At 43.4% G+C, this 72,089-nt stretch overlaps 1 protein-coding gene across 1 annotated transcript; it reads left to right on the top strand.

Annotated features, from left to right (window-relative positions):
- The first annotated feature begins 29,116 nt into the window (after window positions 1-29,116).
- LOC142460958 (interleukin-36 gamma-like) lies at window positions 29,117-67,279 on the top strand. Its single transcript, XM_075562663.1, has 6 exons — window positions 29,117-29,163; window positions 49,577-49,722; window positions 50,246-50,386; window positions 52,750-52,857; window positions 54,287-54,426; window positions 66,959-67,279. The coding sequence occupies exons 1-6, from the start codon at window positions 29,117-29,119 to the stop codon at window positions 67,166-67,168; spliced, it is 792 nt and encodes a 263-aa protein (XP_075418778.1). The 3' UTR covers window positions 67,169-67,279.
- Window positions 67,280-72,089: the final 4,810 nt, after the last annotated feature.

Here is a 72,089-nt window from a genome sequence, read left to right as displayed (position 1 = left end):
CTGTGGAGACACTAACATGCAGGAAAACAAGATAGAGGAAAACAAAGCAACAGTATACAATCAGACAACAAAACAACAAAAACAAACCACTGACAAAGAACAAAACAGTTCACAAGAGAAAAGCTTGTAGTTAGTTCAGGGATCGTTTGCTGGCCCTTAGGAGCGTTTTCCAGTCCAGTCTGTTGGGGCACCACGCCCTGGCCCCAAAGTCCACTTTCAGCATTCCCTGGGGACCTTGCTGATCCATTCCCTTGCTGTTCCGCTGCACTCCCCCAGTGCTTTGCCTCGGTGTGGTGGGATCAGGTCAGGTGCAATTCCCACACTGTGTCTCTGGTGCTGTCCCCTGTATCGCCCTTAGTCACTGAGGGGCATCATTTCTCATAGTGGGACCAGTAGTGTTACAATATTTACTCCAAATGCCACGCCCCTCAGGGGATGGTCAACCCCATCGCCATCTTGTTTTTGCCTACCTGCTCTTTTGTCTTGGGGCTGACAACTTTGTTCCAGTGCAGGTGTAATGAGACACCTGTACCAACTGCTGCCAGTCTGTCTCCTTAAAGCCTAGAGAGGGTGCCTGCTTCTCCCCAGGCCCTGAGCTCCCCACTGCCTCAGCCCAGTGCCCCCTTCCCTCCCCAGCACTTTTCTGCCCGGATCACACCTCTATGAAAGATATTTTTATAAAATGAAAATCTTGAGACATAGCTCCCTGCCTGAATGGCCCGTGACCGTGTGTGTGGCCCACCTTGCTAGGCCTGTCCCTTGCTCCTGGGCCTCTCCCTTCACCACTCTCTTTGCCTAACATGACCTCTCAGACTTCTCCTCTTGGCTCGCTCTGGACTGAGAGGGCCGTGTGAGCAGGGGTCACGGCTGACTTGGTTACTCTTTTCTCCCTAACATGCAGCCTGGCACTGAACCCCAACGAGTCCGTGTGGAGGTGATTCTGACTCACGGTGCGCCCACGCGTGCCCAGTGGAACTGCTTTCTCACCTTTCCCATGGCTGTGATCGGTTACAAGTCGCGGGCAGGCCCTTCTTCTGAGATGTGGGTTTGAACTTCTCGTCGTTTGATTAGGGGTAGCGTGCTTACTCAGGTGCTCTGCTTTGAGTGAATGAACTCTAAGCTGCCCACTTGAGCCCCACGTGGCCAAACATTGAGAGCGACCATCAGCACCCTCTCCTCTAGGAGGTGGGGCTTAGAAAGCTCCTGGACTTCCTTAGAAGGTCTTTCCCAGCTGTCAAAAGACCCAGAGGGCCCAGAACCTCAGAGTGGTCCTTCTATGTTCTGGGACCTCAGACTCAAGCCCCCTTGCTGCATCTCTGGGGTCCTGGAGTTAATTAGTCTCTTTCTCCCACACCTAGGGAAGCTACTTGGACCCCGCACAGGTGGCAGGAACCCGTGTCTTGCCTGATTGCTGCCAGCTAACGCCCCATTTCCCAGTCCTAATTCCTTCACCTCCTTTTTTGCTGACTTCCCTAGTGAATGGCCAGTGAACTTACTCTATTTGACCCCCACCTCGGATGACACCAACCACAGAACGAGTTCCGCTCAGGCACTTCTGACTCATGGTGATCTCGGGGCGCAGACTAAAACTGCTCTTCAAGGTGTTCAGGGCTGGGGACCTGTAGGAAGCAGATTACCCACGCTTTCTTCCTGGAGAGTGTGTGTTGGACCGGCCAGGTGTTTGGCCACTCGTTGAATGTTTAAGCAGTTGAGCCCCACCTGGGTCCCAGTTGTCAGAGAAAGAGAGAGACATGGAAAGGGGAAGGCAATCAGTGCAGTCCATCCTTTAAGGGGATCTCTTAACTTGTGTTCTTCGTTTTGATAACTTGCTGTATGAATTTTGCTATAGTTTATTGTGCCAGCTGTTTTTTTTTTTTAAATAGGAATCCCAGACCCCGGTGCCCTCTTTGAGGTTCGATAATTCCTGTATGGAAAGAGTCTTCATTGAGCTGCTCTGCCTTGACTGGAACTGCAAAACAATCCTTTGAAAATAAGATTGAACAATTACCCAGCAGTCATTTTTATTTACTCTGGATGTGGGCCTTGCGGTGGGCTGCCGACGAGGGCTGGGAAATGGTATAAGGGCTTAGGAAAATGTGGCGGCTGATGCCAGGAAAAGGGCCACATGGAGCTTGGTTTCCCCAGTGAAGCCCAGGGGTGAGCCTGTGGATTGTGGTTACAACCAGTAAAGTAACAACAGGCAACTTTAAGGTGCTCTCAAACCAGGGGCACTCCTGGACAGAGGATGGAGGTTAGGGAGCAAAATACGGTAGTTCACCTGCTGATGGTAGCAGGTGGTTCCCACCCAACTCACCCAGAGAGGAAGCTTCATGATTACAAGGGGAGGAAGAGGGGCTGGCCTACGGAGCTCTCTAAATCACTCTCTGGAGGCAGAGGAGCTCCATGGGTGGCTCACATAGCTAAGCACTTGGTTAGTCACCAAGGTTGTAACGGAAGGATTGTTGGTTTGAATCTACCCAGAAGCAACTTGGAATAAAGACCTGGTGATGTGCCTGTGAAAGACCCCAGCCTTGAAAATCCTCTCAAATACAGTTCTCCTCTGATTCACGTGGGATCCCTAGGAGTTTGAACCAAGGCTGTGGAAACTGGTTTTGGTGGAGGCAGAAGCCTCTAGATTTTACTTTCTGCTGCTGCTACTAGGATGCCAGGGAGGGGCTCTCCCCGCCATACAGCCCACTCTGGTTTCTTTACACGCTGTCACCAAGCCTTCTAGGCTCTTGGATCTTAGGTTACGGTCTTCCTCATTTGAACTCCATGACTGCACGGTAACTCATGGAGTAGCTACCATGTGCTAATTGAATATGAGGTATTCAGAGTAGGATTGGGTCACTACATCCTACTTATATAGGGCTTCTGTCTGGGTGGGGCTGTCCTTCTGCTTCAGGCTGGGAAAGAGCCCCACTGCACTGCGTCTTCTCAGGAATTTAAATAGCTTCGTGTGCAAACTAGAGTCTGAGTTTACCTTCGCCGCGAGAACGGTGGGTTCGGGCTGGCACGGAGAAAGGGTGGTGGCTCACTGGGTCCACTTCCAAAAGGCAGACTCCGGGCTCGGAGCTCACCACCTGGCACCAGGAAGCGCAAAGAGGAAAGTAGGAGGGTTGGACGTGCTCGCCTGAGACACGGCCAGAGTCTTTCTACATTAGTTTTCTATGACTGGGGCAACAGTGTACAAACAGGGTCACCATGAGTCAGACTAGGTGGGTCGAAACGACAGAAATAGATTCTTTCACAATTCTGGGGGCTCAGAGTCTGAAATAAACTTGTCAGCAGGGTCATGCTCTTTCTCAAGGCTCTGGGGGAGGAGCCCCCCCTTTTTGTTCCCAGGGTCTGGTGGTTCCTGGAAATCAGCATTCCTTGGCTGGTAGATACATCCTTCCAATCTCTGCCTCCATCTTCTCATGCCATCTTCCCTCTATGTACCTGTGTCTCTTCTCCTGTTTCTATGAAGACACCACTCCTATTGGATTAGGAACCACCCAACTAACTACCTTATGACCTTGTGCTGACTGATGACGTCTTCAGAGACCCTGTTTCCGTAGAAAGTCATGTTGAAAGGTTCTGAGGGTTAGGATTTGAACTTATTATTATTATTATTGTTTTTGGACACAAGTAAATCCAAAATGCTATCCTCAGGATGACATCCTTTCTAAGTGTGCTAACACAAAGGCAAGGGAGGCTGGGTGGGGGAAGAGAGGGGAAGTGGGCCATGGATCTTCAGCGTAAAGCCACCCTTTCTGCCCCAGCAGTGGTACAATTTTCTGCAGTGCAGGGCGAGCAGGGATGGAGGAACAAGGAAGATGCGTTGAGTACCGAGATACACATCTAAGGACTCTCTTAAGAGAGAGGAGCTGCCACGGCAGAATGAGGTCACCTGCGAGCTTGAAGGCCAAGTTAAGGATGAGTAGAAGCTCCTCAGCAGGACTCTTCAGGCCTTGGCAAGTGGTGCTGGCTCTCACGAGGCGGCCATGTGATTAGAAGTGGGGTCATAGTTACTTGCTGAAGATTGGGGGACTCGGATTCAGATTCCAAGAGGAGGAGCCTGAAGGACTGAGTTTGTGCACTAAGGTTTCAGTCAAATTTATCAAGGGGGAAGGTGGTGGTCACACTGCAGAAAGGGTAGCTCCACAGGAAGCCAAGACAAACACACCTGCACAGCTGGAGAATCACCGTGGGCACTGCGGTGCAGCCACTCAGTTATCCAACACGATGAAGCGCTCAGGTGCGCCAGCTTCTGTTACAGCCACCAGAATGACAAAGCGGACAAGAAACCACACCTGTTCAGCGTATGCGCTAGAGGCAGAGACATGGGAGAGGTGAGGTTAGAGAAGTAAATATGGAAGTCATTGATGAATAGGTGGTGCTGAAAGTCATGGGATAAGATAGGATGCTCGAAGTATGACAATACCTGGGCAATGGCTTCAGGGCATTGAGATCATACCAAATTTGATCAGTTGGTAAGATTGGAGAGGGGCAGGGTTGGGTCTAATTTGCAGTTGACAGGGTTGGGAAGCCAGCTCATGGGTTTTGGGGTGAGGAATTTAGGTCAGGCTCACCTGGAACATTCTTCTGCTGTCTGTCGATCTGTCTGTGCTGCTCACCTGGAAGGCAGCAGAGTTGGACATCTTTCATATCTACGTCTAAGGATGGCTGGGATGGGCACTGCCTTATGCCTTCCTCGCTCTCCTTCTCTCCCCACACAGCTCTTCTAGCAGCCCCCATTTTCTCCGGACTCCCCACGTGGCTCGCACCAGTTGGCCGGTGTGGTCCTGAGCTTATGTCTGAAGCATTTACTGGTCTAGTGCCTCCTTGATCATCACGTCAGTTGGCTCCCTGGCTGGTGTGGTTGACGGAGGAAAACATTGCACACACCCTCTCCAGTCCATTGTGACCCTTTACCTTAGCAATTACAAGGGACTTTACAAGGCATTACATCTCACTTTTGAAGATGGGGAACTTGAGGCCAGAGGAGATAATGACTTGACCAGGGATACAAAAGAAAACAACAGAAATTGAGAGTTCCTGGAGGGGGACACCATTAGTACTGTTTCTTGATTGTTATAGAGAGATATTAGTTCCGACAGTAAGCGGGCCTTTAACAATTAATAGTGAAGGGGAAATACACATGGCTTAAGTCTCTGGTGAATGCCCTCTGACCATGGACCAAGGATGCGAATTGTCTTGGTAGGTATCATGTAGAGTATTTGGAGAACAGATCATTGCAGATGCAGTTAGGTTAAAATTTAACACCATATAATCTGATTTCCTTTTGGAGTTATTTTAAATTTGTTCTAGATTTTATTATTTTCTGCTTTCTTTTTGATTAAGGTTTCCTGTCTTTTATTTTGTTTTGTGTGCACATATTTTGCTGTTTACGAAATCCAGGATAAATAAATCTAAAACACGGGATTAATAGTTGCTTAGGGGTGTGGCAGGGAGGTTGAGGGAAATGGGGGAGCTAATAACAATAACTACAAGAAAGAAGAAAATGTTCTAAAACTGTGGAACTGATTGTATTACTCTTTAATGTGATTGAACTATTGAATTAGATTATATGCCAATCAAATTGTTAAAAATAACTAAAATTAATGTGATGCAATATTACATTTTTCCAAATTTTATTTATTTTGATATATTCTCCCTACACCCACCCTCTCCCAGAGTTAACATCTTGGATAACCGCAGGACAGTATCAAAATCAGGAAACGGACATTGGTAGAATCTATAGTGTTTATCCATGTTTTACCAGTTATACAGACAATCATTGGTGTGTATAATTCTATGCAATTTCATCACATCAAGTTCATGTAACTGCCACCACAATCAAGGTACTTAACTGTACTATTACTCCAAGACCTCTCATGCAATCCTTTCATAGCAGTACCTATCCCCTCGCCCACCACTCTCCAGTCCCTACTCACTGTCGAGTCTGTTTTCCACTTCTCTAATGATGTAATTTTTTAAATGTTCATTTAATAGAACATGCACCATGGACCCTTTAGAGACTGACTTTTTTTTTTAACCAGCATCATTTCTTTGAGGTTCTTTCAGGTTGTTGTATGAAGTTGTTTCTTTTTCAGTGCTCAGTAGTATTCCACAGCAAACACGTACCACCAATTCACCCACTGAAGGGCATTCCAATTGTTTCCAGTTTGGGGATATTATGCATAACACAATTACAGAAACCTTTATGCACAGGATTTTGTGTGAACATATCTTTATTTCTTTGGGATATGTGTCCCTCGCCACTGTCTGTCCCCAAACCAAACCTACTGCCACTGAGCCCTATAGGATGGCGTAGAACTGCCTATTGGACTTCTAAAGTATTGTGGGAGCTGCTGTGGCTGGTGGGCTTGAACTACTGGACTTGGGTTTAGCAGCTCAGTGCACATAGGTCATATGATAAGTCCTTTTTTGTTTTTACAAAAGAGTTGTTAAACCATTTTTCCAGGGTGGCTATCCTCTAAGAAATGTAGAGGTAATCCAATTTCCCCATACCCTCACTAGCATTTACTGTTATTTATTTTTCCTTTTAGCCATTCTGATAGGCATGTGGTAGTATCTCACTGTGGTTTTTATTTACATTTCTCTAATGGCCACTAATAGTGAATACATGTTCATTAGTTTATTTGCCACCTATTTTTGCTTCATAGTGCTACTGTAACAAACATATGTGGTGCTGCTGTAACAAACAGAACTGCAAGTAGGTGGCTTTCAAGAATAGAATTTTATTCATGAGGGTGGGAGGGTTGGGGAGGGAGGGGTAAAAAGAGGAACTTATACCAAGGCTCAAGTAGAAAATGTTTTGGAAATGATGATCAAAATATTTCTACAAATATGCTTGATACAATTGATGTGTAGAATGTTATAAGCTCCTGCCCCTCCCCCGAAAATAATTTGTTTCAAAGGACGACATAGATTCTGCAGCTCCGGGAGATGAACATATCTGATCAGAGCACACAGGAGCAGATGAAGGGGCAGGAGGAGAGAGTGGAACACAGCCTGGCCCACCAGGCCATGAGGATGACATTCCTGAGTAGAGCAGCCAGTCCACAGAGAGAACGACATGGCTGGCCCCACTATGAGAAATGATGCCAATCAGTGACTAAGGGCGATACAGGGGACAGCACCAGAGACACAGTGTGGGAATTGCACCTGACCTGATCCCACCACACCGAGGCAAAGCACTGGGGGAGTGCAGCGGAACAGCAAGGGAATGGAGTGGCAAGGTCCCCAGGGAATGCTGAAAGTGGACTTTGGAGCCAGGGCGTGGTGCCCCAACAGACTGGACTGGAAAACGCTCCTAAGGGCCAGCAAACGATCCTTGAACGAACTACAAGCTTTTCTTTTGTGAACTGTTTTATTCTGTTCTTTGTCAGTGGTTTGTTTTTGTTGTTTTGTTGTCTGGTTGTATACTGTTGCTTTGTTTTCCTCTGTCCTGTTTTCGTGCATATTAGTGTCTCCACAGGTCTGTCTGAATAGGACAGGCTGGATGAACTATCTGGAAGAAAAACAATGGGACAGACAGTTCCGGGGGGACTTGGGGTGGGGGAGGGGGAGGGGGGGTAAGGAAGTGGTGTTAACAAACACAGGGACAAGGGAACAACATGGGATCCAAAATGGTAGTGAGTGGGGAGTGGCAGGCCTGGTGGGGAATGATCAAGGGTAAGGTTGCGTAGAGAAGAGGTATAGCTGTAGCCCAGGTGGGGACGGAGCATGGTAGTGGGGCAGGAGGAAAGTCAAGGGAGATGGAGGAAGGAGCTGGGAGCCAAGGGACATTTATGGAGGTCTAGACAAAGACATGTACATGCTAATATATATAGGAGGATGGGGAAATAGATCTATGTGTGTATATTTATAGGTTCAGTATTAAGGTGGTGGAAGGAGCTTGGGCCTCTACTCAAACACTCCCTCAATGCATGAATACTTTCTTTTATTAAATTGGAACTCTATGATGCTCACTCTCCTGACACCACTGCTGAAGCCAAAGTGGGTGAACAAGTAAATGTGGTGAAGAAAGCTGATGGTGCCCGGCTATCAAAAGAGATAGTGTCTGGGGTCTTAAAGGCTTGAAGATAAACAAGCGGCGATCTAGCTCAGAAGCAAAAAGCCCACATGGAAGAAGCACACCAGCCAGTGCGATCACGAGGTGCCAAAGGAACCAGGTATAAGGCATCATGCAAAAAAAAAGATATATATATATATGTATATGTATATATATGTGTGTGTGTGTGTATATATGTATACCATATTGAATGAAGGGGGATGAGCAGAGTGGAGACCCAAGGCTCAAGTGTCGGTCACTGGAGATCCCCTCATAGATGGGTTTAGGAGAGGAGATGGGTCAGTCAGGGTGCGAGGTAGTACCGATGAAGAACACAGCTTTCCCCCAGATTCTGGATGCTTCCTCCCCCCAACTACCGTGATCCGAATTCTACCTTGCAGGGCTGGATAGGGCAGAGGTTGTACAGGGGTGTATATGGGAGCTGGAGGCACAGGGAATCCAGGGTGGATGATACCTTCAGGACCAAGGGTGTGAGGGGCGATGCTGGGAGAGTGGAGGGTGAGTGGGTTGGAGATGGGGAACTGATTACAAGGATCCACAAATGACCTCCTCCCTGGGAGATGGATGGCAGGGAAGGGGGGGAAGGGAGACTCCGGATAGGGCAAGATATGACAAAATAACAATGTATAAATTACCAGGGGCACATGAGAGAGGGGGGAGTGGGGAGGGAGGGGAAAAAAAAGAGGACCTGACGCAGGGGGCTTGGGTGGAGAGCAAATGCTTTGAGAATGATTCGGGCGGGGAATGTGCGGATGTGCTTTATACCATTGATGTATGTATATGTATGGATTGTGATAAGAGTTGTATGAGCCCCCAATAAAATGTTTAAAAAAAAAGAATGTTATAAGAGCTGTAAGAGCCCCCCCAAAATGATTTATATATATAAATAATTTATATCTATATCTGTCTATGTATCTATGTATGTATGTATGTATGTATGTATCTATCTATTTAAGATACATGGAGCTGTGCTGATGGAACCAGAGCCCTGGAGCTGGAGGAGCCAAGTGGAAATCCATGCCTGTGCTGAGATGCTTCCACCACCCTGGATCCACAAGACTTTTCACCCACTGACCTGTCATCTTTCTGCATTCGGCATCATTGCATGTGTTGCATGAGTCTGAAGAGGAATTTATAGACTGGTATCGAACATATGGGCTAATATTGGATGTATAGACTTGATCTGGACTGGGCTGGGATGTTTTCTCAATGTTCAATTACTTTTTATATAAAGCTTTTTCTTACACACACACAGAATAGAATTTGATTGTCTCACACTTGTGCAGAACAGATGTCCATCTCGGGGTGTCTTCTCTAGGGGAAGGTCCATCCTTGTGGAGGTCTCAGGCTTCTGTGGCTTCCAGCTGGATCCTCATGTGGTACCTTCCCCTGGGTATGCCTCTGTGTTACACTGCTCTGTCTTTTTATTAGATATTGTTCCGAAGGGATTATGCTTAGGATCCATCCTACTCTGGTGTGACCTTATTAACATAATAAACAAAACCCCATTATTTCCCAATAGGAAAGTTTCCCAAGTATAAGAGTTAGAATCACAACCTATGTTTTTTGGGGGAACATAATTCCATCTACAACACTATCTGTATAGCTTCTTCCATGAAATGTTTGTGAACATCTTCCCCCCCATTTTCATATTGTATATTCTAATTGTAATATGCTGGAAGCCCCGCTGCTGTACTGGTTGCCAGTTGGGCTTGATCCTCAGGGTCCACAGTTTGAAACCGAGCCATTCTGCATGAAAAAGATTGAGTCAGAATTACAGTCTTGGAAACACACAGGGACATTTCTACCCAGTCCTATAGGAGCACTATGAGTTGGTCTCAGCTTGATGACAAAGAATTTTTTTTTAGTTATATATTCTAGACATAAGTCTATTGCCAGAAAGTTTGTGTGTGTGTGATTTGCAGATATTTTCTTTTATTCTGTTATGTTTTCTTGCTTTTAAAAAACCCATCTCTGAGAGAGCTGTCACTGAGAACCAGTTGGGAACTCTCCTGGCCAAGGGGACTTGGAACCTTGGGGAGTAGCACCTACATGCAGCCTCTGCCCATGGCCTTCTGGCCACATTGGAACTTCTGGTGAGCTTGATGCTGTTGTGCAGACTCATGGATTTCACCAGAAGTTTAGATGGCTGCTCATGAGTTTTTAAGACCCCAACTGAACTCATCAATATAGACTATCAGACAGTGTCTTTGTGAGCCATGTGCTGCCAGTTGACCATGGAGTCCTCTGAGATTATGACCCTGATTCTCCAGACACAGTGACCCTTTCTCTCCAAGTGTCTGCTTATGTCTACGAAGTTTGCAGCACTTTGTCTCCATATGCTCTACCATAGTCATGGATTTATTGGAAGTTGGTGACTTCTCCTCCCTCTCTTTCCCATTCTGACAATCATCAAGGAAGGTTTATTTTAGTCTGCAAAACCTTTACTTGACTTTTTACAATAGTGGTTTCATGCAATATTTTTCCTTTTATGATTGGCTAATTTCACTTGGCATAATGTCCTGCAAGTCTATTCATGTTTCATAAACTCATCATATTGTTTAATATAGTATTCCATTGTGTGTATGTTCTAAAGGTTTTGTTTTTTTTAATCCAAACTTCCACTGATGGGCATTTAGGTTGTTTCTGTCTTTTTGCTATTGTGAATAGTGCTGTGATGACTGTAGGCGTGCCTCTATCTATTCATATAGCTACTTCTCATTTCTCCAGGATACATACCAAGTGGAGGGATTGCTGGGTCCTGTGATTTTTCGAGATCTCAACGTTTGGAGGAAGCTCTGCAGCACTTTCCACAGTGGCTGTGCCATTTTAAAGTGCCATCAGCAGTGCAGAGGCGTTTTGATCTCTCTGCACTCTTGCCACCATTTATTATTTTCTGTTTATTTTTTTTTTGTTGTTGTTGAAAGAATTTCTTCATGTGTTTGTTGGCCACATAAATGTATTCTTTGGTGAAGTGTCTCTTCATGCCCCTGCTCAGTTTTTAATTGCGTTGTTTGTTTTTGTTGTTGAGGTGTTGAAGTTTGCTATACATTTTAGAGATTTAAATTCCTCTTGAGATATCCATGAGTATTGGTACCAAATATTTTTGTCCAAATCTGGAAGTTCTCTTTTTACTCTTTTGGGAAAGTTCTGATGCACAGTCAAAGAAACCAAGCCAAACTCACTGCCATCAAATTAATTCTGAATCATAGCAACCCTACAGGACAGGGTAGAATTCGCCCTTGTGATTTTCTGTGGCCACAATTCTTTGTGGGAGTAGAAAGCCCCATCTTTCCTCTGCAAGGCAAATGGTGGTTTCGAACTGCCGACCTAGTAGTTAGTAGCCCAATGTGTAATCACTACACCACCAGGGGTCCACGCTGATGCACATGTCATTTTTAGGAGGTCCAAGTTACCTAGATTATGTTCTGTTTGGACATTTTGGGTTACATTCGATAGTCTGTTTATGTCATAAACTAGAGCTTCTGAGTTTGCTCCTCCTTTTCCTTCGATGATCTTTAGAGTTTCAGGTTTTGCATTTAGGGCTTCGACCTATCTTGAGTTAGTCCTGTATATTGTGTGAAGCATGTCTCTTGTTTCCCTTTTCTGAACATATACTTTCAGTTTTGCCAGCATGATTTGTTAAAGAGACTGTCGTTTCCCTATTTAATGGTTCTTGGCGCTTTGCTGAAGATCAGCTGTCCATTTACCTCTATGTTCTCAATTCTGTTCTTCTGGTCTATGTGCCTGTTACTGTACCAGTACCTGCTTGTTTGACCCCCATGGCTGCACAGTAGGTTTTAAAATGGAAAGTGTGAAGCCTCCTACTTCACTTTCTTCACAGTGTTTTGTTTATCTAGTGTGTCTTCTCATCACATATCAGATGGATGATTCATTTACCATCTCTTTAAAGAATATTGATGGAATGCAGATTGGGATGACCTTATATCTATAGATGGCTTTGAGTGGTAATGGCATTTTTACAATGTCAAATCTTCCTATCTATGAGCATTGCATGGTTTTTCATTTATGTAGGACTCTCTTACTCTGTCTGTCTCTTTGCAACAATGTACCATATATAAATATATAATAATGACTGTGTGGATGTGCAGGACTGGACAATATTTAATTTTATTGTACATAGAGTCACTATAAGTTTGAGCTCACCCTACAGCACCTAACAATAACTTTTGTTTTTTTTGCAATAGTGTTTTGTAGCTTGTTTTTTTGTGTCTCTGGTTAGGTTTATTCCTACATATTTTATCTCTTTCAAAGTTATTGACAATTGTATTGTTTTCCTGATTTCCTTTTCAAAGTTCTCTTTGGTGGTGTAGTGGAATCCAATTAATTTTTGAATGCTGATCAAGTGGCTTGTGGATTAAAACCAATGATTTGGTTTAGCAACTGGGCTTCTTACTATATGTCTTACTATTCTTCCAATATCCTTTTGGTTTCAGTTAGTTGTCTTGTGATGTTGTCCATTTATTTCTTGTTTGCTTTATTTGCATCTCTTTCTTTTCATTTATTAAGTTTGCCAGTGGCCTGTAAATGTTGTTAATCTATTTTTTTGTTTCATTTATTTCTGCTTGTCTTAGGTAGGCTTCTCTAGAGAAGCAAGACAAGTTAAGAATATGCGTATATGAATATTCTTATGCAAACACACTCGTATATAGAGTAGAGAAATTTATATCAAGCTGTAAAAGGGGGAAGGTTGTCTATGTCTGGGCAGGGTTCAAGTTCACAGATCAGATGTGAGTCTAGGGACATCTCCTGACTCACCTAGCTGCAGCGACTGATGAACCCAAGATCAACAAAGAGACAACAGGCAGGTGACTGCAGAGGCTAATGAGCAAACAAATCTCCCTCTGAAGAGGTGCATCCAGAATGCTCCTTAGAACATGGAGCAGCCAAAGCGAATGGAAGGTATAGGGACAGAATGTTCCCAAGGTTGTCTTGAAAAGACAGAGTAAAACATTGTAACAAAGTGTGCAACTGTCTGGAGTTAGGACACCAGAGAGAAAAATGATGCTCAGCATTCCGAAAGCGGAAGGAACCGAAGGAAAAACCCAAGCCTCGGGTTGTAATTTTGAAGGCTTCAGTGGGCAAGGTATTGAATACCACAGGAAGCAGCAAAAGAAGAAGGAAGGATTGCACAAAGTCATCGTCCCAAAATGAGCGGATTGACATTCAACCATTTCAGAAACTGTCACATGATCAAGAATCAATGGGAGCAAAGGAAGAAGACCATGTTTCACTTAAGGTCAAAAACAACGCTCTAGGAATGACATAATACTAACCAGGATGTTTCCACAAATGTATGTCACGCTGGATCCACCCACTTCTCTATGTCAAGCAATTTGGAAAACCTGTCCAGGTGACTGGAGGAGATCCATATTTATCCCTATCTCTAGGAAAAGTGATGAGACAAAATATGGAAAAATTCAAATAATATTATTAATTTTACATTCCAGTAACATTTTACTGAGAATAATAAAAAGTGGTTTATATTATAAAACCAAGACTCTCAAGGATGCCAAAATTACTATTGTGATGTGGTATAAATCAATCAAATAGAAACCAATGATATATGTGCAGTCTTTAAGAGATGCATCTAACATAAAGAGTAGAGAATGCTGGAAAGGCAAGGGATAGAAAGAGATATGCCACACACAAAAAAAGAAAAGAAAAGAAAGAAAGAGATATGCCCTATTAGTTCTCATCAAGAGTCCACAATATCAGACAGAACAGATTTCAGAGTAATCAGCATTCTTAGACACAGGGAGTGTGTTTCCTTAAAGTAAAACCCCTAGCACACCAAAGAAATATTATAATTCTAAATTCATATGTACCTAATAATAGACTTTTAAAAATATAATACCCAAATTGAGATACAAATTCATAAATAGATATCACACTGGGAAATCTCACTGCAGTTCGACATAATTGACTGAAAATGCAACAACCAAAAAGTCAGTGAGAAGAAACAACTTTTAGGTAATAGAATGAACATGTCTGACATAATGAACTGATAGAATACTAATATCATAACCCCAATTACAGAGCACATGCAGAACATCTACAGATGGGTGTTCGCGGAAAACGAAGTGTTGGAATAGGCAGACAGACATTCAGGAGATGCGTTAATTAATGGTAGCACTAATGACGGGCATCATAATCATCTCCTTGCTGATTTGCAAAAGCTTCTTACAACGAATAGGACGTCTTCCCCTTTCCTAATTTGTGCCTCGTTCTGGGCACCCAGTGTTGTTGGTCCTCTGAACCTCATTTCCATAATGGGCATTTTGATGTTTTCTGGGAGGCCTTTCAGATGACAATTGCTCTTCATATGAACTCCTAAGTACTACCTGACCTAGATTTCTTTTCAATATGCTTCTCCCACATATTGGAACTTGCTGCTGCCTGTGTAGGCTACACTTATCTTCTCCCATCATGTATTTACCTAGACAGTGCTTTTCTTTTTTTTATATATATATCATTTTATTAGAGGCACATACAGCTCTTATCACAATCCATACATCCATTCATTGTGTTGAGCACATTTGTACATTCATTGCCCTCGTCATTCTCAAAACATTTGCCCTGCACTTAAGCCCCTGGCATCCGCTCCTCATTTTTCCACCTCCCTCCTTGCAACCCCCTTTGCTCACGAACCCTTGATAATTTATAAATTATTATTTTGTCATATCTTACACCGTCCAACATCTCCCTTCACCCACTTTTCTGTTGTCTGTCCCCCAGGGAGGAGGTTATATGTAGATCCTTGTAATCAGTTCCCCCTCTCCACCCCACCCTCCCTCCGCCCTCCCAGGATCACCACTCTCACCACTGGTCCTGAAGGGATCATCCGCCCTGGATTCCCTGTGTTTCCCATTCCTATCTATACCAGTGTATATCCTCTGGTCTAGCCAGATTTGTAAGGTAGAATTGGGATCATGATAGTTGGGGCGGGTGTGAAGAGGGGAAGCATTTAGGAACTAGAGGAAAGTTGTATGTTTCATCATTACCACACTGTACCCTGACTGGCTCGCCTCTTCCCCGAAACCCTTCCATAAGGGGATGTCCAATTGCATATAGATGGCATTTGTATCTCCACTCCACACTCCCCCTCATTCGATGATATGATTTTTTGTTCTGATGATGCCTGATACCTGATCCCTTGGACACCTCATGATCACACAGGCTGGTGTGCTTCTTCCATGTGGGCTTTGTTGCTTCTGAGCCAGATGGCCGCTTATTCACCTTCAAGCCTTTAAGATCCCAGAAGCTATATCTTTTGGTAGCTGGACACCATCAGCTTCCTTCATGACATTTGCTTATGTACCTGCTTTGTCTTCAGTGATTGTGTCAGGAAGGTGAGCATCATAGAATGCCAGTTTAATAGAACAAAGTATTCTTGCATTGAAGGCGTACTTGAGTGGAGGCCCAATTAGACAGTGCTTTTCCATGCTCCCTTGGATATTTGCTCTGGACCTCAGAGTGAATGCTTCTTTTGGCATCTTCAGCTGGATTAATTCAACCAACATTGCCTAGTTCCAGGAACATGCCTAGTTATGGAGCAAAGGAGTAGCCTGTCCGTTGCTACCTGCTATCACATGAGAAATGATAGCATCCCGTGGTGATGCAGCAGGCCAGGATCAAACTGATACCAACATAAGCATCCAGTTATTTTACTGTGGGGCTATAGAATATGTCTTGGATTTATATTCAGTTAGTTTTCCTACAACTCACCCCACTGAGGTCAAAGTTTGCCATTATCTGCTTAAAAGAGCGTTCCAGTCTGCAGAGCAGAGTGAAGGCTGCCTCACATGTGTGTGGAGACCTTCAGAAAACAGCATCTTGGACTTGATCTGGCATATTTCCAGGAGGAGAGAAATTGGAGGAGGAGGAGAGCCGCATAGTCTCAGCTGATAGGCTCCACGTCAGAGAACAGGGGCCAAAGCCATGTGCACAGAAAATATCCGTCTCCATATTTTCAAAGTGGTAGTAATTCATCTCTGTAGGCTAAAGAAAGGGATATGGGTAAAACAGAACGATCTCTATATATTTTTCTGTTCACTTGTTACTAATGCTGAGACGTTCACCAGATTGCTGGGGAAACATCACCCTTCTCTACTGGCGTGAGTGTCAAAGTCAGATGGCTATAACACTGGAAGATACGGTTGCTGGGGCGAGACTCTCTATCTAGAAGATTTGGGGTGTCTTTTATCCTGTCACAGAGAAAATGGGGCTCTTCTTTAGAGACCGCCAAGAGAATCAAACTTCTTGTCTTCTCACAGGCTCAGTTTAAATGAGAGAGTGATATAAGGCCTCTGAAAAATGGTAGTCAATGAAGAGAATCAATAGAATGAGGGAAACTCCTTCCTATCTGCTCAGGTTTCAGGTGGGCCCCTTCCCCCTCTGCCCAGGGATCCGTGGCTGGAGTCTCCCTTGATTGTGTTTGTGTAAGTCTCCTGAAGTGCTCTCTCATTATCCTCCTTCCTTAGGCTCAGGTGTCCGGCTTCTTCTTCATTTAAGTCCTTGTAGAAAGACTCCTTTCTGAAACAGGCACACGATCCAATTCCTAATGGTCTTTTGGGATTTCATCCTGCTGCCTACTACATGTTGGTTCTGGGGGCCCAGAGAAGGCCCACATTGATCTGCGGGGGGTGGGGGAGAGGGAGATGGAGAAGTCCCATTTATAGAGAACTTTTCCTAACCTGATAGAAAGAGACATCCTTACCAGAGAACAGGGCAATGCCGGGCATCATTTGAACTTCTCATGGTTGTCTACAGGACAACTTTGAAGATCTATTGTGTAGAACCCAAAGCACTTGTTATAGGACCTACATTTGGTACTCCATTAGGCCATTGACATACACATTTGGACTTGATCAATGCCACCAGATGGTTGTTTTCACCTCGAGCACGGAAGATCGAGCTTCCAGTCCGACATCAAGTGTTCCAGCCCAAATTCCAAAGGCAAGTTCAGGTGAGCTCAGGAATATCTCAATATTTATTCTATTCCTGTGTTTTAACGAGACAAATTATTTATCTACCAGAACTTGGACTCTGTAATTTGATAGACTTGCATTCATATCTTATCCCTTTCTTTTCTGAGTGATGGCATCTCAAGCAACTTCTAAATCTTTTCATACTTCAGTCTTCTAATCCATGGAATAAAGATTGTCATGGGGCTATCTGTTGTACTGTGGGGTCTTGCATGTGACTGTGATTCTGGAAGCTATGCCAGTGGTGTTTCAAGCACCGGTAGGGTCACCCATGGTGGATAGGTTTCATTGAGCTTCCCGACTAAGATAGACTGGGAAGAAAGACCTGGAAATTTACTTCCAAAAGTGTTAGGCCTTGAGAATCTTATGAATCACAACAGAATAGATTCATTTGATTGAGACATGGGGTCAGGTGAAATCGATTGCTGCAGGAGAACATAACTTTGGGGGAAGTAGAGCTTCAGGGAGTGTGAGGGGGACACTGGGTGGGATGGGCTGACACAATACTGGCCTTCACCATGCCCAGATCATAAGGATGACACAGGACTGGGCAGTCTTTTGCGGTGTTTCACATCAGATCACCAAGGTTCAGAGTGGACTCAATGGTAGCTATTTATCTATTTACAGTGACTCCGTGGACAATATTTAACCAGATTACTGGTCCATTGAAAAAACACCAACTATTATTTTTATTACTCTTTTCTGTACCCTATCAGCAATGTTTGGAGTGGACTGGCCAGTGGAGCGTCATTGAGGAGTGTAATAGTCTGGGTACTTTAGAGAAACAAATCCACAGAAGCTCATGTATAAGAGAGAGTTTTGTATAAAGGTTAAGTGCGCTTCAAGAAAACATCCCAACCCAGTGCTGCCCAAACTCACAAGTCCAACATTAACCCATATGTCTGACACCAATCCACAAAGTCCTCCTCCATCTCACAAAACACACACTATGATGCTGACTGCAGGAGGAAAGACAAATCAGTGAATGTGTAAGCATCTCAGTGCTGGCAGGGGTCTCCACACAGCTGCTCCAGCACCCAGGGCTGCACTGGAGTAGCTCCATATGGCTTCTCCTGGGGATGTCTTGCAGGCAGTGAGCCTTGCCAGTTGAAGCAGGGAACTGGCTAAGGCAGCTGCACCCTGGTGTGACCATCACAAAGCAAGAAACCTGAGAACTAGAAAGGCGAGGCTCACCAAGCCATTGATCCCTCTGCCTTTCAATTAATCTCACATTTGTTTATCAGCCAGGTTGGCACAATTTACTACCTCAAGGAGTGAGGGTGAGAAATGAAAGCAAAAACACCCATGATCCCAGAATTGTGTGGGACTGAGCTGGCTTTGCAGGAGTTTCTAGAAAAATCTTGAAGGCTTGCACCCTATCCTGGATAAATCTCTCTATGCAGGTACAACCTACCACAACAGAGACTAAGGGATTTACTAGGGCCTGCTGTCCTAGGAATCCACTCACCTAGCCCTGCCTTGAGATAGGGGACCCTACCTAGAGAACTTTCCCTACCGGGCCTCTGACTGAACAGGTAACCCATCCCTCACTGAGAGAGCTCAGACATTCATTTGATAGAGGGCAGGAGCCCACAGGCTGGGCCAGTGACTGTGTCTGTCCTGAATGGGTGGTGGTAAAATACCACCTATAATAATACAGTGATTGTGATACAGTGCAATTATATAATTATCGGTAATAGGTAATTATAATACATCCATTTTGCAGTCTCCACATGTAAACTCAAGGCCTCTGGTATCTTGGCGCAGAATGTCTTTCTCTGGTCTTCTGAACAAGGAATGGGGACTCCTCCTCCTGCAATGCCCAATTCTTCCCTGAAGCCCTTCTTAGACCCTGTATTGGACAGGGTTCTCTAGAGAGACAAACCAGATTGCTAGTATTTATATATATAAATATATTTATAAAGATAGATATATAATTCAAGAAATGAACTGTTAAATTATATACAGATAGATAATACAAGAAATTAACAGTTAAATTATAAAGCAGTGAGACACTAGCAGTCCTTTAAGGCTTGAGAGCTGCCAGTTGCCAGTCCCCTTCTGTAGAGAGAGCTGGGCTATATATATCTAGGCAGCAAACAGCAAGGCAGGTCCCCAACTGTCATCAACTGTCGGTCCCCAGCTCCAGAGATGAAGATTCCAATCGTGTGGGTTTGAAGGGACCTCACCTTATACAGCGACACAGTCCACAGGCTAGGCATCCCACAGGTAGTGTACCCCTTTAAACTGAGGCACAGAACAAGCAAGGCGAGGCTCACCGAGCCATTTATCCCTCCGCCCTTCAGTTAATCCTACGTGTGTTTATCGGCCAGGCTGGCACAATCAACTATAGCACTTGGGGTCACTTTCTTTTCCACATGATTAGTTTTCCCATCTCTATTATTATTATTATTATTTCAAGTTTTATTGCGAATTAGGTGAGAGTTTACATTTAAAAAAATCAAACAATCTACACTACTCTTCAAATTTCTCTGCCTTTCCTTTTCTTCTTCTTCTTTCTCTTGCAGAGTACTATCTGCCCTTTCACCTGTCTGTCCTCTACATTTGTCCATCTCTTTAAAGAATGATGTTGGAATCTGGATTATGATCGCATTTTATCTGTAGATTGCTTTGTGTAATACTGATATTTTCACAATGCTAAGTCCTCCTATCCATGATCATGGTACAGTCTTCCACTTATGTAGGTTGCTTTGGTTCCTTGTCACAGTGTTTTATAGTTTTCTTCACATAGGTTTGTTGTTTGTTTCTTTACTTTTATTTCTTTCCTAAGAATTTCACCTTTTGGTGAACCACCTTTTGGGTGGCTACATAAATAAACAATATTGCTTTTCTCATTCCCTTCCAGAGCTTTCTGTTAGTGTAAAGAAATCATTTCAAGTGTAAAAAAATTTCAATGTCGATTTTGTCACTTGCTACTTTGCTTAACCTTTCAATGAGTTCCAGTGATTTTCTTGCGGTCTTTGGGATTTCCTAGTATACAATCATATAATCTGAAAATAGAGAATTTTTTTGCTGCCATTTTGGATGCTTCTTATTTTGCTTTCCTGCCTTATTGCTCTGGCCAAGAATTCCAGTACAACACTGCATTGTCTTGGTGATTAAGGGCATCTATTCTGGTTCCCATTCACCAGGAGAGTGCTTTCACGGTTTGAAGTACGGATCTAAACAGAGCATGTGTTTAGAGAAGCAACATCTTTACCTTTTGATATTTTCACTGAATGAAGGTTTCTGTGATGCTGGAGCAATACCTTTTGACTTCCCCTGTGTGTGTGTCATGTGTGTGCATAAGCATACTAGTGACTTACACTGTATCTGATTTAAGAGCATTGTAGAAACTACAGAAAAGTCCGTCCCAGCAAGCAGTGGGCAGGACGGTTTTTCTCCTTCCCTTTGACTTCATGCTCCGTTCCTGGGAAGGAGGCGTTGCTCTACAAAGTGTTAGGCCAACAGAGAGAACTAAGCATGTGTACCTAATCCTATCCTCTTCTCTCTAGTCTCACCTGGCCTGCATGTGGCTATATGCTCCTCTTTGGATTTGACTATCTATACGACTGGCAGCACAGCTCATCAGTGCCCAAAGCACGCCCATTAGAAGACTGGCAGGCGAGAGGCAGCAGCTGGGGACCAGTGCATCTGTGCTGTTCGTTGGAAGGTGGGCCTTCATTTCACGTGGGAAATAGAGTGGAAAGCCCAACCCTGGCTGCAGATCAAAACCATATTCTCTCATCGAAAACCTTGCTCTGGTCTTTTAACATGGTAGCACTGTCTCCCTTAAACTCACTGCCACCAAGTCAGTTGTGACTCCTGGGAACCCTTAGGGGACAGAATAGAACTGACCCGTGTGGGTGTCCGGGACAGTAACACTTTGCAGTCCTGCAAGTGGTAAAGCCCTGTCTTTCTCCGTAGTACTGACTTTGTGGTGTGTATCCACCTTCTGCATACATTATTCGATTGCTTTAATTCTGGAGAAGGGGAGAGGAGGCCGTAGAAGAGTTGTGATTACTTATCGCCCTTTAAAATGTGAACACCACCATCGGCAACTCCAACTACTCAAGGACCACACTGATCTGCTGGGGTCTCTCCTTCTCAAGCGTGTGCTTCTTCATTCAGTTCATTTCTTTTACTTCGTAGGAGGAACCATGTAAAGACTGGACAGCCCGGGAGGAATCGTCACTTACATCTTTTACAAGATGAAGGTGCCTCCCGGTATACTTTGGAGTCAGTTGCCTACTCCAAATGGTTCCTCTGCACCTCCTCCAATTCTGATGAACGTGTTGGCGTGACGAATGACCCTGGAAAGAACAATCGTACCGAGTTTTCCTTTGTGAAGTTAAGCAAACCGAAATGAACCCTAGTGAGGTTGGTGGACAGAAGACAACCCATCCAAAACCTTTTAAATCTGTCTCCTCTAATTAAAATAAAACTCATGAAAACTGCTCATTGCCTATGGGTCTTATTTCTTTTTAGTATGCAATGAACTTGTGTTTTTCACATACCTCAACATTCATGGCACGGAGATTACAACGAAAAAGTTAAAAATAATCATTTATCTTTTCACTGACACACATGGGTTTCCCGAATTGACTTGAAAGCAATTTTTCTTTTTGTTTTCTTGAGGAAATAAAATGCAGAATTGGAATTAACTCCGTTTCAGCTTAGGTCGTGATTCACTAGAACTGTTAGAGCATGCTGTATTTCCTGATTTGCAGCAGGAAGGGACAGCTGGACTTGTAAGATACTCCCTGGGATGTATAGGGACTGGAGGAATTGACCCTGGGGCAGACATGCACAGGAGTGGCTCTGTCTGTGTCTGGGACATAATGTGTAAGGCAACAGCAAGTTACCACGTAGCCAAGTGGGGATCAGATACAAGAGAAAAGACCCGAATGAGGAGCAGGGTGACCCAATATGTGGAAGCAGTAAGGAGACCAGGAATATGGGTCAGGGGATAGCCAGGAGACCAGAAGAACATCCGGGATGAACATCCGGGAGTCCTGTTGCCCAGGGATGGGTGAGTTCCGGTTGTGGGGTAATAGACAGATTGGCAGAACAAAAACTCAGGCTATGGGAACAGAGTCAGACGGTAGGAGGGTTGGTCAGTCTTGGTAGTTTGTTGTCTATTACACTCTTCAGTGATAAGCAGCAATAGTTGACTCTGGTTTACTTAGTCAAAATATATACCAAACAGAAAAGGAGTATGCTGGAGGAATACTGGGCGTATTCGTTTCCTCATGCTCCAGCCACCACTTGCCTGTCAGTGTGTTGTACTGTGGTGGCTTGTGTGTTGCTGTGATGCTGGAAGCTGTATCACCAGTATGTCGAATACCAGCAGGGTCACCCACAATGAACAGGCTGCCGTCTGCACTCCACTCCTGCACTTTCACACACATTCACATGGACATAAAATCCAACAACCACAGACCACCATGTGCCAACTCGACAGCTTCACACAACTCTGTAACCACACAGAGTCACCCAACAAAGACAATAACAAAATAATACTTGCACTAAACATCTTACAGCAAACATGGGTACAGGTGAAAATGCACCACCTCTTTTTAAACCTTATATTCCATAAGCGAACAAACAAAAATATTCTATGCCTCGCCGTTCCAGCTAATCCTATGATCCCACCAACACCACCCCCCTCCTAAGCTGCAACCCGGCTGACTGGATTACCAGGCTGCCCTCTCCCCTGCACTTGCGTACAAAGTCAAGTGGACATAAAGTCTCACTACCGGAGTGATAGAAATGAAGCTAGAGATGGCAGGACATAATTTTGCAGGACCAAAGATGTTTTCATCACCAGTACCCTTTTCCAACAACAAAACCGATGACGACACAGGGGACTTCTTCAGCTGGAATCTCAGAAATCACGTGGACCCATCTGTGGGAAGACACTGAGCAAGCTGAGCTGTAGCACGCATTCTTGAGCTGCAGGGTGCTCAGAATAACGTACTCACACACAGACGTGGGAGCCACAGTCATTCCGAACTCTTGACCCTAGGTCAATGTGTTAGACAGGGCTCTCTAGAGCAACAAAACTAGAATGCTAATAATTATATATTTATACAGATAGATAGATATATAACATAAGAAATAAACAGTTAAATTATAAAGCATTACAAATGGCTCAGTGCAACTCACTCCCATGAGACAGTTGTGAGACACTGGTAGTTCCTCAAGTCTTGAGGGACGCCGGGTAGTCCTCTGTAGAGCAACTCAGGCTATCCGGGCACAGGCAGCAAGGCAGGTCACCAATAGTCATCCAGGTGACAGGGTCCGACAGTCCCCATCTCAAGAGATGTATATTCCAGTAGCGTGGTGAAACAGATCTTGAAGGAACCTCAAATTACAGCGACACAGTCCATGGGTTAGGTGTCCCACAGGTAGTGTAGCTTGCAAATTGAGGCACAGAACAAGCAAGGCAGCCGCACTCTGGTCCGATGATCAAAGAGCAAGAGACAAGAAAGGTGTGATTCACCGAGCCATTTATCTCTCTGCCCTTCAATTAATCCCACATGTGTTTATCGGCCAGGGTGGCACAATAAACTAGCTGCCTCAGTCCTTTTTGATTGTGCCCAATGAGTGGTCCGGGACCCCAGAGGCATGAGGACAGAGGTGGCACTGGGCCTCGGACATAGGACCCAGAAAGTCTCTGCTGAGTTCTTAAGACAATGCATTCACAGCCCCCCACTCTTTTCATTTCTTCAATTCTTGAGACTTTTATAATAATGATAGAGATTGAAAGGGCAGGGCTGTGCCTCAATGGAGCCCCGGAGACACACGTAAGGGACATCTTCTCTCTGTAGGGCCCTAGAGGATGGGCAGGGCTCTGTGTTCTCGAGTAAACTGGCCCTTGCCTCTGTTGTCTAAGACAGGGCTCTAGCAGCTGTGGGGTGAGACTCGAAATAAAAGAAAGCATAACAAGGCACTGGAAAGCAAAACAAAACAAAAACTGAATTTCCAAGGAAGTATCAGAGCTCAAGAAACAGATTCGCATGAAATCTCAATTCCGCTTTCAGTTCCCAAGCTCCGTGTGCAACTCCTCCTTTCACCGCTGGGTGGGGCTTTTCTGCTCGTGCCTCCTGACAAGAGCTGAGAGCAGCTTGGGCAGAGCAAGTGGGTTTTGTAAGACTCGCCGATGTGCCAGCATCATTCGGAGTGAAATCCAGTGGCTTGGGGAAAACTGTACACCAGAATCTTCGATGGGCATCCCCACATCACCCGCGGTCCCCAGGTCTCGGTGTTTTCAGAAAGACTTTGATGTAAAGGGGGCCACACGTGTCTTTCTGTTCCCACAGCCCCCATGCCTGCGACACCGCTGCTGCGGGGCTGCAAGAACGCCGTATTTGTCTTAAGGCATTTAAAAAACTTACTGACGGTTTTGTCTCCAGTACTTCTTATCGCTTATTTCTCTTTGGGGTTTCCAGCTATTGTTATGAACTGTCCGCAGTTATTTACATATTTTAACTCCTTTTCGAGGAAAACATTCAGTTAATAATCTAGGAGTAGCATCACTTGACACGAGAACCTTTTCTTCTTGCTCTATCGATCTCAAAACAGTAATCACAGGCAGGTAAAGTGAGTTATTCTGTCACTGGGCGGTGTCTTTGCCTTTAGCAGTCAATTGTGACATTTTTTGGTGAGCAAGACTATTTAAGCAATGAATTTTCTGAAGATACACAGGTCTACTTCGGTTAATTAGTTAAACTTTAATTTTATTCAGTCATTATTTCATTTTGGAAAAAATCACTATCAACCATCAGACTTGGCAGCTTGTCAATGTTGAAAGTCACTGATAAATAGGTGACTGTGAATTGGGCTGCAGAGTGACATCATTTCACACAGCACGTCGTAGGGAAACAAAGTTTGAAAATCCCAGTTCTGTGGTGGCACAGTGGTTAAGTGGTCTTCTTCAGTAAAGACCGTCGCTGTTCGGAGCCATGGCATTGGTTCCAACCCTTCCAGACCCTATGCACAGCAGAGCGAAACGCTGCCCGGCCCGGGGCTCCCTCACAATCGTTCTTATGCCTGAGCCCATTGATGCAGCCCCTGTGTCAGTCCATCTAGTAACAGGCCTTCTACTGCCCCTTTACTTTGTCAAGCACGGTATTCTCCTGGGACTGGTCTCTCCCGACAATAGGTCCCAAGGATGTACCACTAAGTTTTGCAACACGGGAAGCTTGGAGACTGCCACGACTGGCCTCTTGATGCAAAGAGCCAAAGCCACAAGACAGTGACGGGAATATTGGAGTTGCCGGAGGGCCTTCCAGCAGGAGCTGCAGTCTGCGGCAGAGGACGGCAGCCACTGCTCACTTAAGGAGTTACAGCTAACTTATAGTAAGGCGACTATAACCAAACTCTCCTCACTTCCTCTGCGCTTTCTTCACATGGGTCCATTCAAAGAACACAGAGAGACCAGGCCACCGAAACAGCCCATGGCATTTTATGAGAGTCTGTTTCTTGAGCGCTGGTATTTTCTTGTAAATTCACTTCCCGCCCCCCGCCCCTGTTTTCCCGTTGCTTGTAAGACAGCCCACGAGGTCAGTCTTAACAGGTCCTGAGCAGGTGGAGACACATGCGAGTGGACTTGAAGGAGCAAGTGGATAAAGGCTAGCACGGCCTGCAAGGCAACCCAACCTGTCTGGCCTGCCCACTTGAACTTCAAGGTCATCAGTTATCGCCTGAATTCCTGGCCCACCCTGGACCTTCATGCCCACCATAGGCCAATCCCTGAGCCACACTTCCTACATCACTCTGGCTCAGAAATCCTCCTCAAATACAGACTGAATCACACCACCCCCCTGAGTAAATCCTTCCATGGCTCAGCACCACTTCCAGATGAGGTCCACCTTCCGGAAGACCCGGTCACCCTTTTTGAGCCAACCCTGCTCAGCTTCTTCACTCACTATGGATCCTATTCTTAAAATGTTTAGTTCATCACCAATTCAGGTTTCTGCTACGGAGACGGGTTGGCCACCTGGAAATCCAGACACCACCTTGTGACCACAGGACGAGCACCTTACTGACTTGTGTTCTCTCCTGACAGCCACTGTCAGGCTGACCTTGCCCACAGCCAGCAGAGGGCGCTGTGATGCCAGATGGCTGCCCATGAGCGAGGGCTACACCCTGGACATGCACAGGGAAGAATGGCAGCTGAGGCTTCAACTTCAATTGGTGCCTGAAGGCAGGACGGTGTAATGTGGCATCATGTTTTTGTGTGCCCTTGAGTCAGTCACAACTCATAACGACCTTCCATGTCAGAGGAGAATTGCCCATAGGTGTGTGTGTGTGTGTGTGTGTGTGTGTGTGTGTGTGTGTGTGTACTGTAATCATGCAGGAATCATCAGGAGAAGAAAAATCGAATACTCAGCATCACTGTACCAAAAAGAACTGGTTGACAGTCCACCACGTCAGGAGGTAGCACATGAGCAAGAACTGACGGTGCTGAAGGAAGACGTTCTAGCTGCACTAGATGCCTTGGCCAAAAATAAGGCTCCAGGAAATGATGGCAGAGCCATTAAAATGTCTCAACAAGCTGATGAAACACTGGGAGCACTCACTCATTGCTGCCAGGAAATGTGTAAGTTAACTACTTGGTCAATTGACTGGAAGAGATCCATATTTGTGTCCATTCCAAGGAAAAGTGACCCAGCAGAATGCTCAAACTATAGAATAATGATATCATTGACATGGGCAAATAGCTCCATCATTGTATTCTCTCTGAGCTTTTATACTCTGTCTCCTGCCAGGACCTGACTCCCACCAAAGGGTTTTTACTTTATTCTCATGTAACAGGAAGCCATTAAGTTTCATGAAGATTTTAGACAGGGCAGCATTGAGAGCTGCAGTGTGTTCTGGAAAGATCTGTGTGATGGCAGTAAGCAGGACATGTTCAAATCATGGGAGTCTGAGTCAAGCAGACCATTAGCAGACAGCAACAGGGATCCTGATGACAAGTCACTGTCCCAAGCCTCTCAGGGTGAGTTAGGCAGGCGTCCTCAAACTATGGCTCGCGGGCCACATGCGGCCCGCCGAGGACATTTATCCAGCCTACCCGGTATTTTTGCCACCTTTGTTTTTTACTTCAAAATAAGATATGTGCATGTGCATAGGAATTTGCTCATAGGTTTTTTTTTAAAACTATAGTCCGACCCTCCAACGGGTCTGAGGGACAGTGAACTGGCCCCCTGTTTAAAAAGTTTGAGGAGCCCTGAGTTAGAGGATAGGAGAAGGAAGCCAAACAACTGGACCAGTACATCAGTTGCTTGCTTTACTTATTAACAAATTAAAAATAGTGAAAAATTATAATGTCTTCAGATTTGAGACCACAAAATGCATGTACATTAAGTGCTAACAGCATCAAAACGTTTGCCTTCACTTTTCCTCACATTCATGGACACTTTCCATATTAGCACTTGACTCCATTGCTGTTGTCCCTGGGCCTTCAGTCACCCCCACTGGATCTTTTAGAATAGCGTCCAAGTGAAATGCAATACGAACCAGATACCAAAAACTCAAGCCAAGCCTAGTCTAGTTGATTGTGAATCACATCAACCCCAGAGGACAGAGTATAACTGCTCCTGAGGGTTTCGAGGCTGTAAATCTTTTTGGAAGCAGGGTGACTCAGTTTTCAGGATTGGAGGAAGACTGACTAACAACGTGCTACATGCAGATGACACAACCTTGCGTGCTAAAAGGCAAGAGGACTTGAAACACTCACCAATGATGATACACATTACAGGTATCACAATGGACTGTATCAAGAACACACACACACACACACACACACAATCTCACAATGTCACCATAAGCAAAGGGACTATTTCAGTCACTAAGGATTTCATTTTCTTTGTCTCCACAATCACTGCCCATTTAAGCAGCAGTCAAGAAAGCAAAGGACTCATGGCATTGGCAATTGTGCTGCCAAAAATCTTCTTAAAGCTTAAAAAGCAAAGAAGCCATTTTGAGAGCTAAGATGAATCTGAAACCAGCATGGTATTTTCAGTTGCACGGTCAGCATGCAACAGCAAGACAATCAATCGGAAGCCAGAAGACTCAATGCCTTTGAATTATGCATTGGTAGAGAATATTAAATATACTTTGGACTGCCAGAAGAATGAACACATTTGGAAGATTTATAGCCAGAATGCTCCTTACAAGTGAGGAGAGCAAGACTCTAGTTCACATATTTTGTACATTTGATCAGGACATTATTAGGAAGGATGAGTCTCTGGAGAAGGACGCCATGTTTGGTGAAGTAGAAGGTCAACGAGGGCACAGCATAGCACCAAGGAAACACACAATATTCCACTGGTTCCTGGAGGCTTCCTCACCCCCCACTATCATGACCCCAGTCCTGCCTTTCACTCCGGGCTAGACTGGAGCATGTGCACGGTATAGATAGAGATAAGAGCTTACCCGTATTGTATGGTAGTCTCATCAGGTGCATCCCAGAGGGTGTAGAGGGAAGGGTACAATCATCTTTTCTCAGTAGACCCCTTTGGATTCCATTCACTTGGCTAATGTGGGGAGCAAGAAGGTGACCCACCTATCGTATGGTCAGGTGCTCTGGGGATGCTCCTGCACGATGGGTTGTCAGGCTTTTGGCTAGCCAACTGAGAATTTGCGGCTCCTAGCAGTCTCTCTGTGATGACTCCGCCCTTAAATTTTTCTCTGTCATTTGGCTCACTTATTTTCCCTTTGCTCTGTCCCAGAATATCTGTGCCACAGTCGTTGGTGCTTTTGGTTCCACCCTCCACTGTGTCATGTCAGACAGAGGTCTGAAATGTGCTTTTCATTTGATAGGCCTGTGCTTTCTCTGTGTCCCAATGGCTCTACACACAGAGGAAAGGCTTTGGTGGAGGTTGTTCTTTTGTCTCTTAGCAGATCACATCCCCCAGGAAACAAAGGGCATGACTTAGTTCATATTCTCTACTAAGGGCAGGACTTAATTAGAACTCACTTTTGTCCATTGGTATAGCAGATAACTCCCTCCAAAATGGTATTGTCGCCCCAGGCAGAGAGTCTAGAATTAAAACACCTCAGGTAAGTCAGTATGGGTGGAAGAGCCATATTAACTGACTACATCTCAAGGAGGCCAGGAAAACATTATTGGCTCCAATTTTAGGAGAAGAAACAAAGTGTTGAATGACCATTGAGGTGTAAAATGACTATCGAGTAGGGGAATCTGATGTTAAATTCTCCAACAAACATGGATGTGGTTGATTCCTATAAGTCTACTGACTATCTCCAGGATCTAAGTTAGGACAGTGGCTCTACATTAGGCTGAATTTTTCAGAGAAACAAGACCAGGTATACCCACATATATAAAAGAAATAAATTTATATCAAAGCAGTCCCGTCCAAGTGAAGTCTGAATCAGATGTGAGCTCAAGTCACATCCAGACCCATGTAGCTGCTGGTGACTGAAGCAGGAAAGCTATGTGGGAATCCAGGTTGATGGGTATAGAACTGCATGGGCCCCAGGTTGGCAGGAACATGATGGGACATCACAGCTCTCAGGACAGCAGTTCACTTGGGCGGCCACAGAACCAGACATAGAACCCAAGAAAGCAGGAAGGCAAAGAGGGACGAGACAGAAGTCCTTCCACAGTTTCTTATGAAAAATCCACACTCTCATCAGTCTAGATTGGAAAACATTCATAAAGGTCAACAAACAGACCTGGAATTATTCATATGTTTTTTTGTTTTGTTTTTTGTGCTTATTATTAGTTTTGCACATCTATCTAGATAAGATAGGTGGGCTAAACAGTCCAGAGGAGAAGACAATGGGACTGGCAGTTCTTGGGGGACACAAGAGAGGGAAAGGTGGGAGAAAGGAAAGGGGTGTTAATAAACCTAGGGACAAGGGAATAACAGGTGATCTAAAATCAACGGCAAGGAGGGCGTAGGACACCTGGTGGAGCTAGATCAAAGGCAACGTAGCCAAGAGGAATTACTAAACCCAAATGAAGGCTGAACATGATAGTGGGACAAGAAGAAAGTAAAAGAATATAGAGAAAGAACTAGGAGGCAAAGGACATTTATAGAGGACTAAATACAGGCACATACATATGTAAATATATTTATATATGATGATGGAGAAATAGATCTATGTATATATATTTATATGCTAAGAATTAAGGTATCAGATGGACATTGAGCCTCTGTTCAAGTACTCCCTCAGTGTAAGAACACTTCGTTCTCATAATCCAGAATTTCCTGAAGCTCACCTTCCCGACACAATCACTGAAGACAAAGTGGGTGTATAAGCAAATGTGGTGAAGAAAACTGATGGTGCCTGGTTATCAAAATATATGGCATCTGGGGTCTTAAAGGTTTGAAAATAAACAAGGGGCCATCTAGTTGAGAAGCAACAAAGCCCACATGGAAGAAGCACACCAGCCTGTGTGATCATGAGGTATTGATGGGATCTGGCATCAGGCATCAAAGACCCAGAGCAAAAAATCATACGAATGTGAATGAGGGGAGGGCAGAATGGAGACCCAAATCCCATCCCAGGGGGATGAACAACAGAAAAGTGGGCGAAGGGAGACAGCAGTCAGTGTAAGACCTGAAAAAATAATAATGTATAAATTATCAAGTGTTCCTGTGGGAGAAAGTGTGGACGAGGGAGGATAAAAAATGAGGAGCTGATACCAAAGTCTCAAGTAGAAAGAATATGCTTTGAAAACGATGATGGCAACATATGTACAAATGTGCTTGACCCAAAGGATGGATGGGTGGATTGTGATAAGAGCTGTATGAGCTCCCAATAAAATGATTTTTTTTAAAGCCACACGCACAAGGAGACATGACTAGGCTAGGCTGTGTCCTCATTGAGAGACTGGACTCCACTCATACCTTCACACACCTGTTACCAAATTGCAATAAGATCTAGCCATCACTTTGCACTCCTTGTCAAGTTGGAAGTTGAGCACAGATATTTAACCATACATAATCTCCAAAGACAATACTAAAATCACACTTGGATCTAACGTAATGCAACTAGTGCATTCACAAATGAAAACACCATTTACATCTTGTATTTTACAAGTGAACAAAACAAAATATTTAATGCGTAACAACTGCAGTTCTGTTAACCATCACTGCACCTGAATCCTATAAGCCTATCACTCCCCCCCGCCCCACCCCTTCCCTAGACTCATTAGGAAAACTGTTCAGCGAAGATCCTCCCCTGTGCTACTTATTTTGGGCTAAAGACATTCATGAAAGCTTGTAAATCAGCCACTTCATGCCTTTATCATCTCCCGTATTGAATATCCAATTTCTAACCTGCCCATGCCTATCAACCCAGTGCTCTGAGGAGAGAAGCATATTCTTTGATGAGAGAATCTTCTTTCTAGTTGGGATTGTTTGTGTCTGTATCCATAAGCAAAGCCAAGGCTAGACTAAGCTATCCGTCAAGACTGCAACAATGTACACTAGTTCACAAGAGCTCTTTAGTCCTAACCATTCCAAACTCGGTGAAGGATTTCACACACGCCTCCCTCCATTCCAGACTATCTGCCCCCTTTACATAATTAATCAATCCTAACCCTCTTGGGCTCAGTCATGCCACAGACTCATACAACTGTCTGAACTTCAGGCCAGGGAGCCTTTCCTTGTCTCTCCTCTCTAGTCCCTGTGCACCAGGTCCATCCGTGTCACTGGTCAGATTGAACTTTGCTCTTCGTTGCTGCATTCCCCTACTTCCACTCCTTCCAGTTTTGCCAAGAAATTTTGAAGTAAAATCAGTTACTCTGGGCCAGTGAGTGACCTCTTCTTCTCTTGTGCTTTGACTAGTGATGTTCTAGACTCATCTTCTTGTCTGATATCCTCATTGAACTGACAAAGCCTACGGCATCTGTAATGATTTCTACACTGTTTCCCCTCATCTCTGGGATGTCAATTAAACACCCTTGGGTAAAGGCAGGGTAGAGCCCGGTCTTTCAATCAGGTTGCAGCCTGACACATCCTTGGGGTTGTCATCTTTTGTACGAGAGAGATATCCTAAGCAGAGCTGAATTCTTTTTTGCCCCGTCGCCTTCTACTAGACCTGGATCCTGCATTTAGTTCATCGGTCTCCTCTTGTGTTTGCCTGCCGATCCCAGGAAGCCATCAGCATACTACCCACCTTGGACTCATTCTGCCAACCTCAGATTCATTTACCTCTGCCTCTGCTAGCCTTTGGCCCTCGTGCTTTCTCATCTTGCTTCCTGTTCCTTTGTCCTGTTGTCTGGTTAATTTCCTGCATGGTATGCCCAGGGTGATTCTGATACTGCCTGACTTTTGTTCCTGGGCCTTGCAGACATTTAGTATCGAACATAGAGGTTAAAGGGTATGCTATAAATATTCCTTATTTCCCAAACTACCCAGAGACACTAGGGAAATCAACACCCTGAGAAAACAAATATGAATCACTCACCTCCCCTCATCGACTCCACCTCCTGTATCTTGGCAAACATTTGAAAGTGATCTTTGAGTGCAAGAGTGAATTCACACCCTTTATTTCTTGACCAGTCTTCTTTTTTAAAAGAATCATTTTATTGGGGACTCATACAGCTTTGATTACAACCAATCCACCCATCCACTGTGTCAAGCACATTTGAACAGATGTTGCCATCATCATTTTCAAGACATTTTCTTTCTACTTGAGCCCTTGGCATCAGCTCCTCATTTCCTCCCCACCCCCCATGGCCCCTTCATAATTTATAAAATTATTTTTATTTTCATGTCTTACCCTGACCGTTGTCTCCTTTCACCCACTTTTCTATTGATTGACCATTCTTTTAAGGACTCCAGAGTGCCAGGGTCTACCTGACTAATCATAGTCCATGAGGGGGTCTCAAGTCAAACTCTATATCTGCTTCCCCCATCTAGTCCCAGTGCCACTGCCCTGGTATCACATGTCACAGAGGTCTGAGTCTTGAGATAGTCATCCGTACACAGACAGATGCACATCTTTAGATTTACAATAACTCCAAATGGATTTCCAAAATGCTATTTCAGGTCACCAGCCTGTGGGTACAAATGGGACTACCTCTCAGTACTTGATAAAATTGCCTCTCCCAATGGTTTGGGGTGTTGACATGTCTTCATGACTGGTCTACCCCTACAGGTGCCCCGGCACTTCTCCGGCCTCTTGCTGAGGGCTGTCACTGCTCCACAAGCACTGGCTGGCCAAGTGAGTTCAAGAATCCAGACTTGCCTAATGGCTAGGGGTGTAGCTGGGGAGGGATGCTTAGCAGTGAGTCCTGTCGAATGGCTCCGGGAACCACATCTTAGTCACACAGAACACATTGCATTCAAAATCATTTCTCTCACCTAATAATTATGATGCTGTAACTAGACTTAGCTCACCACGCCTCTTTTGTCTTTTCCGGAGATAACTTATTTCCCAGAAGGCTTCTTGACTCGACTGAATCCATTGATAATTAGGTCAAATGTGTACAACCATACCTGACACGCAGGTTGGACTTAGTGTTCCCCAGTGACACCTCTCCTATTTTATCTGTGTAAATTCCCTATGTTCACAAGGCGGATCCTAATTGATTTTAAAGCATGTCATCATGTTGTGCCTCGTGGTACCTATATGTAAAGACATATAGGGGTGGGATATAATACACCCCTATATACATATGCTCCTGAGGCGTTCTTCTTTTCCTGTGCATGCTGTGGCTTCCCTCACCTTTGTCGCTGGGTGTCATCCTGTTATTTCTAAGGCAAAAGAATGTGGGCAAAAATTAAAGTGAGTGTGTTCTTTATTATGACCTTAATATTTATGGCAAATTTATATCAACCCACTTGGCCCGTCAGCCCTCAGCCATGAGAAAAGAATGTTCTGTATGACACCTTCCAGCCGAGTCCTGCAATGAAAACCTGCAGGCAGAACCAACCCAGCACAAAATTAAGAAGGTAAACCAGACTGAACATGTACAGACGATATCAGCTAGGCTGCACCTTGCCTGCAGATCTGAGAGTGGAATAAACAATTACTGAAGTCCCGAAGACTCTGGGATTGTCTGTTATGTAGTATTACAGTAGCAAAAACCTCAGAGATACTGGGGGCTAGATATGGTGGGCTGGTGGCAACACAGACTTGTAAAATGGAGTGGTGGGCACTTAGATTGAACCCTTCAGATCTGTGGTTAAAGACTGGCACTTTAAGGTGGCAGTGATGGAGAACTGAATCCTGGTTGACAACTATTGACAATTGGGGCTCAAAGTAACTGCAGGGATAAGTTCCTTCAATACCCTAAATTAGAGAAATAAACGAAGGCATGGAAAAGGAACCCGACACTTTGAAGAGTTTATTGACATTTAGCAGCAGAAGCAGAGTCTTTCATTCCGGTCTGGTTTCCTGGAGCTGGCAGGTTGGGAAACATCGCGGAGAGCAGCCGCGGTGATGTGAAAGAGATGTCAGGACAAACCGTAAAGCGCAGCTCTATCGTTGGGGCTGTCTCCAGTGAACAGGGCATTTTCCCGTGACTCACAGTCCATGGACAGCCTGGCCCATAGGTGTCAGATGGCTAGCCACAAGGTCAGCAGTCCAACCCTACCCATGAGTGTGCGAGAGAAAGATGAGGCTCCTGTAAAGATGTACCGCCTTTGAAACATTATCTAAGGTGGTTATGACTTAGAACCTACTCGATGACAGCGTTTGAGGTTTTTTAAAGGACTCCCAGGTGGCACAAATGGTTGATCATAGTTCTCCTGTGACACACATGGGGGTCACCATACATTTGACTCAATTTGATAGTAACTTTTTGTTTGTTGGTTTCATGAGGACCGATTGAAACGCACTCTAGAACACACTTTCTCAGCCCTCCGTGTGCTTGATCTGTGTGTCTTGTAAAATGCAGCTTCTGGTTAGTAAGTTCGGGGAAAGGGATTGAGATATGTTGTCATCATCTTTTTCAAAACATTTTCTTTCAACCTGAGCCCCTGGCATCAGCTCCTCCTTTCTCCTCCTGCCTCCCCCATACCCCCCGAACAATCTATAGATTGTTCTTTCTTTCTTTCTTTCTTTCTTTCTTTCTTTATTCTTCCATGTTTTACTCATTTCACCCACCCTTCTGCTGTCTGGCCCCTTGGGATGGGGGTCATACATAGATCATTGTGGTTGGTTCCCGCTCCGACTCCCCTCCCCTCACCTTTACTCTCCTAGTATTTCTGCTTCCCTTATTGGTCCTGAGGGGCTTATCGGTTCTGGATTCCCTATTGATATAATTATAGATACTCAGACCAATGGAAAATGATTGAAAATACACACACACACACACACACACACACTCAGACCAATGGAAAACGATTGAAAACACATACACATATCATTTTATAGGGGTCTCGTACAACTCTTATCACAATCCATCCATTGTGTCAAGCACAATTTTACATTTGTTGCCATCATTTTCAAAATATTTTCTTTCTACTTGAGCCCTTGGTATCAGCTTCCCATTTCCCCCCTCCCTCTTCCACCCTACCTTCTCTCATGAAACCTTGATAATTTATAAATGATTATTATTTTGTCATGTCTTACACTGACCACTGCCTCCCTTTATCAACTTTTCTGTTGTCCTTCCCCCTGGGAGGGGGTTATAGGAAGATCATTGCGATTGGTTCCCCCTCCCCCGCCCCCCGCACACCTCCCTCTTATCCTCCTGGTATGGCTACTCTCAATATTGGTCCTGAGGGGTTTATCTGTCCTGGATTCCCTGTGTTTCCAGCTCTGATCCGTACCCATGTACATGCTCTGGTCTAGCCAGATTTGTAAGGTAGAATTGGGATCATGATAGTGGCAGGGAGGAGGCATTAAAGACCTAGAGGAAAGTTGTATGTTTCGTCCGTGCTACACTGCACCCTGACTGGTTCGTTTCTTCCTTGTGTCCCTTCTGTCAGGGGATGTCCAATTGTCTACAGGTGGGCTTTGGGGCTCCACCCGTACTCCCCCTCATTCATGATTTTTTCTACTGGGTTTTTTTATGCTGGATACTTGATCCTATTGAAACCTCATGATCACACAGGTTGGTGTGATTCTTTCATGTGGGCTTTGTTGTCTCTCAGCTAGATGGCTACTTGTTTATCTTCAAGCCTTTAAGACCCCAGATGCTATATCTTTTGATAGCCAAGCATCATCAGTTTTCTTCAGCACATTTGCTTATGTACCCATTTTGTCTTCAGCGATCCTGTTGGGAAGGTGAGCTTCACAGAAAGCCAGGTTATTAAAACAAAGTGTTCTTGCATTGAGGGAGTACTTGAACAGAGGCCCAATGTCCATCTGCTACCTTAATACCAAACCTATAAATATATGTACCTAGATCTACTTCCCTAATGTACATGCCTGTATTCAGACCTCTATAAATGCCCTTTGCCCCCTAGTTCTTTCCTCTATTTTCTTTTACTTTCCTCTCATCCTACTATCATGTTCAGCTTTCATTTGGTTTTCAATAATTCCTCTTGGTTACATTGCTCTTGAGCAAGTCCTACCAGGCCTCCTACACCCTCCTCGCCATCAATTTGAGATCACTCGTTGTTCCCTTGTCTCTGGGTTTGTTAACACCCACTTCTTTTCCCCTGCCTCCCCTTCTCCCATGTCCCCCAGGAACTGTTGTTTTCTCCTCTGGGTTGTTTATCCCATCTATCTTATCTAGATAGACATGCTGAGATAATAATATGCACAAAAACAAGAGAGAGGAAAACAAAGCAACAAAATAAAATAAAACAACAACAACAAAAACCAGTGACCAATAAAAGAGAAAACCTATAAGTAGCTCAAGGTCTGTTTGTTGACCTTTAGGAGTATTTTCTGGTAGAGTCTGATGGGGTATCATGTCCTGGCCCCACAGTTTATTTTTGGTATTCCCCAGGGACTTCATTGTTTTGCTCCCCTTGTTGTTCTGTTGCACACCCTTAGTATTTTGGCTTGGTGTAGTGGGGTCATATCGGTCACAATTTTCCCACTGTGCCTCCAGTGTTGTCCCCCATAGCGCTATGGGTCAACAAGGGACACCGTGTCTCATGGTGGGGCCGGCTCTATGGTGCTTTTTGTGCATTGGCTGCTCTGAGCAGGAATATTATTCTCAGGGCTTGGTGGACCAGGAGGTGCTCCACTCTCGCTCCCTGCCCCTTCCTTTGCTCCTGTGTGCTCTGATCAGACATGTCCCTCTCCCTGAGCTGTAGCTTCAGTGCTGTCCTCTGAGGGGACTTCTTCTGGGGGAGGGGAGGTTGTCCATGTAGTTAGGATTGGGGCTGGCCCATCAGACATCTCTCTCAGTTCCCTGCTTCATGCTGATATGCTGCATTCACGTCTTTGCACACTGGTTTGAAGTCTGGTCCCTCTTTCCCTGTGGAGATATAAAAAACACTCTCCCCTTGGGTGGGTTAGTGCCCTGTTCCCCATGTCTTTTTTTTCTCCCCTCCTTTTTACTTGACAACAATATGTATCCCTGGATTTGGTCCGGCCCTGCCATACTACCTGGACCTCATCCCAGGAATGTTTGTATACAGTAGCTTTTCCTTATTCCCCTTTTGCATTTTTAAGCTTACCTCATTGGACTCGTGAAGTGCTTGTTCTTTTATGCTTGGCTTATTTTGCTTAGCATAATTTCCTCCAGTTCTTCCCATGAGGCGATGTGCTTCTTGTGTTCATCACTGCTATTTAGGGATGCATAGTACTCCACTGTGTGTATGTACCACAGTTTTTTAATCCATTTATCTGTTGATGGAAATTTGGGTTGTTTCAAACTTCTTGCAATTGTGAACTGTGCCATGATGAACATTGGAACAGAGATGTCTGGCCACAGTTTGTTTCTTGCCTCTTCTGGGTATATGCCCAGTAGAGGGATTGCTGGGTTGTATGGTAGCTCAATTTCCATTTGTTTTAGATATTGGCAAATAGATTTCCACAGTGCCTACAGGTCCACCAGCAGTGGGTGAGAGTTCCTCTCTTACCACAGCCCCTCCAACACTTGTTGCTTTCTGAGTTTTTTAATTGGGCTATGTTGTTTTAGTTTGCATTTCTCTTATGACTAATGATTGGGAACATTTTCTCAAATGTTTATTGGCCATTTGGATTTCTGCCCTTGTGAAACTTCTGTTCAGGTCCTTTGCCCACCTCCTCAGTGGGCAATTATTATTATTATTTTTAATTTGTGGAAGCTAGTAAAGTACTGTAGATTTTAGTAATAAGGTCTTTGTCTGATGTGTCATTGCTAAAGATGTTTTCCCAGTCCGTGGGCTCTCTTATTACTCTCTTGGTGAATTCTTTCGATGTACACAGTTGTTTTATCTTCAGTATATCCCACTTGCCAATTTGTGCCTCCTCTGTGTTTGTGCCCTTCCCTATTTCTGATAGCCTATATAGTCCCTGTGCCAAAATTCTCAGGTTGGTCCCAATTACCCCATTGATGGCCCTAATAGTTTGGGGTCTTACCTCAAAGTCTGTGATTCACCTTGAGTTTATTCTTGTGCATGGAGTAAGAGAACAGTCCTGTTTCATTTTTCTGCAGGTAGATATCCATTTTTTTCCAGGACCACTTGCTGAAGAGGGCATCCGCTTCCCATTTGATATTTTTTGGCTTTATATAAGATCAATTGTCTGTATGCTGATGATTTTATTTCTGGGTTTTCAGTTCTTTTCCATTGGTCTGAGTCTTTGTCATTGTACCAGTACCATGTGGTTTTGACCACTGCGGCTGTATAATATGTGCTAAAGTCAGGTAGAGCAAGCCCTCCCACGGTGTCCTTCTTCTTGAGGAGTTCTCTGCTAATTCGTAGCTTCTTCCCGCTCCATATGAAGTTGGTAATCAGTTTTTCCATTTCTTTGAAGAAAGATGAGGGCATTTGTTTCAGGATAGCATTAAAGTTATATAGTACCTTTGGCAGAACTGACATCTTTACTATTGTGAGTCTTCCAACCCACGAGCATGGGATATTCTCCCATTTGTTGAGGACACTCTTGGTTTCTTGTAATAGTGTTCTGTAGTTTTATATAGATCTTTTTTTTTAGTCAGGTATACCCTTAGATATTTCAATTTGTGCTTGGCTATTGTGAAGGTTATCACCTTTTTGATCCCCTCTTCCGTGGTCTTGTCTGACGTGTATAACAGTTCGATAGACTTCTGTTTGTTGATCTTGTATCCTGCCACTCTGCCATACTCCTCTATTGCTTCCAATACTCCCCTTGGGGAGTTTTTGGGATTTTCCAGATCTAAAATCATATCATCTAATAATAATGATGTTTTCACATCTCCCTTCCCCAGGCAAATACCTTTGATGTCTTTTCTTTGTCTTATTCTGTTAGCTAAAACCTCCAGTATGATGTTAAATAAGAGTGGGGTCAAGGGGCATCCTTGTCTGGTCCCCTTTTTCAGTGGGATTGTTTTAATTTTTTCTCCACTGACTACCACATTTGGTGCTGGTTTTTCATATATAGCTTATATTATATTGAGGAATTTTACTTTCATTCCTATCCCTTTGAGTGTCTTAAACAGGAATTGGTGTTGGATGTCTATCAATATTATCCTGTGGTTTGGGTAATTTTTCATGTCAATGTGGCAAATAATACTAATGATCTTATTGGTATTATTAACTGCCTGCAGCCAACTACACTATGGGACGGTCTACCGCTTTATCCTCCTGTGGCTTCACTCTTTCCCTAGTCAACTAGTATTTTATTTTTGGAGGACAAGTTGGGTGGTCCTCTCAGGGGATGTTGTTGGGTGGTTGTGGGCCCACGAGGATGGCGTTACTCTGGGTCACCTCACAAGAAACCGTGGTGGTGTGGCCCACGGCAGCTTTGATGGTGGTGGTGGTGGTGGGGGTGGGAGTGGGTTGGACTGTTGCAACAGGAGTGCTGCAGAAGGCAGGTGGGTGTGCCCACCTTGGTGTAGAGCACTGCGAATGGTGGGTCGACTTGCCTTGGTCAGCTAGATTGCCCTGGAGATTGGGAAAAGGTTCCCGCAGCAGTGTGGAGTGCTGGAGAGTGTTGGCGGAGCTGTTTTAGGCTGTGTGAGGCAATATGACAGGTGGGAGGAAGTTCCCTCAGTCAGGTGGGACCACAGAGGACAGGAAGGAGCTCTCCGAGCCACGTGGACGGAACTTCCACCTGAGGAAGGTCAGTGGGATTTCCCCAGCTGCGTGTTATGCTGCAGAGGGCAGGCGGGTGGGCAGGATTTTTCTAGCTGTGTGTTACATTGTAGAGGGTGGAGCTCCTCCAGCTGGGTGGAGGGCAGGCATCATTGTCCTGGGCCAAGGGGAGTGTACTGGAGGTTGGCAGTGGACTGTGAGAGAAAAGGGAAGAGAAAAACAAAACTGAGCCCGGTGAGCCTGTGTGGGGAAAGAGGGAGGCCAGAGAAACAAAATTAATGACATAGCCGAGCCCTGATCGCATGACTGTGGGGTGGGAGGGGTTTAATTCCTGCCCTGAGGCAGCAGCAAGCTATGGCTGGGTTGAGATAAAGCCCTTGGGCCAGCCGAAGGAGACTGGCTCTGGCTGAGATTGTGGCAGGGTGAAGGTTAAGCCTTAGCCGGCCTCTACAGTGGTAAGACCAAAACTCACAGCTCCTCAAAACCCAGTGGATCTTTGATGCTCCTCCTGTGCCCTGGCAGTGTGGAATTTCCCTCTTAGTGACTCTCCTGCGCTGATTTCTGCGGAGTCCCTCTGGTATGTGTTACTCAGTCGCCATCTTGCTGAAATCCCCCATAATGCTTATTTTTTAAGTGATTATTTGTTAGCTCTTTTTTCAAATGTTTATTTTTGCAAACTTTTACTGAGAATTAAATGAGGATTTACATTTCAGATAGTTAATTTTGTATTTAAGATATATAGCTACTTATAAAAACTTCGAGTAGCTTAACCTAGCTCCGCAACTTTGTTTTCTTTCTCTTTTGTGGAGTACTGTCTTCCCTTTCTCTCAAGTTAGCACTGCTCTACTCTGCAGTCAGGGACTGGTCTCTCTGACAACACGTGCAAAGTACACGAGATGCAGTATCACCACCTTTGTCTCTATAGAACATTTCAACTCTACTTCTCCCAAGACAGATTGGTTTGTTCCAAGACAGATAATTGAGAATAAACTGCTAAAAATATCAATTGATAATCAGGATATGGAATGTACAAAATATGAACCTAAGAAATTTGGAAGTCATCGAAAATGAAATGTAACACATAAAGATCGATACACTAAACACTAGTGATCTTTGGTTGTAAAGGTCAAGAATAAAAATAATTCTATTCCTTTCTGACGCAGCAGAATTATCAGCTCAGCAAACCTGAACTTACACTATTTCTGGATTCTCAGTTACGTGATCCAGTGAGTATTTTTATCATTTCACTTGGAATTAGATTTTTTCCATTTTCAAACTCAGAGTAACTAAATCAATGTATTCTTATAAGAAAACTTCCTGACTAACAGAGTACACACATTAAAATTTTTACTAGCTCTTGCAAAGTTGCTTTCAAAACATGCGGTATTGATTCACACATCCCTATCTTCTGTTTAAATCTGTGCCTTCTTGATGGGTGGAAGCTGAGTCTCATTATTACTTTGATTTACATTTTGTAATTACTAGTGTGGTTAACTATAATTATTTGCATTATCTGGACATTTATATTTTCTTCTCTGTGAAATCCTTTATATATACCATATATACTTGAGTGTAAGCTGAATTTTTTCAGCACATTTTTATTCTGAAAAAAACCCTCATTTTTGTGGTAAAATTAGGTGCCTCGGCTTATACTCGAATATATATATAATTTGTGTGTGTGTTTTCTTATTGATCAGCCAGAAAACTATTTAAAATTTTGGGGATATTAATTATTTACTTGTGAGGTGTTTTGCAAACATTTTCTCCTGGTCTGCTTACCCTGTTCTAGACCTTACTGCTACTACCTTGATTTTGTGTATTTGTCATTTAACTTGCTTTCTAAGTAAATTTTCTCCAAATTTGTAAAACTTCAATGGCATTCCACTTATTATCTTTTCTTTCATTGCTTTTGCATGTTGCTCATTGATTCTCTGCCGTTGACCACTTTGTCCAGGATTAAAAAACAAATAATCCAGACATTATGCCATTCAATTGTTCACTCACATCAGGAAGTGTTGTACAATTGCCACCCAAGTCAGTTTCAAAACACTACCTTCCTTCTCGTACTCCTTGATATTAGCTCCCCTGCTCTACCCCCAGGAACCCTTAATCTAGTGATGTTCTCTACAGATTCACCTATCCTGCTAGTGATGTTCTCTATAGATTCACCTATCCTGCTAGTGATGTTCTCTATAGATTCACCTATCCTGCTAGTGATGTTCTCTATAGATTCACCTATCCTGCTAGTGATGTTCTCTATAGATTCACCTATCCTGCTAGTGATGTTCTCTATAGATTCACCTATCCTGCTAGTGATGTTCTCTATAGATTCACCTATCCTGCTAGTGATGTTCTCTATAGATTCACCTATCCTGCGTTTCATATACTGAAAAACAGAAAAATTCAAGGCTACCCACAATAACAAACTACAATAGAGATAAACCCCGGTTTGAAAACAAAACAAAACAGAAAATTTTAAAAACCAGATCAAACTCAAAGTCTGTCAAAAGCAAGATCAAATGATAAGGTTTTAACCATTCGGGTTACGATTTTCATTTTAATCTACTGTAGTCGTCTCTATAATATTCTCTGTCTGATAATCAGGCTATTCCCATCCCTCAATTATGGTCAGAGGGAAATCACCAGACACTTATTCTATGTGTAGATCCTACAAATGTGTTTTGTCCATTGCCTTCTGCAAGCAAGAATTTCACAGTTCAAGCTCTGATATAATTTTCTCCTTTGGATTTGGACTATATTACTTACAATCCTCAGATCACACATGTTGGTGTACTTCTTCCATAAGAACTACTTGTTCTTAGATTGGAGCTAGGATTAAGTGTGAGCCCCAAGTCTATTCCTGTACCTATGTTTCTACAGGTGTCTGGTTCACCTCAGACACATTTTAAAATTTCATGTTAGAGAACATTATCGGTCATCTCCCTGGGGCATAAGTTCCTTGTGTTTCTAGTGTCATTGATTTAGCCCATTGTAATGTATTTAAAACACAATCAAGAATCAGAGATTAAACAAGTGTAGGATAACTACAAATTACACTAAATGGATTATTGACTTGTACAGATTTAAGCCTTACATGACTTCCTGTCCTGGAATTTTAAACCTTAAACATTTTTTATCTACAGCCCTTATTTAAGTATTGTACCATAGTCAATCCAATTAAGTGTTATACTATTTTAGCTTTTTATCACTTGTTGGGTTTCCCCCCCACATATGTGTACAGTTTAATCAATAACTTTCAAATTCATAGGCATATACCTTTATGATGCCCTGAATGGTTAGATTCTTGTGCTTGAACTCTTTCAATGCTTGCTTTTATTTTTGCTATGCTGATGAGTAATTTAGGGTGCCGTTTTATTTTTGTCCTTCATGTTAAATGGCATGTGGACCCATGTCCCAGAAATCTATAATTTAGTGGAGGATTCCGCTTTAAGAAGCAATAGATCAATCCAAAAGGAAGCAGGTCTTGAACAGTGAGTCTAAGATTTTTTTTTGAAGAACAAAGACTACAAGTCTACAGACTTTGAACAAATCTGACTACATCATCCCACTGACATTGGAGAAAGGCTGCCCCACAGGAACTGCTCCGTAAATTTTGTTGGCACTTTCCCAGGTCTACTAGAGCACAGATGACACATGCTGGTCTTGGTGGTTCTTCGTACACACAAGGTTGTCCCCTCAGTTCCTGCGAGGCGCATGTCAGTTCTTAACCATTGGCAAACCCAGGCCACACTGTCAGTTCCGTTTATAGGTGCCCTCAATGCAGCCTAAATACTATCCAGGGGCTTTGATTAGCTTTGTAGCTCGAGGGGAGTGAATGAGAACTCTGGAAAAGAGCCCTATATTGAGGATTTGGAACTGTGGGTTCTAGGCCCAATTATGCCATTAACTTATAATAATCTGTATGTTTAGCAAATATGAAGCCAAATAACCTTTAGTGCTCTATGGTCGCCTCTGTTTTACCAGTTTCTATTGCCCATCTGGTCACATAAAAATAGCGTTCTGAAGGTTGTGCGTCTGTGAACACGTTGGTCCTAGCATTCCACTGGTGCTAAGTGATTAAGCGCTTTCCTCCAACCTGGTTTTCATTAGATGTGCCCTGGACCTGTTACGGGCATGGGTGTGTTAAGGGAGAAAACCAGTAGGACTTGTTGCCAAACAAGTTTGGATGATGATATCTAACTGCCCTTGTTATGAGCCATTGAGCTGGCACCTCCTCGTAGCAACCTCATGTAGAGCAGAGTGAAATGCCGCGTGGCCCTGCACCATCCTGCCTTTTGATGGAGCGCATTGTGGTTGTCGCCGTGTGAGTCCATCTCGTCTAGGGTTGTCCTCTTCTTGGCATACTTTGGTAAGCACAATGTCCCTTTTCCAGGGCTGGCCTCTCTGCTAAAAGTGCACGTGAGGAGAAGTCTCACCATCCTCCCGTCTAAAGAACATTTGGACGGTATTTCTTCCAGAGAGTTTTATCTGTAGCCTTCTGGCAGCCCATGGGTACTTTTAATCTTCTCGGTCAGCGCCAATTAAAACGCGCCAATTCAGGGCGGGGAAGAAATGGGGAGCTGATCTCAGGGGCTCAAGTGGGAAGAGAATGCTTTGAAAATGATGATGGTGGCATATGTGCAAATCTGCTCGACACACTGGATGAATGTATGGATTGTGATAAGACATCTAAGAGCCCCCAATAAAAGTATTTAAAAACAAACTAACCAAATGCACCAATAATCCTGCAGATTTCCTTATTCATTGTCTGGATTTTAAACACATCGGAGGCGGTTGAAGATCTGCTCATTTTCGTCAGGCACACCTCAGTTCTCAAAGCAACCCATTCTCTCCTCGACACTTAGAAGAGGCCTCGTGGGGCAGAATTTGCCCAGCACAGCACATCATTTAATTTCTGAATGGCGTTGACTGTGGATCTAAATAAAAACATCCTGGGCAACTTAGAGTTTTTCTCAGTTTATCAGGATACTGTCTATTGGCTCAGTTGAGAGGACTTTTATTTCCTTTACATTACTGTGTGATCCACACTGAAGGCTGTCATCTTTTAGGAGTTCTTACAGATGTTATAACAATCCATAGTTCAATCATAAGTGTACAGTTGCTGCCACCATCGTCTTCAGAACATTTTCTTTCTGCTTGAACTCTTTCATATCAGCTCCCCTCTATCCCCTCCCTCCCCCACCCTACCTCTCCAGGAGCACTTATTCTGATATCATGAGTACTTATTAATATAAGTACTTATTATTATTATTATCCACTTACACCATTCACTGTATCTGTTCCCCACACAAATCTGTTATTTGTTCCCCCCGAGTGGGGTTATGCAGTCATCTTTGCTATCGGTTCCCCCTTCCCTCTGATTGTCATCAGTAAGTGCTGCAAGTCCTCTTGGCGTTCAGCAAGCAAGGCCATGCCATCTGCATAGCACAGGTTGTTAACAAGTCCTTCTGTAATCCTTATGCCACATTCTTCTTCATATCGTCCAGCTTTTTAGAGTATTTGCTCAGCATGCAGATTGAATAAATATTGTAAAAGAAAACAACCCCGACACACATCTTCTCTAATTTTAAAACATACAGTGTCGCCTTGCTGTGTTTGAACAACTCCCTGCTGGTCTATGTGTAGGTTCCGGATGGGCACCATGAAGTGTTCAGCAATGATGTACTTTGTTCCAGGTCCTCTTCTAAACCTAACTGCAAGTTCGGATAGCTCCCTGGTGATGTTGTGCCGAAACGGTTTTTGATTATCTTAGGAAACTTTTACTTGCATGTGATATAAGTAACATTGTTTGATAATTTCCACATTTTGTTTAGTAATCTTTCCTTGCAATGGGTGTGAATATGGATCTCTTGCAGGTAGTTGGTCAGGTAGCTGTCTTCCAAATGTCTTTTCTCTTTTTTGGCATGGGTTAGTGTGTGCCCAGCACTGTATCAGTTTGTTGAGATGTATCCATTGGTGTCCCATCAATTCCTGGGTCTTGGTTTTTGCTGGCACCTAGTGGGCTGGGATTTCTTTCTTTAATGCAATCCATTCTTGATAGTATGCTTGACAACAGCCATTAGAACCTGGTCTAACTGAGTTCTTAAGGTAACCGCTACAATGCCCAAGAATTTTGGCTTTATGAACATTTGTCTGACTCAACTCAAGCTGCACTTAATGGCGTGCATACTTGTCATTGTTCTGCATGGCAGTTGGACGCGAATCGAAAGAAGCTCGCTGAATTAAATATAATCTGCATTGTGCTCACGTAGTAAAGCCACAGTTATTTAACAACTAGCTTCACTATCGATTGTTTTTTCAAGTTCCATGACGCTGTCATCTAGACCTTATCCCTACTACTTTCCAGACGAAAGTTCTGGGTCCATTTAATCAATAAATGGCTTCTTTTTATCCTTCAACTGTCAGGCTAAACAATTCAGTCCTCCTCCTCAGCCACCACCACTCTTATTCCCACCACTTTCTCTGAAGCACGTACTGGAGTTTAAACGGAGCTGGCAGAACAGATGGTGAGTGCTGAGAATTCTGGTTAAGTATTGGATTCTATAACTCGGAAGGAAAGGACCAAGTGAAATAAGGCTGAAGTTAGAGAAGACAGTGCCACTATTGTCCATAAATCCCCCTGCCACGGATCGAGTCGATGCCAACGCAGAACAACTCTCCAGGGCAGGGTAAAACTGGCCCTGTGAGGTTCTGAGACTGTGTACAGGAGTAGAAAGCCCTGTCTTTCTCCCCTGGAGTGTCTAGTGGTTCCGAACTGCTGACCTTGCAGACAGCAGCTGAACGTATAACCACCACCCTACCAGGGTTCCCACTGTAATACATAGTATTTGTCTGGACACAGAAAAGTTTAGGTGTAACCAATGGTTTTTAAATGGGTGAAAATATACTTTTCAGGGTTAGGGTCTTTGAATATCTCTGAATGACTTCTCCCCTTAATCAACCTCAGTGATCCAACCACCTGCCAGACTAGACTCAGAGCTTTGAGCATCTCTTATGTGGAATGGAAGGTCGCTCTTGAGACAGGCATGCTTCTTAGAAAGATACTCCCTTCAATCTCTTAGATTCTTTGGTCCGCTTTTGTTCCCTCCTTGGAGTGGTTACTGTGTGAGGTACCTCAGCACTTCTTTCTCACATGGAACAAACCACGTATATCCATTTGCCTCGGTTTATAATTTATGGTGTGCCTTTTACTTTCCAAATTGGATTCTGACTAAAACAGACCTGTGGAATGAAGGGGGCAGATGATGGGGCCTTTGAGATGCTATTGTGTGGTGAGCATCTCACAAAAGAGGATACGTTGAATGGCATCCAATTAAAGGGTACAACTGGGCAAAGGGGATTCCAGTGAGGTGACTGGGCTGAGCGTAGTCTGCATACGTGTGTCTGAATTCATGATCACACTCCCTTCTAGGCTAACAGATAAACTGGGAGCCAAAATGTGTGGGGTGGGGGCTCTGACAGGAAAGAACTACACTCCTTCACATGCAAAACATTAAAAAACAATAGAATGAAAACTCAAGCAGGGACACTTTTTTCAGCGTTAGAAAGAGAGGCTCATGAATGAGTTTGCCTAGGACTCTGTCTTGTTCTTTGTGCTGTATGCTCTATCCTGACAGGCAAACATGAGCTTCTCAGTGCCTCCAGTCTGCCTCCATAATTCCCTTCATTCATCTGTACAAAATTATTAACTTGCTGCCTTTAGCAAGTTTTCATACAATGTTAGAACAGACAGAATGGAAGTGTAACAAAATCGATACTGATAAAGACAAACCCCCCACTAGCATTTATTGACTGCTACCATGGGAACTAGTCGTTTTGGGAGACAGCCAGCCGGAACACTCCTTAGAAGGCAGGATGGTGAATTTGTCTTATGTGCTTTGGAACATATTATCAGAAGGGACCAGTCCTTTGAAAAGAACATCTTGGTAGGCTCAGTGAAATAGTGACAGATTAATACAATAGCTTTGGCCATGGGCTCAAATGTAGCAACATAGCAATGGTTGCAAGGATGTGGCAGAACCAGGCGGTGCTGTGTTCTATTTTACCTAAAGTCTCTGTGAGTCAGGACCATCTCCATGGCAACCACCACCCCTCTCACCACCCCACTACCACCAGAGCAGAGGGTAGAGACTGCTGGGATCTGGAACTTAGTTTTTGTAGAAATCTTTAATACTTTTTAATATACATAGACAATTCTGGAGCCACTGAATGTGGGGAGCCAGGCTTGTCTGGTTATGAATATTTTGTTTAGGCCCAAGTGGTAGCTCTCCCAGATGATGCAGGTGCGGAAAGGATGTTATGTACGGGTATTTTTCATCCTAACACTCTTTACAGGAGTGGCCTTGGGTCTCAGGAAATACCAGACAGCCTATGAATAATTCTGCTTCTGTAGACACTTTTGTCCCTCCTTAGCCTGACTGTAGAGGATTAGGTTTCCAGTCTCAGGAAATTTTGTTCCTGTCATAAGGGGCCTGGTATTCTCCACCCTCACACTAGAGGGACAGAGGAGGATGGCTGAGTGCTGGGAAAGTCCCCCAGCCTCCCCTTTCTGGCACACCCAGGGCCTGTCATCATCTCTATTTCCCGTGGTTGACCGTGAAGTCGGGCCCCACCCTCTTTCCTAGGGAACCTTGTTTGGTCATATTTGTGCTGATGCTGTAACTTCTTCATGTGAGCCTGACGGGACCTGAGGACTGGAGGAACTAGCTTTCTTTCAAGTCCCATGGTAGCCACACCCCACCGAGGGAGCTCGAGCCTCCTTGTGCTCTCCAGATAGATGATCTAGACTCTGTCAGAGCCTGCCCAGATCTTAGAAAGTGCTGGGGCAGCCCTTCCCTCTGTTGGTCTTGGGATAGAAGTTCTTCCCTGTCAGGTGCATTCGATAGCTGGAAGGCCCTCAGGTTAAGGAAGTGAGTGTCCTTTCTCCTAACTGCACACTGGGACGCAACTATGGGATGAAACCAAGCTGAGTCAGTGCTTTGTAGAATGAGCTGCTTCTCCATGGGAAGTTGGTGGGATTCTGGAAGAATGGCTTTGGCACAAGACCCTCTCCTGCTTCCAGAGGGAGGATCTCTGGGAGGAGGAGATACAGGTAGCTGAAGGTTGGGGGGATTATGTGAAACCCTGGAAATGCTCGGGAGATAGTGTTTTTAGATGGGTGAAGGCAAATGCTATCTGATCTCTCCTTGAAACTGCTTGAGGGTTTGTCCCTCAAGGGTAGCTCCAATTTCTGACAAGGACTTTATGTCACGCCCGGCTTGCCAGAAACCTGTCATAAAGAGGAGCCGTAGGAACCATCACCCGAGGTCTTGGAAATGTCTTCTGAAACTCTTCTATCTCTGTCTTCACAGGTGCAGAGAAAATCCCATTATGGAAAGCCCTCGAAACCCACATCAAGCTGGTAAGACTGGGAGGGCACGCTCGAGACCCAAGATATCTGTACTCCCAGCTGCCTCCTCTAGGAACCCGAAAATTGATCACTCGGCCAATAAGCAAGGTAAGGGCAAGTCAAAAAATATTACTACTAGTGTTCCAGTTCATATATGTCAGGATTTTTTTCAAAAACAGCACGTGACTCGTGCCTCTGAGATTGACGACGGTTTCAGACCAGTTCTCTCTGTAATTCATTTTTCTTAGTTTTTTAGGGTGGCTTTACAGGACCCCCAAGCAAAACACTAGGTTCTGAGGGCCTCTGCTGGGCCAGTTACATCCAAAGCAGAGAGGTCAGCTCAGAAGGTGATAGGAACTGGTTGGTTTTTTTTAATCACAAAGGGGTAATCTTGATAGATTTTTTTGGGGGGGAGGAGGAACTGGGATGATAACAGGGGGTTACTAGGAAGCAATTTTGAGAAAGAAGGAATATTTCATTGGTGGGGAAAAAGCCAGGAAAATTGTGCTAAGGAACTTTCCCCATGATGGCAGTGAACTTGCTCATCACTAAGGGTAGCAAGGTCTGTCATATGAGAATTTCATGGGTAACACTGACCCTACTCAGCTTCAGCTCTAATCTTGGCCCTTAGACTTTGAGTCCCCCAACCTCAAAGAACATTTGACAGGATCAAAATCCCGGCTGTTGTTGATCATGTTAGATGCCATCAAGTTGGTTCTAACTCCTAGTGATGCTGTGTTCAACTGCCCAGTGCTGCGCCGGCCTCACGATGGTGTGTCCGCTTGAGCCCATTCTTGCAGCAACTGTGTCAATCCACCTTATCGAGCGTCTTCATCTTTTTTCCTCCTCTTTACTTTACCGAGCATGATACCCTTGTCCAGGCATGGATCTCTCCTTATATGCCCAAAGTGTGTGAGCGGAAGCCTTGCTATCCTTGCATCTAGGGAGTATTCGGACTGAGATCCCTGGAGGACACCAGCACATTCTCAGTAGATCTCAACTGAAAGAAAGGAAGAAAAACAATTTCAAGCCTCAATCTGAGATTTTGAAGGATTAAATGGGCAAAATAGTTAAGGATGCATCAAAGGAAAACAGAAAGAATTGCCATTGTCCCAAACAGAATTGGATGATGTTCAACCATTTGAAGCAGTAGCATAAGATCAAGGACCGATGTTATTAAATAAAGAAGCTCCAGCTACACTGAAGACAGTGATTCGATCAAACTTCAGTTGGAGTAGCCATTGAAAGGTTCAGCAAACGGATGCAGTGCTAGGAGTATTCATTGGTCTCTGCCAAGAACTTTGGAAGATGGCAACCGGACCAACTGACTGGAAGACATCCATATTCGTGTTCATTCCGAAGAAAGATGGCCCAACAATATTCAGAAATTTTGTAACAAAACCATTAGTATCACTTGCAAGTAAAATGTGCATAATTAAACAATAATTGCAGCAATACAAAGAAGGGGAGTTGCCAGAAATTCAAGCAGGATTTCGAAGAGAACTAGGAGCAACATTCTGGGGTCAGTCGAAGCAGAAGTTCCGAAAGCTGAGAATACCAGAAAGGCGATGATTGGTGTTTCATTGACCAGGCAAAGGCATTCGAGGGCGGATCATAACAAATTATGGGTGACATTGAGAAGAATAGGAATTCCAGAACACTTCATAGTGTTCATGTGGAGCCTGCACACAGACCAAAAGGCGGTAATCCATACAGAACTAGGGAATACTGCCTCTCTGAATACCTTACCCATAGGGTTTCGAGTTAGAAGTGTATGTCCATGTTGTATCCTTCCACCATACTTAATCAGTCTGTATCCTGAGAAAATAGTCCAAGAAGCTGGACTATATGAAAAAGTATGTGTTTTCAGGACTGAAGGAAGGATCGTTAACAACCTGATATATGCAGATGACACGAAAGCCAAAAGGGCTTAAAGCACTTATTGATGAAAATCAGCGTTTAGTGTGGATTAGAGTTCAATGTGAAGAAAACAAAAATCCACGCAACTGAACCAATAGACAACGTGACAAGGAGCCGAGAAAGGAATGCTGTTGGGAAGGATTTCATTTCACTTGGCTCCACAGCGGTCAAGAGATCATATACCGGGCTGCACACGGTGTCCCTTGGAAGCCTGAGGTGTGCCACACTTAAGCCGCGGTGTTTTCAATCACCTCACCAGCATGTGAAAACTGGACAATGGGTAAAGTGGGCCGCAGAAAGCCAGCCCATTGGAATTATGCTGTTGGCCAAGAATATGGAAAGTGCCATGAACTGTCAGAAAGGCCAAACACACATGTCTGGAAACCCATCCAGCCCGCAGGGAGGAGGGTGAGATGTCATCTCATGTACTTCAGACACGTTGTCAGGAAGGCCCATCCCTGGAGAACGGTAGCACGCTCGGTGAAGCAGGGGGTCAGTGAGAAAGGTGCCTGGATGGACACAGTGGTTGCAACAACAGACCACAGGGTAGCAACAACTGTGAGGATCATGCAGACCGCATAGTGTGTCCATTGGTTGTAAGTGGGGTTGACATGACTTCAAGCACACGAAGACACCTAGCAACAACAGGTTCAAGCACCTTACAACAAGAGACGAGAGAAGAATTCTTAGGGAGAAGAGTATAGACAAAGATGGAGGGTATGTCAAGAAATAATTGGTTTATATTTTGACACTCTGCAAAATATATTTTTTTAGCATTTTTAGTGATATTATTTGACTTGCCTTCATTAACCACCCTTACCATATGGTGCTTTCCATATCTCAATTGGCTTCCAGAAGGTGTGCACAATTCTTTATTCACTTCTCTTGTGTCAATCTATAGTACAGGGCCAGATATTGAGTTGGCATCAAAAAAGTGGGTGGACCTTAATATACTATATGTACTATGGGGATGTTTATTATCCTCTGTCTTGACAATGTTCTCAATTAGACCACTTACTGCCCTTCTCATTAGAGCCAATGACTTTCCTGGAAAGAAAGGGTCTCGTGGTGGACCATGTGAGTGAGTGCCACCAGTCTTGGTGTGTAAGTCATAGACCTTTCTTACTGAAGACCCTGTGGTAGATTCTCTTTCTCCTGGCATCCAGCAAGGCCACTTCAACTAGTATGTGTCTTTCTTCTGCCTTCTCAAAACAGTGATGGTTAATCCTGACCATGCGAATATCACCGATTTGAATCATCAGGTGTGGTTCCTTCAGGGTGACACCCTTGTGGCAGTTCCACAGAGTGCCAATGTATCTCCAGGTAAGTGGTCATCCTGGGGTGACTCATGGGCACCCTGTTCTCTTGCCTTCCACACTCCTGTTGAAGTTGGAATTTGTAATGGGGTCCACATTCAGGGGTTATAATTTCACGGACAGCTAGAAATTGTTGCAAGGGAAAGGTCTGTAAGTCCATAGAGACAGGAGATGGCAAAGAAGCCTCCTTGGGGACAGGAGAGCTGCATTCAGCTCTGGGAAGACCTTTCCCGTTGAAGAGGAGAATCTTGTTCTGCGAGACTCTGAGGCCTCTTTAGAAGGAGTGCAGGTGCAATCCTCCACTTAACAATGATTTCAGTTAAAATGAACCATACTTGAGACCACCCCCTCCCACTCCCTTCCCCACCCCCTACTAACACCTTATCATTAGTAATATGTACTACATACAATGTTACAGCATGCAATTTGCTGGTGTTATGTTTTCATGTCAACGCCAAAAGATAAAATGAAGTTTATAACGATTTTAATAGTAAAAGGTAATGACACTGAAAACAGAAAATCAACCACCAAACCTGAGATCGACATACTGGAGAACTGGCTTATCACAGAGTGGAAGAGACAGAATAAGGCAAGGATGAGCTGTAACTGGACAGCTGTCACAAAGAGGCAGCCTTCGGTTCCGTATTAGACAGAACTTACGAAGGAGTGGACAGAGCTCTTCAAGCGTGAGGAGTCTCGCCAGACTGGAGAAATTACCCTTTGCAGAGGGTGAAGCAGAGGGGACAGTGTAAGATATGAAAACAATAATCATTTATCATTTATCAAAGGGCACTAGGGTGGGAGGGTGGGGTAAAAAGAGAAGGTGACACCCAGGTCTCAAGCAGAAAGAAAATGTTTTGAAAACGATGGTAGCAACAAATGACCAAATGCATTTGATACAATTGATGGGTGAATTGTTATAGAGATGTAAGAGCCCCCAATAAAATGATTTATAATAACAAAAAAATCTCTAGGTCAGGGATTTAACTGCTTTAATTCTTTATGTTTGTCTAGTTTCCTAAGGCAGTGATTGCCACCTGTGTAAACGAGTGAGTCCTTGAACATAGTGTTTGGCCAGATCATGGGACCAGAGTAAACCCCAAACCAAACCAACTGCCATGGAGTCAGTTGTAGGATACAATACAGTAGAACTGCTCGGGGGTGGGGGTGGGTGGGTTCTGCTTCTGTATGTCATTAAAGGAGCAGCCAACCTTGTCTTTCTGGAGAGGCAGCTGGTAGTTGCAAACTGTTGACTTAGTGGCTGCATAACACCCCAGGTGTGGTGCATGTCCCCAGGACCCCAGCACCAGGGTAGCTGAGATTAGGCTCTTAAGATCTTGTCTAGTTTCATTTGGAAGCTATGAGCTTGTCAATCAAAGGGTCTTTTCTGGACTTCACACTGAAGCTGATGTCATCTCTCCCTTTGAAACTTGCAGCCACCGTAACGTTCATGCCATGCAAATATCCAGAGTCTTTTGAGAAAAACAAAGGAATTCCCATTTATTTGGGGATAAAGACTCCAGAAAGGTGTTTGTCTTGTGAGGCTGTCGAAGGGAAGCCCACATTGAAACTGAAGGTGAGTGAAAAACATCACGAAAAACCCAGCAAATTTTCATTTCTTGCCTTTTTTTATTATTGGTTGGGATTGAATACATATATACTATCCTTCCATAGTCCAATCTCATCCAGTAGAATTGTACAATGGCTACCACAATCAGTTTCCAAACAATCTTTCTACATGGACTCCTTGACATTGTCTCCCTTTTACCCCTGCTCCACCACAGTGTCCACCCCCCCGCCCCCCAAACCCCTCAGTCTACTTGCTGACCCTCTAGGCTCATCGATCTTGGGTTTCATTTACTAAAAAATGGAAAAGCATGCAACACAGCTTCAAGAGGGTGATCTCCATTGATACAACACCTCTGAGATACACTCTAATATGAACGAACAAAACCCAAACTGAACAATACAAACCAAATACACAGGTCCAGCCTGCTTGTTTGATAGAAAATCTAAATTTAGAATTTAAAAAATTGTTCTAATTTTTTGCATTTTTCCTTTTGATTTATGTGAATTCATGTTGCCTTTGACTAGTTTATTACAAGGCAGTACTCTGAGTGCTAGTTTGCTACAAGGCATCCGTGAGTCCTTCCCTAGGTGAGGAAGGACTCCAACCTTTCTTTGAAGACATTCTCAAGCACAAGTTCTTCAAATAGAGTCTCTTTATTCTGGCTGATTCTGCCTTTTAGGATTCCTTTTCACCCATTGTTGAATCTCCTTGTTAGATCTCACTTCAGTATTAAAATGTTTTTTCATACTTTTCATATTATTATTTTCAGTATGATCTAGGAGAAATTCTTACTCAAATCTTTCAACTAATGAAAACATTTTCAACTTTATCCTGTCTGCTATATCAGCCTTCTGCTCCACTTTCTTAAATTTCAACCTTGACTTCTTAATTTCCAAGTTCTCTAGTTGATTCTTTATATAACTAGCTGTGTGTCTTCGATAAACCTCAGTTTAATGAAGTGTACTGATTTCAGCTATTGTGTGGGTATGTATTGGCTTCTCATTATTGTGGGTGCTTGGCATATATCAATGCACAGGATGATACAGAGCTCTGTTCTCATGGAGTGGATCATAGTGGGAGGAGAGAAATCTTTTAAGCTAAAATATCATTATAATAGGAACATGTGTGATATTTTAAAGGGAGATTGGTAGTGCAGGAGACAGAGAAATAGGCAATGTGATATCCCGCAATGTGATGTCCAAAGACTAATGAAGAAACCCAGGTGGCAGTGGTGAAGGTCAGAGTTCAGCTAGATAAAGATGGAGATTGGGTGAGGGTTATAGATTGAATAGTGTACCTCAAAAATACATGTGGGAGCCCTAACCCCTCTATCTATGGATACCTCCCATTTGGAAGTAGAGCTTCTTTACATTAACGAGGTCTAATCACTGTAGGACACATCTTAAACCTAATGACATTTGAGGTATAAAAAGACAAGCTTAGACACGGAAAAAGGAAAAATAAATTCCATATAGTTATCACCAAGAATAAGGAATAGCTAGGCTAGAGATTTTGCAACAAGGATTGTCTCCCATAGCAGGCCAAGAAGACGTACCCACTAGAGATGATGCTAGAATTTAAACTTTGAGATTCCTAATTTGTGAGGTCACAGTCACAGCTTGTGTGATGTTGGAATCAGGAAGCGATGCCATCAGTATTTCAAATAGCAACAGAGTCACCCAAAGGGGTAGGTTGCCATGGTGCTTGAACACAGACTAAGAACAGACCAAGAAGAGGAATAGTCCACATCTGAGGGACTTTGAATAGCAGCAGAACATTAACTACCTTCTATGGTGCAGGGAGATGCGCCCCTCCACTCAATACATGACTGAGGAAGAGCTGTCTCCTCAAGTAGAGTTGACCTTAATGACATGGATGCAGCAAAGCTTTCAGGACATTCATATGCTGATAGTGTGTGATTCAAAATGAGAGGAAATAACTGAAAAGATGCATTAATAATTGGAATGTGGAAAATACGAATCTGGGAACATTGGAAGTTGTTAAACATGAAATGAAAGGTATACAGATTGAATTGGACAGTCATATGGTTTACTATGCTGGGCATGGCAAATTCAAGAGACGTGTCTTTGAATTCATTGCCACAAAGAATGTTTATATTTTGAAGTGCAATATTGTCTGTGATAGATCATAGCTTTTTGCTATAAGGAAGATTTCTACCAATATTGTCGTTAGTCTTGAATTCACCAAATGTGCAACTGAGATGCATTGATAATTACTGGTGATTGTAATGTGAAAGTTGGAAACCAAGACAAAGGCTCAGTAGTTAGAAATTATGACTTTGGTGGTAGAAATGAAGCTGGGAAATCACCTGATAGAATTTTGAAGACTTAAAACTATTTTTATTAAAAATACGCTTTTTAACTACACGAACAGCAACTACCTGCATGAGCCACACCAGATGGAATACCCAGACTCCAAATTGAATGTATATGTAGAAAGATGCGGTGGAGAAGTACAATATCATTGGCCGAAAAAAGGTCAGGGGCCAACCCTTCATTGCTCACATGTAAGATCAGGGTGAGGCTTAAGAAAATCAAAACAAGTCCGCAAGAGACAAAATAGGCATGATGCCTTGAATATGATGCACCTGCCTTAATTTAGGGAGCGTCTCAAAAAGAGATTTGACACGCTGAGTGCTAGTGACCCAAGACCATTTATGCTGTGGGATGACTTCAAGAATATCCTACATGAAAAACACAAAAGGTCCTTTAAGAGACAGGAAAGAAAGTAAAGAGCTAAATAGATGTCAGATGTCGAGACTCTGGCAGTTGCTCTTCAACATCCAGCAGCTAGAGCTATTGGAAGAAAGGAGGATGTAAACGAGGTGGACATAGACTTCGAAGGGCAGCGTGAGAAGACAGAGCCGAGTCTGACAAGGAAATGGGAAAAGGCCTGGAGTTAGAAAGCCCCAGAATAAAAAGACACTTAGCATTTTTCAAACTGAAAGAACAAATCAAGTCTCAAGATACAATATTGATGAATTCTATTGAAATATTGAATGATTCGGAAAACATAAAAAGGAATGGAAGGAGTTCATAGTCACTGTACCAAAAAGAATTTGTTGACATCCAATGACTTTAAGATGCAGAATATGATAAAAAAAATTGATGGCATGATGCACCAAACCATGAGGGCAGTGTGGCCACAGGGAAGGATGCATGAAAAGAGGGCCACAGGGCTGGCCCAACCAGAGCCAAAGTGACCTCCTCCCTGGAAGTGGGTGCGGTGGAGAGCAGAACTGAACCTACAGGTTGGGGAGGGGAGCCAGCATGCCACACCCACACTGAGGCAGTCCTGGAGGGAGGAAGAGAAAGAGAACCAGATTGGACCCCACGCAGGCACACCAGGCTCGGAGGATGATGTCCCTGTGGGGAGCTAATGGGACACAGAGGGGACTAGGCAAATGACAGCAACATGTGTGACGCTGTCCCTTACTGGAGAAGACTGCGACAGAGGACATTTCTGGGGTCACATGGTGGGGAAGCAGCATGGTCTGACCCTCCCACAATGGAGGGAATCAAGAAGGGAGCATACCTGGATACACAATCTGGAGGAGAAAACAATGGGACCTACGGTTCCGGGGCAGACATGGGAAAAGGGGTGGTGGCGGGGAAAAGGGTAGCTTTAACAAACGTTGGGACAAAAGAATAATAAGCTATCCAAAATAGGCGGCGAGGAGGGTTTAAGAGACCTGATAGGGCTTGAGCAAAGGTAATGTAACTAAGAGGAATTACTGAAACCCAAATGAAGGCTGAGCATGATAGTGGGACAAGAGGAAAGCAAAAGGAAATAGAGGAAAGAGCTAGGAGGCAAAGCGCATTTGTGGAGGTCTAGATGCAGGTATGTACATATGCAAATATACTTATTTATGATGATGGAGAAATAGATCTATGTGCATATATTTATAAGTTTAGTCTTAAGGTAGCAGATGGACACTGGGCCTCCACTCAAGTACTCCCTCATTGCACGAACACTTTGTTCTATTAAATTGGCCTTCCATGATGATCACTTTTCCGACATGATCACTGAAGACAAATGAGTGTATAAGAAAATGTGGTGAAGAAAACTGATGGTGCCCAGCTATCAAAACATATAGTGCCTGAAGCCTTAAAGGCTTGAAGGTAAACAAGTGGCCATCTAGCTCAGACGCAGCCAAGCCCACATGGAAGAAGCACACCAGCCTGTGTGATCACGAGATGTTGAAGGGATCGGGTATCAGGCATCAAGGGATTAAAAAATCATATCATTATGAATGAGGGGGAGTGCAGATTGGGGACCTGAAGCCCATCTTTGGGCAACTGGATATCCCTTTGCAGAAGGGGTGTGGGGACGAGCAGAGCCAGTCAGGGTATAGTGTAGCAATGATGAAACATACATCTTTCTTCTAGTTCTTTAATGCTTCCTCCCCCACCCCACTATCATGATCCCAATTCTTCCTTACAAACCTGCCTAGACTAGAGGATGTACACTGGTACAGATAGGAACTGGAAACACAGGGAATCCAGGACAGATGAACCCCTCAGGACCAGTGGTGAGAGTGGTGATACCAGGAGGGTAGAGGGAAGGTGGGGCAGAAAGTTGATTACAAGGATCTACTATAACCCCCTCCCTGGGGGACAAACAACAGAAAAGCGGGTGAAGGGAGATGTCAGACAGTATAAGACATGACAAAATAATAATAATTTATAAATTATCAAGGGTTCAATAGGTGGGTTAAGGAGGGAGGGGAAAATGAGGAGCTGATATCAAGGGCTCAAGTGGAAAGCAAATGTTTTGAGACTGATGATGGCAACAAATGTACAAATGTGCTTGACACACTGGATGTATGTATGGATTATGATAAGCGTTGCACAAGGCCCCAATAAAATGATATTTTAATAATTATAGAAAACTTTGAGAGACAAAAATAACAAATGTGAAGCCACTGTTTGTCAACAGCAACAACAAAACACGGATGGCACCGAAGGAAGAAATGCAAGCAGCACTGAAGGTTTTAGCCCAAAACTCGGCTCCAGGAACTGATAGAACACCAAGCTGAAGTGTTTCAGCAAATGGGTCGTGCACTGAAATCACTGACTGGTCTGTGCCAAGAGGGGCATACGCGTGCCTACTCCAACAGAATACGGAAGCTGTCAGACAACATTGTTAATATCATACACCAATGAAGTTTTGCTAAACATAACTTCAAAATCAGTTGAAGCAACAACTTGACAGGGAGCTTCCAGAAACTCAAGCAGGATTCAGAAGAGAATGTGGAACGAAGGTTGTCGTCACTGAAGTCAGTCAGATACATGTTGACAGCGAGCAGAAAATAGCAATAAGGCACTTATTTAGGTTTTATTAACTATGCAAAAGTATTCACTGTGTAAATTCTAACAAAATATGGCTAACACTGCAAAGAGTGGGGATTCCTGAACAATTCATGGCCCTCATGTGGAATGTGTGCACCAACTAAGAGGCAGAGGCTTGAACAGAACAAGGCGATACTTCATTGTTTCAAATCAGGAAAGATGTGCATCAGGGTTGTAATTTTTCACTATCTTTATTTAATCTGTGTGCTGAGCAAGTAATCTGAGAAGGTGGACTGAGTTGACGAACTCCACTGTCAAAAAAGGAAGACGACGTTAACAACCCATTATATACATGACACCACATTGCTTGCTGAAAGGAAGGGGGACTTTTTGATGAAGGCCAAAGACCATGCATAGCCTTCAGCAATCATTATAGCTCAAGGTACAGAAAGCAAAACCCTTCACAACTGGACTGGAGGGTTCCTATTAGTTGGATTCAATGGCCAAGTACCTAAGAACAACACCTGTGAGAAAATGGATTTCTGTTCTTTAAAGTCACTCACGCCTGGTGTTTCTTTTATAGCAACACCAGGCAACTAAGAGAGTGGGTAAGCGGAGAGGGCAAGCAGAGTTTTTCCTGCTGCTGCGATGACTTTGCCCTTTCATTTGAGTAAAATGAGAAGTTGTGGGAATGTTTCAAAGTAAAAACTAGGCATGAATGGACTTGCATTTTCTTTTTAAAAAGAAATGCATATATATTTAGTTTTAATTATAAATATAATTGTATTTATGAGAATAGAGCAGCATACCCCATATAATTATTAATTATACCCTATATAATTAGTATACCCCTATAGAATTATACCCCATATAATTAAGTATACCCCATATAATTATTCTTCAGACTTAGGCACCAACCACTAAAGCTAGTGACATAGAAATTAAAGAATTGATTATATGAACTTCTTCAGTCTGCAATTGATAGAGCGTGCACTCAAAGAGCATGGATAATTATGGATGATTGGAATGGAAAACTTGGAAACAAAGGAGCAGTTGGAAAGTATGGTCTTTGTAAGAAGAATGAAGCTGGAGATGGCATGATAGGATTTTGCTGCCCATCTGGAGCCTCGCCATCGTGTCTTCTCACAGATGGAGTCCATTTGATGTGTGTGCATCTCATTGGTTGTTGAAAAGATTATTTGCTACGAACAAGTCATTGATCCTACAAAATCTATCATGGACTTGTATTTTCACAGGATCATTCTGCTTGCTAGTTGAGCATAGATCGTGGAGGACAACGTGAAAATTCTGAAGGCAGTGGTTCCCTGTTGGGCTGCTAACAGGGAGGTCTGCAGAAGAAAGATGAGGTTTTCTCCTCCCGTACAGAGTTCCCGTCTCAGAAGCCTGTACAGGAAGTTTTTGTACCTTGTTCAATAGGGTCACTCTGAGCCAGAACGGACTCGATGGTGTGAGGTGTGGTTTGGATGCCCCGTGGCACCATGTGTGAAGAACTGGGCTGTGAAGATGCAAGGGCATCGTTCCATAGAGCACCAAGGGCTCTATGCTTTACCGTCTCAGAAAGCCTACGAGCAGGTGTGCTTCATCCTATAAGGTCTGTGCGTTAGAATAGAATCTGCAATAAGGTGACAGAAACCAAACGAATTCCTGACCAAAGTGCACAGAAATCCAATGGTTGGACAATGGACTTTGAGAATGAGAACATAGTTTTATTGAAAGCCACAAAGCAAGGGACCAAGGGAATTGTTCCTCAGATCTGACTCCTTGAATATCTGGTGTTCTCAATTGAATAGGGCAAAGGACAAGTAATTTATACATAGCGATAAGAAAAGGGTGGGATAAGACCGGGGATTCATTGAGTTCACGGATGTCTTAGTTTAAAGGCCATGAAGATTTTAATTCACAGCACCGGTATACAAGAAGTTTGGGGGTGGGAGGTGGAGTAGGCTTGGAGAAACCCAGAATTTTTTGTTGAGACTGAAAGGCTTTGCCCGTGCAAGGAGTTCAAACTAACAGGGATTGGTTTGGGCTGGTTATCTTCTGAGGGTAGGTCTTGATGTATGAAAGATAACTGAAAAGGGAAATTACCTACTGCCATGAATTAGCACAAGAATGGGACAATCAGTCTCCAGATATGGTGATTTTATGATTTCAAGGACTAGAGGGTAATCAGTAAAGGCTGGAGAAGTGGAATCGAGTCTGGATCGATTTGGAAGTCAAGGCCACGGGATTTGCTTGCAGAGTGACTATGGAATGTCTCAACAATAGAGGTCAAGGAGAACTCAAAGAATGACGTTTCCATCATGTCCCCAAACTGGCTTCTGAGTGATGATCAAGATTTCAGTTGGACATGTTAAATCTGAGAGGGGTGTTAAGTTTCCAGGCTCAGCGACGTCCCTTGGGCGATGTTGTCGTTGGGTGTCATTGAGTCCGTTCAGGCTCATGCCACCCTCAAGTACAGCAGAATGAAACGTCCGACACATGTGAAATGGAATCTCACCGTCGTCACTTAAAAAAAATTCTGACGAGGACTTCCAAGGCAGAATCGTTGGTTTTTCTGGCAGTCCACACTACTTTCAACACTCTTTACCAATGCCATTCTTCTAGCGCATCACTTTCCCTGAGGGCTTTGTCATTTCTTGTCCTGCTAGTGCATGCATGTGGGGTGACTGAAAATCCATGACATAAGTAAGGTGCCCCTCAATCCTCCAAGTGGCCTCTTTGTACTCTAACGCTTTAAAGACGTCTCGTGGAGCAGTTCTGTGCACCACGATATGCCATTCGATTTCTCGCCTGCTGCTTTCAGGAGCTTGGATTGTGGTGCAACATAAAAGGAACGCCTTGCCAACTTCTGTGTTTCCTCCATTGATTATCACGGAGTTGATAAACTGGACCAACAAGTGCCTGCTGGACCAGTTGTGAGTTTTTGTTTTTTCTTTTGCATTGAGTTGTAATGGTAACTGGAGACTGCCGCCTTTGATCCGCATAAGCAAGGGCTTCCAGTGCTCGTTGCTTTCAGCGAGAAGGGCGTGCCATCTGCAGAACCCGGCTGTTCATGCGATGACGGCTGAGCTCTTCTCCAGGCAGCCCCGTGCGTCACGCTGTTTTCTCAGCACGCAGACTGAATACGTGTGGTGAAAGAGTACAGCCCAGGCGCACACTCTTCCTGATTTAAAATCACGGATATGCCGCGATCATTATGAACAATTTGCCTCTTGGTCTGTGCACAGGTTCCACATGAGCACAATTATTTGTTCTGGAATGCATACGCTTCACATATCATCCATATTTTGTCATAGTTCACACAGTCAAATGCCTTCACATAGTCAATGAAACACAAGGAAGCATCTTTCTGGTGTCTGCTTTCAGCCAAGATCCAAGATCTATCTGACATCAGCCAAGATATCTCTCATTCCATGTCCTCTTCTGAGTCCAGCGTGAATTTCTTACAGTATCTGTGGATGGACAAGCAGAATAAAGGCATGATCCATTTATAAGTAATCTTCCGTAAAATTTGACTTGCATATTAATGATCTTGTTATATGATTTCTGTCCTCTGTGGAGTCACAGAGTGACCTATCTCTGCCATTCAACATTGTTCTGAGGTCACTCCAAATCAACAGATGCTCCTTTAAGAGTGATTAGTGAATCACTTATTACTTCTTCCTAGGCTGATCTCAGTCTGGGGGTGCTACTGAAATCTGTCCACCATGGTGACCGACCAGACCTGTATTTGAAATACCAGAGGCATAGCTTCCAGCTTCACGGCAACACACATGCCACCACAGCACAACAAAATGACAGATGAAAATGATAAGATACACAAATCTAGACTTCATAGAATTAATCTTATGTTAGATATATGACTTTGTGATTTATCAATGTATAGATAATATTTTAAATTATCACATGATAAAATAAGCTAGACAGCAAACCTATGTAGATTGAAAAAGTAAATAGAAACTAATATAGATCTGAGGGACAAGCCTTGGTATTGTAACATTAGGTGTTGGGGAAAAGAGGAGGAGCCAGCAAATTTCCATGAGAACAAACAATAAGCAAGAAAAAACTTAGAGGAAAGTTCATGAGTGCTGTTTCACGTTGCAGCCTGGTCAGTAAGATGAGAACTGAGACTCATATTCTCAGCCATCTTGTTTGCTAAGTCATCATTTATTGTGGTCTAGTCCTTAGACAAGAACTGAGACTCGGATATTGTGTGTGGTAATACAGGTGGTGACCTGGACGAGTGGCATTGGTGCAGTGGTGGGAAAAAGCCCGGATAGAATTAGTTTAAGAGACATATTCAAGGAGAGAAAGCAGACAGCAAATGCAATCCATTGAAAAGATTCTTCTCAGCAAGGGCAACTGGTAGTAATGATGGGTAATAAAAGTATTTATTTTTTAAAGATGGTAGAAATGAGAACAAATGTGATGCTGATGGGAATGACTGAGTAGAAGATGAACAACTGATGGTGTGTGATAAAGAGAGGTAGGGAAGAAAGACTGAGAAACTTTTTTTTATTGTAATTGGTTGTTTTTTTGGTTGTTTTTTTTTAGCATTTTATCCACCTCATACACTTACAGAATTCAATCATGTCCAGACGAGTTGTACAATTGTTATCATGTTCAACTCTCAAGCATTTTCTTTTTCTTTGTACTCACTGTTATTCATGTAGTTATTATTGTTTTTCTAATTGCGGCAAAAATATACACAACAGAACATCCCAATTCCACAACTTCTACTTGTATAATTCAGTCTCATTGATTATACTCTTGATGCTGGACAGCCACTATTGATCTACTTTTCCAAATTTTTCTACCACCATTGACATGAACTCAATGCCTCCTACACAACTCTTTCCCCTTCACCTAATGTAACCATTGGTCAGGTTTGTGTTCTTCCCCCTCCCCCACCTGTGTTTTCTTGATATAGTATCCCCGTATCATATACTTCCATGGTTAGATAGCTTTTAAAATGAGTTGTATAATCACAATCAATTCTAGTGCTCCCTCCTTATTTCCCACCCCAGCCCCACATCCCCTATAAACCTCTGCATCAGTTATTATCTCTATGCATCTGCTCCTTCTGTGCTTCACAAACTGGGAAACCCAACAGAAACAATAAAAAACAAAATCAGAATAATGTGGTAAGGATAAAAGAATCATAATACAAAGAGAAAAGCACCAAATAATGAGTAAGAAAGAAAAGACCGCCATCCAGATGAAAAGAGCCAGGGAAGAAATCTGTGTCATGGAACAAGCAAGAAATACTTGAGCCTAGAACAAATTTAGGTTGGGTCAAGTGGGAGGTCAACTCACCAAGTCTCAAGTTTGATCCAGCGTATTCAAGTTTGCGATGATCTCTGTTAATAAAGCCATTCGAGACCCTCACCTGTGGCTAGAGGGCATCTGCCAGCAGCTTACTCTCACAGGCTACTCTGAAGATGGGTTTGAGTCTCCCATTGTCCTCTATGACTTTATACAAATATGGGTGAGGAGTATTGTTAAATCGGGGAGTGCAGGGGGGAATTTTTTGCCCCCATAGAGGAATTAATTTGAGAATGGCAAATGTGGCTTGGGCAGCAAGGCATCGGTGCAAAGCTGATGCTGGGAACACATGTTGCGGCATGACTATTGGAAACTCTGTTGTTTTAATTTTCTTAGCATACAGGAAGTTGAAAGTGAGGATGGGGAAGAGGTATTGACATTTAAAAAAAAAGGAACGTTCTTTCATTTCTTAAACAGTCAACAAATATATATTGAGCCGAAAGCCAGGAACTTTGCCATTTAATAAGCATTCTGGCGGTGATTATAAAATCAGTAGGTAAACAAGCTGAATTCAGATGATGATTAGTACTAATATGAAAGTAACCTGGCAAGGAAAAGGGTGGCGGTAGTGGCAGGCAGAGGGAGCGTGTTAGGGTTCTATTGGCAGAGGAGATAGCTGCAGGAGAGCTGAGTGAAGGGAAACTACAGGCAGGGGAGGCAATGTCCAGGCTGAGTGAAGGCAAGACCCAGGAGCATCGGGGCAGGAATACGGTTCTCTCTTGGGGGGAAATGAATAAGATAGGCGTGGCTGTTGTCCAGTAGGGTTGCAGGTCAGTGGTGGAGGTAAGAGTAATGAAGAAAGTAATGTTTGAATGGTATAGACCCTGTAGACCTGGTTAATGTCTATATTTTTATTGTAAGGCAACAGAAAAGTATGGAAGCATTTTAAACTAGTAGATAACACCATTCCATTTTTCATCAGCTGCTGATTCACTTGGTGGTAAACAGATGATAGGTTTAGGTCAAGGAGAACAGACTAGAACATTATCTCAATTGTCCAGGTAGTGGTCTGTATTGGGGTTTTGTAAGAGGACTTGTGAGAAGCTGCAATATTACTCCAGGCATATTTTGGGAATAGTCCTCAGGACTTGCTGCTGGCTTGGGTGTTGAAAGACAGCTCAAAAACAGAGATGCCAAAGAGGACTCTTGAGTTTTTGACGGCTCCTTATTGAATGGATTAACTGGATGGCATTAACTGAGTGATGTAAGTTTTTAGGAGAACTCCTATGAAGCTGAAAATGAGCCAAATTCTGGACCATTTCTGTCTCTAAGAACTTGTTTCTATATAATTTACATAGAATTACTTATTTTACAGAAAGTGTATAGTATATGAGAAAATTTCTTTGCTATGCAATATAGAAGTCATTTTCCTATTTCTCTATTTGCTTTTTGGTACAAGTCCTCTGATTTGTTAAGTAATGTGTCTTTTTCATGAAATTGACCTTTCTCTATGTCCGACTGTCTCTGCCTGTCCTTTGCCAGGGCCGGGTCTTGCACTGGAGTGCCTCTTCTTGAAGTTTTCACAAGTGGGTTCCTGGATTTCCACTTTCAAATTTGCATCGGCTTCCTTTTCTAGAAGATTCCTTCAAACTTGTGTGAAAACATGTTCCAGTTCGTGACTGCTCACCTGGGGCCCCTTGTTCACATACTTGTCCCTTGTATCTTTCCCCGGTGGCTCTGAATTTGAGGATGGGTCCTGGGACGGTGAGGTTTTGTGCAGATGCTCTCGGCTGCTCTTTGCAAGGTTGTTTTTCGAGCCTTGTTCTACTAGATGGAGAAGCTTTTTCCAACTTTAGAACATGTCTCGGTTGTGAGAAAGTATTCTGAACAAGCCCAATGCCTCCCCTTTCTCTTCTTGACTTTTCTCTCTTACATTTCAGGATAAAAAGATCCTGGACCTGTACAACGGGGACAAGCCCATGGAGCCCTTCCTCTTCTACCACGACAAGAAAGGCAGGACCTCCACGTTCGAGTCTGTAGCCTTCCCTGGGCAGTTCATTGCCTCCTCAGGGATACGCCAGCCCATTTTTCTCACTTCAGAACGGGGAGAAAAGTACAACACTGAGTTTGATTTAGATAAAAAGTTTTGAAACCAGGCAGGAGGTCGAAACGCGGTCACACTTCCATCTTCTAATTCCCAATGTGGTTTTGTCGAGATCTTATCATTAAAATATTATGCCATTTCCCACCCATATAAAGAATTGAGCAGGGCTGCGATGATCTCATTTTAGGGATGAAGAAGAAATAACCAAGGAATCAAATGTGGGCCCAGACCAGGAAGGATGGATTGTTGTATGTTCTCCTCACAAGTCAAAATTCTCCAGCTCACAGTCACGTGACTTCAGGACCCATAGTCACGTGACTTCAGGACCCAAAGACAGTTCGCTGCAAAACGCTTAAGAAATTTACCCAAGACTTGTGACTCGCATCATGTTGCTCTTTGTTATGTTTCTTTTCCTTTTCCAAGTCTCATTTTCTGTAATCTTACTATCTTGTCTGTGTCCCTCTTTGACCTTTAAAAATGAAAGGACCCTTGTGTTTTGGAATTATTTTGTCCTCCTTTCCCCAATTTAAATGTATACACCCATAAAACCAAATATGCATGTTTATGTATATATAAACGCAAGCGATCTAACAAAAACAGATCTAAAGTGAAATGCAAAAAAATCAAAGACTAAACTGAAATTAGTAGACTTTAATTGAACGAAAACTGTAATCACAGCGGCCAACAAGGGCATAGGGTATGGCCAGGGAGCAAAGGAGCCTTGTCAGTGGTGGTCAGTTCAAGGCAGGGAATCAAGCCTGAAATGAATTCAGTGAAATGACAGTGCAGACTAGCAACTCTGCTTATAGCTTCACAGACTTGTGTGCTCCTGCTCATGCTAGTCTTTTCCACTTAGGCATATTCACCATCCTTTGAAAACTACCGTAAGTTGCTTTAGAAGGCTCTTTAGGGGACAGAAAGCTTGCTTTCCCACAAGCCATGCATCAGATGATGCATTCTGATGAAATTTCGTATGTGCTTTTAGAAGTGACTATAGAGAGATTTAGCTCAGTTCAATTTATAAATATCATACATTTGCCTAGAGTTGACATCAATGCATAAAATGCATAAAATGCTTGCTTCCTTAGGTAAAGTCTACAAAACAGTGATAGTAACTAAAACTTTTTTTTTACTCTAGAACAATCAGCTTTCATAGCTCTGTTAGGAATGCCAATAAACAATTTGGAAGCACCAATTTAATGCAATGTCTCGATTCTTTAACATTTTCTTCAGTTGTATGCAATTTGAGCTCTGCAATTGTATCAAAATGGGCCTTTAAGCTAACTAGTTTTAGGATATCCATAGAAAAATCAGTCATTGAATACTGAGCTAGTTAGTTTGTTGTGCCAACCTGGCTGATAAACACATGTGGGGTTAATTGAAGGGCGGAGGGATAAATGGCTCAGTGAGCCTCGCCTTTCTAGCTCTCAGGTCTCTTGCTTTGTGATGGTCGCACCAGGATGCAGCTGCCTTAGCAGTTCCCTGCTGCAGCTTTCAAGACTGACTTCCTGAAGCTATCCTCTAGGAGAAGCCACATGGACCTACCCCAATCAGCCCTGGGTGCTGGAGCACCTGGGTGGAGACCCCTGCCAGAGCTGAGATGCTTACACATTCACTGATTTGGCTTTCCTCCTGCAGTCGGCATTGTTGCGTCTGTTTTGTATGATGGAGGAGGACTTTGTGGACTAGTGTTGGACATATGGGTTAATGGGTTGATGTTGGACTTGTGGGCTTGGGCAGCACTGCATTGGGATATTTTCTTGATGAGCACTTAACCTTTACATAAAACTCTATTATACATGAATTTCTGTGGATTTGTTTCTCTAAAGTACCCAGACAAACACAAATAGTTACCTTTTTTTTTAAACTCAAACTCCCTGTCATCAAGTCATTTTTGATTCATAGTAACCCTACAGGACAGGGTAGAACTGCCTCTGTGGGTTTCTGAGACTGTAACTCTTTACAAGAGCAGAAGGTCTCATCTTTCTCCTGAAGAGTGGCTGGCAGTCTCAAACTACTGACCTTGGGGTTACCAGCCCAACGTGTAGCCACTACACTGCCATGGCTGGTTTTGACTATTATACCCACTGCCAATAAATGCTAACATTACTATGTGTTATACATTAACAAATACTCTGTACAAATGATAATTTACATTAGACTCACTGCTAATAAATAGGTTGCTACACAGACAATTGGGATCTGATGACATATTTGTTGGGACATGATTATGGTTCTGAGGTCTGTAGTGAATCTCTATTCACCATTATAAAAAAGGCCAACTGACAACGAGTCAAGTCTCACTCATAGCAACCCTGTGTACTCACTGCTAATAAATGATGGCAGGTACTTAGATGGGTTATTGGAATCTGATTGATTATGATGTGATTATGGTTCTGTGTGCTGCAGAACAACCCATCCTACCGCAGGCTCGGTGATGATTCAGTGTTCCCTTCTGTGAAAATGTTTGTTCACGCACGACACCATGATACCCTGGACATCTGTGACTTGGCACAGATCATAGCTCAGACAAAATCCCAAACAGGAGGTCTGATGTCATGAAGGTGGTCACCCTGATGATTCCGACTAGGCCCTTACTTCGGGTTTAGAGTACAATCGAAATGAAAACACCAAGGTTCAATATCCACATGGAGAGTTAGTAGAACCGAGACACAGACTTCCATGGAACGTGGTTTGCACATGACACTTGAGAAACATTACTCTATGTCCTCGCTTTTAAACCAGGGAAGGCTTCTATGAATAGTGATACCCTTCTTTTCCATTTTGAAGTATTTCAGCAAGTACTCTCGGGGGATGCTGGTGATTAGTCCAGCTTGAAAAATCCTCTTCTGCATCATCCCATTGGAGTTTTGTGTGTGAAAAGACTCAGGTTTATCATGCTAGGGATGACTTGTGTGCTTCTACAGAAATAGATGCATAACAGTTTATAGATTTTGCTAATTTGCTTGATTTTGGCTTCTCTAGAATTGTCCTCTAAAAGTGAATTGAACTAAATAACTTATAGAAAAGTTGTTAACCCCTCACATATAATTTCATGATAGCCTAAAATTGGAATAAACCCAAATCTCTATCAGTGAGTGACCAGATCCATACATTATGGTACCATACAAAATACTACCGCTCATCAGTAAAAAAAGACATGAACTGCTCATACAGATACAACTAGATGAATATAAAAATCATTATTAAAGGAAATCAGATAGAAAAAAGTGCATACTGTCTAAATTCATTTACATGATTTTGAGAAAGATGACCCAACAAAATACTAAAATTACAGAACAATATCATTAATATCACATGCAAGTAAGATTTTACTGCAAATTACGCAACAATGGTCACAACAGTACAAGGGGATACCCCCCCCACCCAAAAAAAGGGGGGAGGCTTTTTTTCAAAGCTATGAATTAAATTTTTTTTTACAAAACAACTTTATCAACTTCAAAGCCCTCTCCATTACAGTTAATACATTCGTCAAATATGCCATTCCATTCTTTTCAAACTCATCTGTTTGGATGGCTGACAGCTCCTACATTGTTTTTTATCTTCACCTCTTCTACATTATCAAGTCCCTGTCCTTTCATGTCCCTCTTTGTTCATGGAAACAAAAAGAAGTTGCACGGAGTGAGGTCAGGTGAATAAGGCATTTGGGGCAAGATAGTATTACTGTTTCTTGCCCCAAACTGACAGTGAGTTGGCTGCATGAACAGGTGCATTGTCATGATGGCAAAACCAGTCCCCCATCTGCCACAAACCAGGCCTTTTTTGGTCACACACTGTTAGGTAATCTTTTCAGAAACTCTAAATAGAATGCTTCATTAACAATCTGCCCTGGTGGAATGAACTCTAAATGCACCATTCCTCTCATATAAAAAACATGAACGAAAAATAAAACAAATGGGCATCATGATTTTTTATTTCAGTTGATGAGCTCTTTTTGGGTGAGGTGATGATGGTGTCTTCCTGACTGATGTTTGTTTTTAGGGTTGTAAGAACAGCATCATGAAAAAAAAGTCTGTCCCTTTGGAGCTGTTCTTTCAAAGCACAGTGTGTTTTCACTCAACAGTCTTTTAAATGGTCAGTCAGAAATGAAACCACAGATTTCACAGTGACCCTTCTCATTTCAAAATCTTCTGTTAAAATTCTCTGAACTGAGCTTCAAGATAATCCAGATAAATTTCCCATCTTATCTTTGAGCACAAGTGTATGGATTTTGTTGACATTTTAATCCATTCAGGAAGCTGATGGACACCCAGAATGAGAATCTCACCTTTTTTGAAATGAGAAAACCGCGTGTACACTTGAGTTTTCCCCATAGCGCTATCCTTGAAAGCTGTGTTCAACATCACAACAGTTTCTGCAGCACCTTTCCTGGGAAGGAAACAAAATTTCACAGCCCCACACAAAAAGACGAGGCTCTAGAAAAACTGCTTTTATGAAAAAATTCACTGTGACCAGAAAGAATCTTCCTAGGCAATGCCACTAGGTGCACTAATGTGGAGTGAGTTGCTCAATACCTCCCTATTTGGAAAAATGCCTACTGTGAAAGTTCCACCCAGCGGAGCTTTTCCGGTTTCTTTTGGGTAGCCTTTTGTATGTTGACAGGGAACTGCCAGATTCAGAAGTCATAGAACAAGGGACATCATTGCTGACTTCAGAGGGATCTTAGCTGAAAACATAGAGTACCAGGAAGATGTTTACTTGTGATTTATTGCCTGTGCTAAGGATTCAACTGTGTGGACAATAATGAACTATAGATGGCCTTGCAAAGAATGAAAACCCAAGAACACTACATAGTGCTCCTGCTGAATCGGCACACGGAACAAGAGGCAGATGTGTAAACAGAAGGAAGAAATACTGCATGGTTTAAAATCAGGAATGGCGTCTATCAGGGTTGCATCCTTTCACCATACTTATTCAATCTATGCTGAGAAAATAATCAGAGAAAC

This window comes from Tenrec ecaudatus, chromosome 11 (assembly GCF_050624435.1).
Source record: "Tenrec ecaudatus isolate mTenEca1 chromosome 11, mTenEca1.hap1, whole genome shotgun sequence".
In the NCBI taxonomy this organism is placed as follows: Eukaryota; Metazoa; Chordata; class Mammalia; order Afrosoricida; family Tenrecidae; genus Tenrec; species Tenrec ecaudatus.
This window is presented reverse-complemented; position numbering and strand designations above follow the sequence as displayed.

Excerpts from the sequence above, each read along its gene's own strand:
- LOC142460958 (XM_075562663.1), top strand. The coding sequence starts at position 29,117 with ATGGTATTGTCGCCCCAGGCAGAGAGTCTAGAATTAAAACACCTCAG. Across the intron at positions 29,164-49,576 it reads CTAGAATTAAAACACCTCAG|GTGCAGAGAAAATCCCATTA; the intron begins GTAAGTCAGTAT and ends CTGTCTTCACAG. Across the intron at positions 54,427-66,958 it reads AGCCCACATTGAAACTGAAG|GATAAAAAGATCCTGGACCT; the intron begins GTGAGTGAAAAA and ends CTTACATTTCAG.